The sequence below is a fragment of the Prinia subflava genome, chromosome W (genome assembly GCF_021018805.1).
Source record: "Prinia subflava isolate CZ2003 ecotype Zambia chromosome W, Cam_Psub_1.2, whole genome shotgun sequence".
Lineage (NCBI taxonomy): Eukaryota > Metazoa > Chordata > Aves > Passeriformes > Cisticolidae > Prinia > Prinia subflava.
In genome coordinates this window covers 2,123,423-2,195,511 of record NC_086282.1, presented here as the reverse complement: position 1 = coordinate 2,195,511, position 72,089 = coordinate 2,123,423, and positions in this window count along the sequence as shown.

Genomic DNA, 72,089 nt, shown 5'->3' with positions numbered 1-72,089 from the left:
CCAGCAGGACAAAGGTGATCAACTGCCCTTACGCGCTTCCATGCATAGGCTGAACACAGCAGAAATTTAAGCTGCTTGCACTCACAATTAGTTTAACAGACTGAAATACTTAAATTGACAGTCTGCTAAGGTGCCACTACATTTTTTAAGCCCTACAACAAAATATCTCGCAGGCTTATTTAACACCTATTTATATTACCATTTTGGCAGCGATATCGCACATTACCTGCAAAAAAGCCCCACTCATTTTAAACAGGTTTGTAAATAAAAGTATGTAAATAAAGGTCAAGTAAGGGAAAAGCAGCAAACGCATCTACTTTGGACTATATTCTTCACTGATGCCTTAAGAATACTCCACTGGGAGTCTTAGTGTTTTGCAGCTTAGAGGCATGCAAACAGATGGAAAGAAGATGAGACAGGTCAAGCAGAATGCTGTTCATTCAAACATGCTTTACACCAGTAAGGTAAACAAACAGTGCTGGCCCCATTTCAAAGGGTGGCTGTCGGGAAAAAATACTGGTAAAAATTAAAAAAAACACCTTTCATTACTGGTTAATAGCATTGTGCCAAAGACAAATTCTGGGAACAAGCTTTGTTCCACAGGAAGGTGGCAAAAGTTATATACATACATAAACTGTAGAACCAATTCTATGTTTTCTGCTAATAAAAACCTTTAGAAGAAACACCTTTAGAAAACAGACATCATAACCAGCAGCACAAACATTTTGCTGTTGAAGAAACCATACAGGAACCAACACTGTTTTTTTGCACTGTACCCCAGACAAGGCGAGACCCTGCAGACGTGCCAAAACACAGTGGTGTCAATAGGGTCCTGTTAATCCTGCACCTGCACAGATAGGCATTGACATAACTTGAACCACTGAAGGCCACAGGGTCTGCCTGTTGAAAATTTTCCTCTAGGATCCCTCATGTTGCTGTGTTTTTGTCAACTACAAAGGGATACTCAATTTCTTGTTGCTCAAATGGATAGAAACTCACATGAATTGCAGAAGGTGCTATATTGCTACAGTTGTATCATAACTATTAAAAATTAGAATATTTGGAATTCAACTTCAACTATGTAGCATGGCTGAGATTTTACCTGGAAAGAGACCTTATGAAAATGATTCATTCTGGAAGAGATTTTACACTGACAGAAAAAGAAATACTGCATTCACACCTCAGTGACTATACGACAGTGACATGCACGTTGACCCTCAATTAACAATGATGTCTGTATTGGCGATTGATTGAGAGACGGGAAGACTGATTCGGTGATCAGAATTCGATTTTACTCAGGTTTCCCAAAAGCTTATATACTATTTCAGACAGGTTAATAATTTCTACTACAATAATCAGGGTAAAAATCACACAGAAAACTCATGCATTTTACAATAATTCTTTGCTTCCAGAAGTTGATTGAATCTTCTCTCTTCCCGTAAGCAGGTTTAATCCCATCCTCTGTAATTTTCACAGTTCTGTTTATTCCTGCCATGGCATCTTGGTTATCAAACCAGCTATGCTAATCAAGTCTGTTTGACTCTCTGTCTTGTGTATTCCACATCTCCCCCTCCTGTATCAACCAAGAACACTCCTTTGATGGTTTTATTAATTAATCTCTGTACACATTGAAGCAAGCAAGGTATCATAACTAATACAATTATTATTAAAATCATTACATGCATTCCTATCCTAAGAAAATCTTTTAGCCAAGGTGTCAAACCCCAGTCACTAAACAGATTATCTAGCTAAGATCTAGATTCTACCTTTAGTTTAAACACACTGTAAAATATAAGGAATAATTATAACAATACATAATATAATGCCTAATACATATAAGCTTATTTTAACTAAATTTTTAATCTATTTATGGAGTCTCTAGCTTCTTAGGAGTTTATTCAACTATTCAAATCTATCATGTGTTTGCAGTTTTTTTACACCTTTCATGGCTGAGGCGTCACAATTCTTGCAACAGAAACTGAATCTCTTACTAGATTAAAAGGAACAGAAAAATTTTGAAAAGCTCTGACAGCAGTAGCAAGTTTGATAATTTGATGGGATTTCTCAAATGTGGATACATCTGATCTTTAGGCACTAGAAAAAGAGTTTCTTTATACTGTTACTGATTTATGAGAGTGACTAGAACTATTTGTGAATACTGTTAAGGCTTGAAGTGGAACTTCTCTTAGATTTTTCTGTAGTGGTGTGTTAATGAGTTCTTTATATTTTATAAGTTTTTCTAAGTTCTTTGTAAGATGGTTTGTTCCTTGTACCCCCCGTTTTGCCTTCCTGATAGTTGTCCCTGGTAATCCCCCAGTAACTGTTAGGTGTCAATCCTTTCCCCCCTCCTCCCTGGAGCCTGCCTGTCACCTCAGAGCCCTGCCTCAGAGCTAGAAAGTTCTGTGAGGGGCTTTGAGTGATAGGCTAGGTTCGGGGAAAATTCTCTCCTCTCCCTTCTGTGTGGTCCTCGTTTGTGTCAGTCACCTTCCTAGCCCCTTCTGTATTGAACTCAATTGGTTGTATCCTCCTCACCACCCTCTGTACCGCCCCTCAGTAGAAGGGAGTCCCAAAAAGGCAAAAGCGGATCGGTCAGAGCAGTCTTTGGCAGGTGGGGAGGCTCCGCCTGACCCCTCAAATAAACCCCCTTGGACTTACTCATCCGGCTCCTCCCTTCATTCTCCGCCATTGTCTGCCGCTTGCCACCTGTGCCCTCGACGTTTCATCGGAACCAAGACCCACTGGATCAGTTTGGCTTGCGCTGCTTGTCAGCCGTACCTGCTGCTTGCCATGGTGCCTGAGCTAGCCTGGGCAGGGCCGGACTGTGTTCTTAAAGGCACCTGCGACATTTTTCTATTAATTGAAATAAAGGTGTTAAAAGTTTATGTTTTGGAGGATGTATTGAGATTTGTCTGCTGAATTCACCAAAGGACATTTGAGTAGCTTCAGATTTTTGAAATATATAATTCAAATAAAGGTGATAAGAGGCAGGAAAACAATGGGAAATTTCACTCTTGCAAGAGAAGTTAGTCTCTGTCAGGCTTTAACAATTAGTTGGGCTATCATCTCATGTTGGGTACTGATGGTTTTGGTCGCTTGGTGAGGTAAAAAAATCAATGTTAAGCACAGGGTCTGGTGCTTTGGAGTCTCAGAAATATCAAAGTGTGGGGCTGTATTGCTAGATGCAAAATTATTAAAAGGAAAGGCAGTTTAGGTGCCTAGTGTGCAGCTTGCCGGTTTACCAAGGTCTGCAGTGCATGTTGAACTTGTAAATTAAGTCGTTTAGGTGATAAAAGGTTTGAATCTCTCTTTAGCAGTCCAAACAAAGGATGCAAACTAAGGTTCTGCATTTAGGATTTCTAATAGGGAGCTTGCCCCCAAAAACTTTTTGTACATTATGTAAAGTTTTGATTTCAGCTAAAATTTGCAAAGGTTGTGCCGAAATAAAATGCATTCTTATGCACTAGTCTAGATATTTCTATGGGGATCTCCTTTGAACTAAAAATCAAACTGGTTATCACAATCTTTGTCAAAAGCACGTAAGTTTAACAGGCTATGTCTGAGCACTAGAAACAATTCTCAGTAAATATCATGATATTCAGGAAATCATCATATATCCTTATTCTCAGTGGCAGTAAGCCACTGTGCTCTAATTGTCCAGGTGGATCAAACTTATATACACACATGAATCATTGAATTTGTGCATTATTTCTGATGCATCTTGATGGATCACATTGACAGCAAATACTTCGTCTTTTATGAGATGCACAGTACTACAGTATCTCACATATAACACATTTGCATTCAACTTAGGTTTGATGACAAACTAAACAAAGGAAAAGAGAGAAGCAGTCCTGCATTAGGTTCTCACTCAAAGGCTGTAATTATTTGTTTAGAGTCTATCAAGAACAATTTAAAAGACTGAAAACATAAAAGAGCTTTCTGCAGTCTTCTCAGCAGGGATGCTATCCTCGGCTCCCCCATTCCTGTTAAGAACTTAAGAGACATTAATTTACCAAACTGGGATTTTTTTTTTCTTTCTAGGTTAGTTTTAAAGTCACGCGCTTCAATGACCTTCATACAAAATTTGACTGCATAAAAATTCCCCATTGAGATAGAACATTCCCCCACAAAATCAGCGGACAACACATAAGGCCTGACAGTAGCTACTTTCCCCTCAGGCCCTGTGATCTGTACCAGGTGTTGGCTTTGATAGCTTTGACTGTTTCCACCCACCCCTGAAAGGACCTGGGGGACAGGCATTAATGGCCAATCATTAGGCCATTGGTTTTGGGAGATAAGACTAATATTTGCGCTGGTATCAATGAGTCCAGTTAAAATTAACTTTTTGCTTTTTAGAGTCACTTTGCATTACCATGTGGGACGCTGAGATGTAATACTTTGTGTTCAGAAATTTTGTGGGGCCTCTGTTGAACCAAACCTGCTTTCCCTCTGTTCAGCTGTCGGGGGTGTGGATAAGGGTGCTGCTGGGAAAGGTACGAGTTGGGCGATATTGCCTCTGGCCGGTACTACACAGGGCAGCTGGGGGGTCCAAGCCATGATCTTTATCTGCTCAACCTTGTCAGTCAATGACTCCTGGCAAAACAGTCTTGTTACCGAGGTAGATGATCTACCTATAAGCAAGGCATGATAACTGGGTACTAAGAGTCCATAGATTTCTTGTAGGGAGACAAAAACTGAGCAATTAGACAACGTTACTGCACTTCTTGGGGTGGCTGCACGTAGGTCAGAGACGGTCCGGTGGATGGGGGCTGGGCTGGCTGGAAGCTGAAGGTTGCTCCTTGTTACCATATCAGCTGCTGTGTCCGCTGTAGGATTTGTGTCTGCACTCGTTGCTGTCTCATGCTGTGAGATGATTTGCTGTAAAAGCTGGCTGTTTTGGTGAAACTTGAAGAGCTATTGATTAGCGAAATAAAGGCAAAGTCTCTGTCTTTAAGGGCTTTCTTATTTTATCTGTAACCAATTGTTATGCATATTTGAAGGGAATAAGTCTAGATCTTTTTCGGGGCCGGGGTCGAAAGGCTCTCTGTCACTGCTAGAGTCAGAGTCCCCATAAGTGATTAGTGTTCGGTGGCTCTGGGGTCGCTGGTGGGATACCGGTAGGGCTGCAGGTGGCGGCTGGGCTCTATTCTTGGTGTTTGTCGGGGACGGGGAGTAGGACCTGGGCAGGTTTCAGTCTAGCACGGCCGCTGGGGCCATCTCTGCAGTAGCCTTGCAGGCTGCCTCACTCTCCCCGTTTTTTAATTGCATCTATGACCACCCTCCAAGCAGGAAGCAAGCATAGCTCTGACTCATGGCCAGGCAGCATAGCTAGGTCGTAGAGTTTTATGCCGACCTTGTCCCAGTAGCAGAGAGTAAAAATATCGGGAAACACGTGTGGAAGTGACTTAAAGTCGTGCTTTAGGATAGAGGATTCATGCTTGCTCAGAAAGGCTAGCATGGTTTCATTAACGTCTCTCTCGTTGGACACATCCTGTCCCATACTTTGAGTTCCCCTGGCTATCCTGTCACATCGCAGCGTACAGGCAATTGGGGGCCCAAACGCGGTTCTCTCACCGTCATGATCAGTTCCAGGGGCGTCGCCAATTGCCGTCAGGTGTTGTAGTTTAGATTTAGGGGGGTTCCCGGGGAGGGTTCCCCAGGAGCCCCTCGGGTCCTAGAGTCGTGGGTGTTTGCATGCAGGCAGGCAAGGAGACTCCAGACGACTGGTGAGGTGCTGATGAAGTGAGGATTTATTTGGAGTTCGACCCCAGGAAGGCAACATGGTTAGTGAGGGAGAGGGGGAAGGAGGGGGAGAGGGGGAAGGGGAGAGGGAAGGGGAGAGGAGTGGAGCCTCTGGAGGCCTACAGGGCAAAAAGAGCGAGCCCTCTCCGTTTGCACTCTTAACAGAGAGATTCAAAGTGGGTGCGGACACATCTAGAGGCCAATGGGGTTAGAGACACACCATACTGCAGGGGAGGTTACAGACTTGGGATAAACCATACACTTTCCAGGGGTGAGCCAGAACATACCATTTCAATAAAATGCAATTCCACAGTCAGGTAGCTGGTTCTTCTCTCCTCACACGGGGCACCAGTTATTTGCGATTGATTGAGAGACGGGAAGACTGATTCGGTGATCAGAATTTGATTTTACTCAGGTATCCCAAAAGCTTATATACTATTTCAAACAGGTTAATGATTTCTACTACAATAATCAGGTTAAAAATCACACAGAAAACTCATGCATTTTACAATAATTCTTTGCTTCCAGAAGTTGATTGAATCTTCTCTCTTCCCGTAAGCAGGTTTAATCCCATCCTCTGTAATTTTCACAGTTCTGCTTGTTCCTGCCATGGCATCTTGGTTATTAAACCAGGTATGCTAATCAAGTCTGTTTGACTCTCTGTCTTGTGTATTCCACAGGTCTGCCTGTTGAAAATTTTCCTCTAGGATCCCTCATGTTGCTGTGTTTTTGTCAACTACAAAGGGATACTCAATTTCTTGTTGCTCAAATGGATAGAAACTCACATGAATTGCAGAAGGTGCTATATTGCTACAGTTGTATCATAACTATTAAAAATTAGAATATTTGGAATTCAACTTCAACTATGTAGCATGGCTGAGATTTTACCTGGAAAGAGACCTTATGAAAATGATTCATTCTGGAAGAGATTTTACACTGACAGAAAAAGAAATACTGCATTCACATCTCAGTGACTATACGACAGTGACATGCACGTTGACCCTCAATTAACAATGATGTCTGAATTAAATAATTTTAGCTGCTGCCAGGGTCCACTCGATTTCTTAATTTCAAACAAAAGCTTGTTGTTGTCCAGGTCTCTCTACAAAGACACATCAATCTGCTCACTCCCTAGCTCCATTCCTTCTCTCATGCACTAGTTCTTGCCTGTTCACCAGGGCCTGCTGTCCATACCTACATAGAAATGGCTAAATGTGAACAACTTTGCTATCTAAATATTCCTCTACCTTGGTACTTTGAAAAAAATGGGTATTTAATTTCCTGATAGGGTATCCAATGCACCTGGACATGTCAGTGCTGGTCAGCACGTGCCCATGTTAGCTTCAGGGTGGTGAAACAGTGGAACAGGTTGCCCACAGAAATTGTGGATGCCCTACGCCTGGACATGCTCAAGGATAGGTTGGATAGGACTCTGAGCAACCCGGTCTAGTTGAAGGCGTCCTTGCTCATGACAGGAGGGTTGGAACCAGGTGATCTTTAAGTCCCCTTCTAACTTAAACCAGTGTATGACTATGACCAGCTCAGAGCAGGAGCAGGCTCTGGGGGCGGCCCGCGGGCACACGCCTGCGGCTCGGATGCACCTGAGCTGAACCGAGCTGCCCCGGGGTGAGGCCGCTGGGCCCGGCACACCTCGGGGCGGCACCGCCAATGCTGCCCTGCCCTCGACAGGAATCCAGACACGGGGAGCGGGCCCCAAAGGAGCGATGCCACAGCCCGCCGAGCCCTCACCGCTCACCTGCCGCCGAGCTCAGCACGACCCTCCGGTGCCTCCTGCCGAGCTCCCGCAGCTCCTCCACGTCCTCCTCCAGCCTCCAGGCTTCGGCCATCGGCGGGGGAGGGGCGGCTGGCAGTATTCAAGAAGCGGGGGCTGCCATGGCCGGCGCCCTCTCCTCGGCGCGGCTGCCCAGCCCTCCTGGCGGCCGGGCCCGCCCCGCACCTATGCCCTTTCCGCCGCGCTTCTCCCGAAGACCGCTCCGTGCTGCTGTCGGCGGGGTGAGTCGGGAGGAGAGGCGGCCTTTCTTGCCCATCCACGGCTCTCCGGCGTCAGCAGGAAACCCGGCGGCCGCCTGGCACCGCCACAAAAGGGGACGGAGGAGCCGGTGGCGGGGGGAGGTACCTGGTTGCCGCCGCTGGGCAGCCGTGCTCCGCCGGGCACCACGCGGGTATGGGCTGGCGGGGGAGGCCCGGGGAGGCACCGCCCGGCAGTGAGCGGGGTGTGCGAACCCGGGCGGCTTCCTGCTAAAGGGGAGAAGGAGCTTGTGGCTAGAGGGTGCGAGGTCTGCCTCGCCTCGTGACGAGGGCAAGAAGATGCCAAGAGGAGGATGGTGCCAGACTCCTTTCAGTGGTACCCAGTGACAGAGCAAGGAGCAATGGCCATAAACTAAAACACAAGAAGTTCCACCTCCACATGAGAAAGTCTTTACGTAAGGGTGGCAGAGCACTGGACCAGGCTGCCCAGGCAGGTCGTGGAGTCTCCCTCTATGGAGACACTCAAAACCCACATGGACACGTTCCTGTGCCACCTGCTCTAGGTGACCCTGCTTTGGCAGGGGAGTTGGAATAGATGAACTCCTAACAATTTTGTGATTCGGTGAGGTTAGAAGGGCAGGAGGTTTTTGCGCGGCCGGGAAATCAAGAGCCCTGGGAGCTGTGGGAATTGTAGGTGCAGAAGATTGTGGTCCTGATATTGGCTGAGGCAGGCAGGCTTTTGACCGGCAGCAGCTGTGGTTCACAGCTAGGAGGATGTGTGTCTTGGCCTGAGTTCATTACCGTGGTTTGAACAACTTATCTTAAGACCTACTTGAAACCAGTGAGGTACACAATGAAAAGAACAGCGCATATGCCTTTATTAATATTCAGCTCTTTATTAACATGATCGGCTCTTTATTAAAGTCATCAGCAGGATTTCAGAGTCCGATCGAAGTTTTCCACACTGCTACAGTCATCCGAAGGAGCAGGTGCTGTTGCAATTCTTCATTCAGCTGCACGCAGTAAGCGCTGAGACCTTGTCTCCACGGGAACAGCTATAAGCTCTCTCTGGTCAACCATCAGAGGGCAGAGCGGCAAGGGGTCCATCACTGGAGTCCAGCATAGTAGACGTCAGACTCTTTTACCCTCAGGGAATAACCCTGAGAATTTCCCATTGTCCGTCTCAGTCACTTCAGCTGGCCAGTTCCCATTCTATCCAAACTCCTCATAGCTTATGGTGAATCTTCAAACCAGGCCAGGGGGTGCATCCACTTCTTGCTCGCCCAGGGCACTATCTAATTCTCCTCTGACGCATCTAGCTTCTTGTCTTGGGGTGCAGTTTCTCCAAAAAACCCTCCCAGGATTCACAGGGGCAGTTTTATTTGCATATACAAATGCATATGCATTTGTCCTGGTCGAAGCAGAGGTATTCCTGCTGAAAAGGTAGTTACAGCAAACAATGACCGGACAATCAAGGCCGCAGCCGCTCCTTTTCACATTTTAATGAGGTAGGAGAATGCCGCCTTTCCCTTCGGGGCAGCTTCCCTCCGTCTTCAAACTTGCTAGGGTGTGGGGGTTACCTCTTGCCGGGAGGGGGTCAGCCGCTTTCGAGGGACAGCAGCCCTACCCCAGCCATGGGGTTCTCCGCAAACAGGAAAAACCCCCATTCCTCCAAAAGGCTGGGCGACGTCACAAACTGGGAGGAGGGGGGCTGCACTCCCAGAGCTCTTTTAACATGCCATTGCGTGCTCTGCGCTTTCCCTGGGGGGACTGGGCGACCGTCCCACCACGGGGCCAGGACAGGGGCAGCCCAGCCCCTCCCATCCGGGAAACTTGTTCATAACATTAAGTGTTATTTGTGCCTTCACCCAGCTTTTTGGAGGAATGGGGGTTTTTCCTGGTTGTAACCCCCACACCCTAGCAAGTTTGAAGACAGAGGGAAGCCGCCCCGAAGGGAAAGGCAGCATTCTTCTACCTCATTAAAATACGAAAAGGAGCGGCTCCGGCCTTGATGGCCCAGCCATTGTTTGCTGTAACTACCTCTTCCAGCCGGGATACCTCTGCTTCGACCAGGACCAATGCATATGCATTTTTTATATGCAAATAAAACTGCCCCTGTGAATCCTGGGAGAGTTTTTTTTGGAGAAACTGCACCCCAAGACAAAAAGCTAGATGTGTCAGAGGTGAATTAAATAGTGCCCTGGCCAAACAAGAAGTAGATGCACCCCCTGGCCTGGTTTGAAGATTCACCATAACCTATGAGGAGCTTGGATACAATGGGAACTGGCTAGCTGAGCTGACTTAGAGAATGGGAAACTCTCAAAGCTTTTCCCTGAGGGCAAAGAGCTGACTGCCACTGCTCTGCCTTCTGATGGTTGACCAGAGAGAACTCCCAGCTGTTCCTATGGGAACAAGGACTCAACATCCACTGGGACAGCACCTGCTCCTTCAGATGGCTGCAGCAGCGTGGAAAACTCTGGACTCTGCCATCCTGCTAGTGACTTTAATAATGAGCTGATCACTTTAATAAAGAGCTGAATATTAAAATAGGCATATGTCCTGTTCTTGTCACTTAACACTGTAATAACTGAAGTGATATGAAAAATATGGCCATGTTTTAAGTCAGACAAGTGTGTGGTTTTACCTCTAATTTTTTTTCCTCCCGGAGCCTCAGTTGCCTGGTATCTAAATAGAAATTATATTGCTTCTTCACTTCGTATAGTAGCTGTAAAACCAAATAATAAATGTTTATACATATTATTCCATTATAGATACTACTAAAAAAGGATATAAGGAAGATAAATTCAGCTTCAAAGCAAGTAAATAAGGGACAGTAAACCAATAAAGCATATGACCACAAATTAGAACAGGAAGATACAACTAAAGAGTGAGTAATCCTAATGTTGTGCAATATCTGTGCTGACACACTAAGCACCTTCTATGCTCACAGTGAATAAAGCATATTGTACAGGTGGAAAAAATCATCACAAAACTGAAAAATATATAGTGCATGAATACAAATGATTTTCTGTGCATTTTTTAGTGTTTCAGTGCTTGACTTTACAATCACTGTTCCTTAACAGAGGCTTTTTTCCACTGCAGCTCCTAGTGTTCAAGTGGTATAATAGTTATGCTGTGAAGGACATAAAGCTTTATACTGTGAAAAGAGATAAGGCCAGGAATAAAATTGAATGTACAGCAGGACTGTATAACAGATAAATGAAACATTCCACTACAGGTATGTGTTCTCAAAAGCCTCATCCTTTGGATGACCTCTGCATGGATAGATTGCATGGTAGTCCAAGGAAATACCTTACAAATTTCAGTGCAAGATCAACATGCCTTGTATGTGATCTAGTACGGATACAAAACTCTTCAATGGAGCACTGCTGTCACAGGTACATGCTGTTGGTATGTGCATGTGTGAGAGACAGAAGAGACTCTCCCATGTAAAACAAACTGTGTGCTCTTTGTATTCTGGTTCTCTACTGTGAAGTTAAAATGCACCACCTGCATTCAGCTCCTAAACTCCACTAATCACAAAGAACAAGGACCATCCACTTTCCGCTTCCTGGCTATCTCCTTTTTATACTATGTGTTTCACTGCTGTTTGGCAGAAAGGAAACTTGGTATAATGTAAAATTACTAAGGAAGGAAAAACCAGAAATAAACCATAGAACATAATACAAATTAAAAGAGCCCTCAAAAACTGGGTTTTGTTGCTTCTTTTGTTGCTGTTGATGAAATTGACACAGAGGCTTCCAAGCATATAAAACTGAAAAATACATTTGGACAAAACTTAGGCCTAAGAAAATCATGCTAAACGGAGTAGCTCCAGCTATAACTAAGAAAAAAATTCACAAAAATATCACATAATATGGTATAGAGCGATCATGAGTGTTTAACGTTGACAATCATCAAGACTCCCTTAGCGATCACCATGAAAGTCCAGTTTAAAAATGGAAGTGCAATAACCAAATTATAGAAAGTGATAAAGTCCCTGAAGCAACCACTTGGCCATGTATCAAGTTCCGCCAGCTGGAAATACACATGGGACAGTGACTGTATTTAGGGCTAGAGAAGCCATTCAAAAAATGCCTGTAACTGTTTGAAGATGGATTTTACCAGAAAGGAAGAGATCAAACTAAGTTACAATTAATATGTGCATACAACATTCAGGTAGCACTAACCAACATATTACTGTAAACAGTACTGGAAACAATTCCCAATCAGTACTCCTGGAAACCAGCAAATTTCACAACATTTAAACAAAATTAAAATGCAAGGCATCATTCAATGAAATACTTGAATCCTATTTCTGAAATTTTTGCAAAAAATATTCAGTAATGCTCAATCCCCTTAAAAGGAGGTTGCTGACAAGTAGATAGAATTCTTCAGGGTAATTATCTGTAGGCATGCTCACACTGCCAGTGTACCAGTAATGGAACAAAAAACCAGTTTGGGTTGGAAGGGAGCTTAAAAATCATCCAGTTTCAACCCAGCTGCCATGGGCAAGGACACCTTCACTCCCCTGGACCAGGTTGTTCAGAGCCCCATCTAGCCTGGCCTTGAACACTTCCAGAGATGGAACATTCACAGCCTCTCTGGACAACCTGGCGTCTCACCACCCTCTCAATGAAGAATTTCTTTCTAGTATCTAATTGAAACCCACCCTCTTTCAGCTTAAAGCCATTCCTGTTTGTCCTGTCACTATCTGCCCATGTAAAAACTCCTTCTCCCTCCTTTCTTTAAGCCCGTGTAAAGTACTGGAAGGCCACAGTGAGGTCTCCCCAAAGTCTGCTCTTTGTCAGGATAAACAACCCCAGCTCTTTCAGCGTTCTTCATAGGAGAAGTGTTTCAGCCTTTGGGTTATCTTTGTGGCCCTCCTCTAGACTCTCTCTAACAGGTCCATGTCTTTCTTGTGCTGAAGACCCCAGAGCCAGATGCAGCACTCCAGGTGGGATCTCACCAGAGCAAGGTATCGGGGGAGAATCACCTTCCTTGACCTCTTGGCCATTTGTCTTTTGATGCATCTCAGGATATGATTGGGTTTCTGGGCTGCAAGCACACATTGTTGAGGCATGTCAGGCTTCTCATCCATCAACACTCCCAAGTCCTTCTCCCAAGGGGTAGTCTTGATCCGTTCTCTGCCCATCCTGTACTTGCACTTAGGATTGTCCCAACCCAGGAATGGGACCTCCCACTTGGCCTTGTTGAACTTCAGGAGTTTTGCACAGGCCCATCTCCCAAGTCTGTTCAGGTCCCTCTGGATGGCACACCTGCCCTCCAGCTTGTCAACCACACCACAGAGCTTGGTGTCATTGCTAAACTCACTGGATGCACTCAGTGCCACTGTCCACATCAGTGATGTTAAACAGGACGAGTCCCAATACGGACCCCTGAGGAATGCCACAAGCATTCAAGCTTGGAAGTGGTTTTTAGGTTTTAAATGCCTCCATTTCTTGCAAGTAATTCTTTCCAAATGAGTGCTTGCCAGATGCATTAATCCATGCTCTGTCTGTGAGCTTTGACTCACTTCTAGTTTATGTTGGTATTTTCAATTGATAAACAGCTTTAGTTTTTTTTGTCAAATGCCACACATCACTGGCTTGATACCTGATAAAGGTGTGTAAATAATAGAGGTACCTAGGAAGGGAGGTAGGCTTTAACAAGTCTGCAGGAGGTAGATTGAGCAGCAATGGCAGATCTACCTTAGCAGTCTTGGAACAGATCCTGACACAGCCCTTTATCTGCGTAAGCAGTTTCTGCAGGGAGGAATGAGCTGTGCCTTTGCATCTTTAGACAAGCAACAAAACCAGCTGTTGAAATAATCAAAAGAGCCACAGTTGCTGGCAAGTCTAATAATAGTCTAGGCCAGACAGAGTAATTTGCAATCATTTGGCTCAGATCAGAATAGACACACACACACACAGAGAGAGAGAGAGACTTCTGCTGCTTGCTTGATGGGCCCCAGGGAAGAAGGAAACAAAGAGGAGGGGAGAATGAATTGAACCAAATGATTGGAAGTGTAGAAAGAATTAAAGCCATGTGGCAAATTCTCTTTGGAAAGTCAAGGAACCAAGCTCCTTTTTTACTTTTCAGCAAATAAACCAATAGAAATCATAAAAAGAAACAAAATGGAAAGCAAAAGTACATATAGATGCAAGTTGCAGAAGTTGAATTTAAAAAAAAAATGGAAAAGAAGGAAAGCACTTGCTGTAGTCTAAGGTGGTTGAGAGGAAAGCATCAGCATGTAGCATATGTTGCTCTAAGGCATTTCATGAAGTACAATGTATTTGTGCCTTACAAGCAGGATGAAGGAAAAATAATTGCATTCTTCTAGTTCAGTGAGAATCTCTGCTGCATACATGTGCATAGGAATAAAAGGCTTTTGTATATTTTCATAGCTACACTTCTCCAAGAAAAAGAACTTTACTGTCTCAAAAAGTCTGCAGTTTGGTTATTTAAATCTGGAAATTTCTCACTGAAATTTTACTTTATCATATGCATCTTTGCTGTAATGTACATACTTGTAATTTCACAATGGTAGAGTAAAAGAAGGAAGTAACTGGATAACTGGATCTTTGCACTCTCTGGTGAATTCTTACAATTAGTTGCCTTGGCGGTTATTATTCCATAAGTATTTTGCTCTGATTTGCATCTTTGGAATTGCCACTTTGTTTGGCCCTGCAAAAAGACACCGTTTTTCAACAAAAAATGTCAGTTCTATAGAACTACTTAACTGAAGTCGCCCATGTAGCCTTAATGTCTATATAGGCTCTGCAAAGCAGCTGAAGCCTGCAATGAATGTGTCAGTGTTTGGCTGAGATACAGGACCCTCAGACCACAAAAGAATGCAGACAGAAGATTTTTAAAAAATGCAAAGGATGAAAAAGAGTATTTTCAAAGGGGGAAATGTAGCCTTTGGACATGACAACATTATTTTTGTTCTGAGTAAAAATAGCAAGGGTCTCGTTCAAAAGACGAATGAATGACGTTAGCGATACAGCCAGTGTAGGAAGCTGACATTGGTGAGGGCCAAGATCTGATAATTTGATCTCCATTTGTGTTCAGCTGATCCAATGACTTCTAGTGTAGCTGGAGAATGACATATCAGGAGCCTGCAGGCTTCCTGAAATGTCTCAAGCTAAATGCAGGTTCTCCTTGCATTTTTACAACTACTTGTGGCTCCTAGCATATCAGCATGATGACAGTCTAAAGCTAAGTGGTTTTGTGATGAATGAAGATAATTAAAATAGAAGAGTATTGGTTTCCATAAGGACCTTTCTTACTGAAACCCTGGAAAATCACCTTGATGCAGAACTAGGAATTTTGAGGCTGCTCTCAAAAAATGAGAAGGATTTCTTTGCATGAAGGCAGCAAATCAAACAATTTCAAAAGACCTAAAATTGGCAGTCAAGGGGGGAAACCTATTCAGAGAGAGATTTTTACCGGTTTTAGTTTTTAATATTACTTGTACATTTAATTTTTGTTACTTTTGCTGTTTTCCAAATGTTGTGGACTAAAAGCACCCTTTCTTTCCTGTCCTGTTAACAAACATCTTTCTAAAGTATAATTCTCCTTTATTATTCTTATCATTTGTGGGGTGTTGGAGTCTATGTTTCTATGGATCCTCCACAGAGAGTGAGAAGTGCAGGGATTGAATTAAAACCTTTAGAAAAATTAGAATATATAAAGCCACACACACATAAAGTAGAAATCTAAGCCTCAGTTTTAAGCTTCACATGCCCTAAGTGCCTAGTTGTTAGTGTAGAAGTACAGAGCTTCAAGCCTAGTGATAGAGTTTAGACACAACAAAAATAGAGTACTGTTTATGATTTTTAGTATGAATTTTGTGCAAATAAGATAAAGTTTTTTACGTATGTTAAGATAGAGTTTTTCACATAACAAGATAGAATTTTTACGCACAATAAGATAGAACTTTTACACTAGCAAGATAGAGTGTTTGCACTGATAGATATGCTATATGCATAGGTTTTTGATACTGCTTTTCGTAGTTTTTCATAGTTTTACAAGCTTAGAGAATTGCACCTAGATTAGGTAGTGTGTAGATAAAGATATGAATATTCATTTGTAACTTATAGATAAAAAGCCAGGGTTGGAAGTGAAGGTAATGATTGATCAATATGATCTATCGATCCAACCTCCATCTTCTGCAGCCTGAGGAAGGAGCCCTGCCAGAGAGCTGAAATGGGATTCTAAAGGTACCATCTATTGTAGTCTTTGTCACTTGGGAGCAGGGCCCCGGGGTCCTGTCCTGTCCCTTTCCTTTCCCCCTGCAGCGCTAGCCCCGGAACTCTGTTCGGGGCTGCCGGGGACTCTGCAAGAGTTCAGGACCCCTTCTTGCCTCTGCAGGGTTCAGGACCCTGGGACGCCCTTCCTGTCTCTGCGATCCCTGCGGCCGGGAACTCTGTCTGGGATTTGTGATCTCGTGATCCCTTTCTGTTATTGCGACCCCACAGCCGGAAACCCTGCTTAGGGTCTGGAGTTGAAGGTTGTTTTATCCTAAGGCTGGAATGCTATGTTTAATTCCATGTTAAGACTACTGTTTATTCTGGTATTTTATTTCTAAGACTTTATACTCATATCCTTTATACTCATAACCAATTGTAACATTGTAAGACCGCTCATTTAGGACTCTGGCACCTTCAGATACATGCTTTCATATAATAAACAATTCTGTTTAAGACCTTAAAATGTTCTTACACCTTTAAGACCTATAACCCGTAGAAACGGCCTTGGCAGTGGGGTAATAAATAAATTTGTTTCTACTGCCTTCATGATTAGAGAGACTAAGAAAAAGAAGTAGAAAAAAGTGAGAAAATATGGAAGGGAAAAGAGCTGGTTCAGAGATCAATACTTAGAATGAGAGGCTGTCAAAGCCAAATTGGTTCATAGTTTGAATGCTGAAGTATGCTCATGTTTGCTCTATAACCACAGAGTTATCGAGGACAAAGTTGATGTTGTGCTAAGCGAGCTGGCAGTGGCATGAGGCAAGAAGTATTACCACATTGGACACACGTGAGCCTAATACCTAAGAATATACAATGCTAGCCCCAGGACAGTCCAGCAGCTTTCCTGCTGCAGCTTGCACTTCAGTGCAAAGTGCTGATGAGAGAAAAACTTATGGAAGAGAGCAGAGTCCTAAAAAAATTTCAAAAGGTGAAATGGGGTCATAAACTTGTTTGCAGTAAATTTAGGGGTTTCTTGCAGTATTGAAATAGGCTAAATGTATGAGTAGCTCTGATTTTGTTTTCTTTGGTTCTTGTCATTAAATGCATCTAAACTGCCTTTCACTGGAAATATATATGACATACAGGTAGAGAATCTTTGCAGTTCAATACAAAAAATTACAGTCTCCTGGTTTTGGTTGTTTTTCTTTATTTGGAGGTGTGTTTAGTTGGTTGGGTTGGGGTATTTTCGCCTCCACAGTCCTACCTGCGAGCACTTAGGCATTCTCTCATGTTTTTCTTGTGCTGAACACTGACAGAATTCACATTTAATAAAAGTGTTCACAAAGCGACATAATTATACAGCAACAGAATAATTTTGCAATTAAATATTTCTATGATAATTACTAATTCAGTGCTCAGATATTTAATATTAATGAGGTTGTAACAGTCTAGATGCATTAATGGGTATTTACTAATGGAAAAACACTTTTCTAATGTGGAAGTTTTAAAACAATTCAAAATACACTATGAAAAATAGAATGAGTTTCCAGCTTTAAAAATAAATTACTTTGACCTGTTCCAGACATTATGTGTCAGTCATACTTTCAACAACTTCTTAGAACAATTTTGTTTTATTAAAAGTTGGGTGAAAAAACAGTTTGATGGTTTTGATTGAGTACTTGGCTAGAACCCCTGAAAAATTGTGGATGACACCTGCTTATTTTAAGCCAGACAGCCAAACATGATATAACTGTTTATTTTTCAATTTCTTTGGTAAGATGGAATGTTGCGGTTTTGGATTTAGGGGGGTCCCCAGGGAAGGTTCCCTGGGAGCCCCCCAGGTCTTAGGTTCATTGGTATTTGCATGCAGGCAGGCAAGGAGACTCTAGATGGCTGGTGAGGTGCTGATGAGTTGAGGATTTATTTGGAGTTCGACCCCGGGAAGGCAGCATGGTCACTAAGGGAGAGGGGGAAGGAGGGGGAGAGAGGGAGGGGGAGAGAGGGAAGGGGAGAGGGAAGGGGAGAAGAGCAGAGCCTCTGGAGGCCTTCAGGGCAAAGAGAGCAAGTCTGCTTCTCCCTGCACTCTTAACAGGGAAATTCAAAGTGGGTGCGGATAGATTCTCCGGCCAATGGGGTTAGAGACACGATACTGCAGGGGAGGTTACAAACTTGGGATAAACCATACACTTTCCAGGGGTGAGCCAGAGCATACCATTTCAATAAAATGCAACTCCACAATGGAAGGACCTGCATACCTCAGTAGCAATAAAGGGAAAAGAAAAATAATCCTACAAGATGGTGGCACTCCTGTCTTTTTCAATTTTACACCACAACCCATACTCTAATCACCAAATGTCAGTAGAGGAATAGATGATGACAAGCATCCTCATCATCAGGGCCTTCAGAGTAGCTTTAAAGAGGCTTAAGACTTGACATCAACTAAAGGATTTATGTCTCTCACACTCATGCTTGCAAGAATCTATTTTGCTAGGCTTTTAGTGGTCCATCATTCCAACTGTAGTTTCTGAGCTGACAACTCCCAAAGGCATATCAATACTATTTAGATAGATGAAAAACGGAGTTTATGAAATATTTATTTTTCTGACTCCCAGAAACAGTTTTATGTTATTCATACATTGCCTCTACAAAGCAATCTGGTGTTTTTGGTATCAACGATCTCTTGCTAAATTCTTCAATGCCGAGTTTTCTTAGCAGTATAGCAAGAGAAGAGGCCTTATCCTGTTTGTCTCTATTTCCTAATTACTTTGCATATACATATACACATTCACCAGGTTCAGTGTTTTCTCCATGTTCATCAAGTATGATCATAGAATTGCATCATTCAAAAGAAAAGGGTTCATGCAATTGAAAAAATACAAAGCTAAAATTTATAATGTGATAGTAGAACAGTAAACAAATTTCCTGGTTTAGTCATGGAAGTGGATGGTGCCAGACTCCTTTCAGTGGTACCCAGTGACAGAGCAAGGAGCAATGGCCATAAACTAAAACACAAGTTCCACCTCCACATGAGGAAGAAAGTCTTTACGTTGAGGGTGGCAGAGCACTGGACCAGTGTTGCCATGAGGTTTTCCTGGTTTGCCGAGTGCTCATATTGAAAGAGAAATGTGCAGTTTCTCCCACGTTCGTGAATGTAAACACTGGCCATGTTTTGCTAACTGTCTTTCATTGTTTACATATTTCTAGTTGGGAGGAGAAAGGTGATTGACAGTTAGCTTGACCAGTGTGGATTGGGAGGTGGGGATTGCATCCCCCAATCAATGGACATTATAGGAAATGCATATAAGTGACTTTGTAAATAAACTTCAGGGTTCCTGCTTCTGGCCCTGATCTGCTCGCAACTCAGAAAATGTCTCTGGAGTCCCTCTCTTACTGTCAGGCCCTGCGGTGATAGACCAGGCTGCCCAGGCAGGTCATGGAGTCTCCCTCTCTGGAGACACTCAAAACCCACATGGACACATTCCTGTACCACCTGCTCTAGGTGACCCTGCCTTGGCAGGGGGGTTGGACTAGATGATGTCCAGAGGTCTCTTCTAACCCTTCTGTGATTCAGTGAAATGAAATCCAAATATCTGCCACACGTCTGGAGGTCTGGATTGATGAAGAAGCACTTTTGCAAGATGCTGTTGGCAAAATCCTGACAAGGATGGAAAATTTCTCTTAGCACAGTTGCTCCTTGAAATAGGGCTTCACAGTTGCTGATTTCTGGGTGAGATCTGTATACAACAGTTGTCAACTAAAAACTGAAGCAACTTGGATTTTCCCTAAGGCATCATTTTCAAACCTTTTTAGACTTCCCTCATTTCTTCTTTTCAGTGGCATTTTATGTCTCTCCTACTCTTCCCCAATGTGCATATAACTCCTCTAGCCTGTCCCAAACCTGTCTTCCTCAGCTACAGCTACTCATACTGTTTATTCTTCTCAATGTTTATTTCTTTACCCATAAAGAAAATGCACTCTTTCCTCACAGAAAAGCATCTTATACAGTCCAAATCTTACAGATGCTTGTGGCAATTTCATTAGTTTAAAGGAAATGCCACATTCTTCAAGGGCCTGCTGAACAGAAAACTTTAGGAGTGTGGAAAGCAGGAAAGGCAGAGAAAAGCCTGGGTAGAATTTCTTGGAGTTTTACACCATGGAAAGAGGTATTGGCTATTCCTCTCTCCAAAAAAGGCCTCACTCCAATTTACATGTGTTTTTCTTGTTTCTAAGGACAGGATTTGGTATCCAGGAATTAGCAGGGCAAAGAGAATTCCGATACACTCACCTGTGCTTTCTGCACGCTTTATGGTTTTTCCCATTGACTAACTAAATTGTCTTTATTGACAAAATTCCCTAAGTGCTTATCTCAGAATAACTTTATCAGTTCAAGAACTGCTACACAGAAAAAAATCTTTTATATCTACTGTGAACTCCCCTCCTCCCAATGCTGTCTAAATGCCAGAAGTTGTTTAAAGGATCTCTACAGTGTTCAATTAACCATCAGTAAGAGTTCAATGGTCTGGAAAATAAGGAAGAGAGTGTCAGAAGGAGTTTCTGGGATGCTTTTACAAAAGCCATGTGTTCAGCACTGTGCTGGAGCCAGGAACAAGCTATCAGTCCTGAAGCAGCTTTCTCAGAAACAACTTTATTCCACAAAACCTTCAGGATTCTAACAAAGCCTTTGTATTCTGAAAGTCTGTGATGTGGCCATGCCCCAAATTTGTACCTGGACAATTTCAGAGAGGACAAACAATTTCAAATTTGGTTCAAGATGAGAGAAAACAAGTGAGAAGTTCTGATTGAACTGAACATATAATTAAAACACAGGTTTTGATCTGGAATTCTACTATGAAATCTACATAGATCGCCCTCTGTCACCATGAGATTTTCCTAGTTTGCTGAGCGTTCATACTAAAGTAGAAGTGTGCACCTTCTCACAAAGCATTCCCACCTCTCACCCACATTGGTCAAGGAGGCTGTCATTCAACCTCCCCTTCTCTTGGAGAAGGTATTCAAAACAATGACAATATTTACAAAACACAATCTCCTGTTTAAATGAAGGAGTGTGAGAAGGTGTACACTTCTACTTTAGTATGAATGCTCAGCAAACTAGGAAAATCTCATGGTGACAGCCCTCTCTTTTGCTCAGGTTGGAGGGATGCATATAAAGAAGGTAGGTTTGAGTTACTCTCTTGTATTTTATATGTACAGCAACATGGAATTTTCTACTGTTGATAGCTCTGGCATACACAATTACTGTTGGAAAAGCAATGATTTAAAACAGAGAGGAATGCAAAAATTTGCAAAAGGATAATATAAAATATGCAGATAAAACCTTGGTCCCATTTCACACAATTGTGATAAATGACATGGGATAATTCGTGTTTATGGTGTATATAAATTATAAATTAAGATATGTTCTGTAAAATAAATGAAAAAGTCATTCAGGCTTGGGACAAACGGATTTTTAGGATGAACAACTGCCTCTGCTGAGAATTTGGGATGAACAATACCCCTGTTGGGAAACCGGGAAATACAAAATTAGCAATAGAAAAGAAGGTGGGTCCGGAGACAGATGGGTCTTCTTGGGTGGTGGAACTGTGAACGATACAGCCATTAGGACTGATATGGATCTCGCTCCACCATCTGGGGGATGCCTCTCCATTCACGATTCTGAGAAACTGAATTAATATTCATTCTCCCTCGGAAGAACCATTCAACAGACCCGATGGCAGAGAGGAACTCCCATGAATATGAAGGAAAAGACAAAAGACAAAGAAGATGTGGAGAAATACTCTACCCCCGGCTAAATAAACTGTATATAAGGAAACCCTGAAAAGACTGGATTTCTGAACGGGGGAGTTACGGTGCGGTAGAGGCCGTAGCTAAGGTTCACCCAGTACTGATCCCGGGACTTTACACTGAACTTTCAATTGTTAGCTGACCCTAAATTTTGTTTGTTGATTCTTGAAAATTAATAAAAGTATTTATTAGTCTGGAATTGGCTAAATGTTTATAACACAATTACAGTAAATACAACCTTCCAAGGGGATTAATATGGGTTTATCATCCAATCCCTGGGCAAAACATAGGAAATGTTCAAAGCAAAAATCAAAAATATATTGAGAACTTCTGGAGTAAACTGTGTCTTGTTTTACTCTGGGTCTTATACTGGCTGAATGTTTTTATACAGTTGCAGCACTAGGGCTTATCCATCTTTGGATTAGCACAAAAGAAAATGCCTTAGTTTGACAGTTGTAAGTGAGCCTTGTGTTTTTTCTTTTTTATTCACAGCTGGTTAGGTGTACAGGTCGTGTTCCAGCCTCATTATAGAATGGTGGCAACTGAAGTCTAGTTATTAATTCTCTAGCTTCAAGTTGTTAGCAACTGAAGCCAGATAATATTGACATAATGTTGGCTGAACCAGAGATTTCTGAATCTAGTAGGATCTTTATTTTTGTTTCTTGATGAAAAATACCTTGTTGGGAAAAAAAAGTGACTGCTTAGTTCTATACAGGTTCACGTATGCCAACAACACAACTGGTATGTTAAAACAGGAAAAGTTATATGCCTTTATATTTCTTTTCTAAGTCTTTTCTGGAATTTGTTCAAGTGTCCTGGGGTGATAGTGCTTTGTATCCCAATCGTGTGTTCTGTTCCCGTGCTCTCAGAGAGGTTTTGTTTTGTCTAATAGCCATGCCCCTCCCCCTATCGTCGTGGCTTTTTTGGCCACTGCGGGCTTGCTTGCTTGCTTGCTTGCTTTTTGCTTGCCGCTGCTGCTTTTTGCTGCTTTCCTGCTTTTGTTTTTTTTCCCCCTTCTTTCCTTCCTCCACTTCCCTGAAGACCATCAGAACCGGCTCCAGACCTGATCTGGGACGTCAAAGAACCACACCCCCCCCCCCCCCAGCGTCTGCATCTGTGAGAGAAGCTTGGCGCCCTCCCCAGCAGGGACTGCCCGAGTTTGTTCATCCTCTCTTAGATTGGTGAAAACATGTGTTGTCCTCTGGGGCTGTTATTTCCTTGTGTTGGAGAGTGGGTTTTTTTGTTTCTTAATAAACAAGTTTTTTCCACTTTTCCTCCGAGGAAATTCTTCCCGAACCTGGTGGTGGGAGGAAGAGTTGTAGGAGTTTGTTTACTAAAGGGCTCCTTTTGAAAATTTTCCCCTAATTTGTCCTAAACCAGGACATCAAGGCTTCTGAAAATTTACTGGCCTGACTACACTTCCTGAGAAATGAATTTTTTCATGAGTGCAAAGGTTCTTGATAGCTTAAAATATGAAAATATCTTGCTTTTGCAAGATGTAATCTTCATCTTAGATACTCTGAAATACTTCAACATTCTTAGTCTTCTACCAGCAGAAATATTTTATTCATTCTGCATCATTAATTGGTCAAGACTTTCAGGGAACAACTATGAATTTTCATATTTTCCTAATGTATGACAAAATATATATTTGAAGAGGGCATGAGAGATGAAAAATCATCACTGTTAAGATGTCTCTAATGTGCTCATGATCACAATACCCTGGCATGTTAATTAAATTAACTGAAGCCTAATTCAAACAGTTTTTTCATCCTTCTAATTACAATAGCATGACTTTTATTTGTGTCTTTTGCATCTGTTTGCATACACATAATCATTCCTGTTTCTGTCTGTAATGAAAACATAATTTATTGAAATAAGTTAAGATTGACTTTTGTCCCTAGCAATGCAATTAAAACCCAGAACTAGATGAAATAAAACATTATGTTGCATGACAGAACAGCATCTGTTTTCTCCTGTAGTTACCACTAAGATGTAAAGGGAATTTTGTATGCAATTTTCCCAATCTCTTCACTATCTTATGAATGCTAGTCATATGTATTTTCTTTTTTCAATCCTAAAATTTGATCTGTCCTTATCAGAAGTTGGTAAAATTAGCGTTGTGGCTTACCGTTTAATTCTTAGAAAATCCAGTGAAATGAATCTCTGGCTATTCATGGGTACACATATTGCTTTTGTTGTTGTGACTGTACTCTGAACTGTTGAGCTGAAGGAATGTTGAAATGTCAGCATGCTTCTTTCCTATAATTAAAGAACAGGCACTTAGAATGAGTGGTGTCAAGAAGGGAATGACAAATCATGTTCAGATATAACCATACATTTCTTGTGTATAGCCCCCTTACTGCTCTATCCAATACTGATATACAATTTCTGCAGAGTAATCCAAATCACATTCAAAGGATGAACAATTTTTATTACTGAAAAGAACAGGGCATATGCCTTTATTAATATTCAGCTCTTTATTAAAGTGATCAGCTCATTATTAAAGTCATCAGAAGGATTTCAGAGTCCGATCGGAGCTTTCCACGCTGCTGCAGCCATCCAAAGGAGCAGGTGCTGTCCCAGTTCATCGTTCCACTGCAAACAGTAGATGCCGAGTCCTTGTTCCCATAGGAACAGCTAAGATTTCTCTCTAGTCAACAATCAGCAAGCAGGGCGGTGAGCAGTCTGCCACTGGCATGCAAAGTCAGTTCTTTGCCCTCAGAGAAAACTTTCGAGAGTTTCCCGTTGTCTGTCTGTGTCGCTTAAGCTGGCTGGTTCCCATTCCATTCAGACTCCTCATAGGTCATGGTGAATCTTCAAACTAAGCTAGGGGGTGTATCTACTCCTTGCTCGGCCAGGCCACTATCTAATTCTCTTCTGACCCATCTAGCTTCTTGTCTTGGGGTGCAGTTTCTCCAAAAAACCCTCCCAGGATTCACAGGGGCAGTTTTATTTGCATATACAAATGCATATGCATTTGTCCTGGTCGCAGCAGAGGTAGTTACAAAGAACAATAACCAGGCAATCAGGGCCGGAGCCACTCCTTTTCACTTTTTAATGAGGTAGGAAAGTGTTGCCAGGCAACTCCTCTTCAGGGCAGCTTCCCTCCCTACTCAAACTGGCTGGGGTGTGGGGGTTAAACAGGAAAAAACCCCATTCCTCCAAAAGGCTGGGCAACGGCACAAACCGGGAGGAGGGGGGCTGCACTCCCAGAGCTCTTTTAACATGCCAATGTGTGCTCTGCGCTTTCCCCTGGGGGGGGACGGACGGGGTGACCGTCCCACCACAGGGCCAGGACAGGGACAGCCCAGCCCCTCCCAACCGGGAAATTTGTTCATAACAATTACCATTCATCTTTGTCAGCATTACTTGAACAGCACATGTAACTGAACTCTGCAGGAGGCAATATTTTTCTGTGCAAAGTGATATCAGAATACAAACAGTGAGCCAAGAAGAAAAAGGAAAAACAAAAGTTCCCAGCACTCCTAAGAAAGAAAACCAAAGAGATTCTATTGAACAAAGTAAAAACCTTTAAAAGTTATGTCTATTGGATTTAAATTTTGATTGTCAAATGTCTTGTTTCCAGAGTCCTGCAAAATGAATCCTTTTATACTGAAAATATTCATTAAAAGGCCTCCTAGTTGTCATAGTTCCTCTCTCTTCACTCAGCCTGGCTAATACACACATGCTGCTTGAAAGTTTATTTCAAGCAGGAAATTCTGAGGCTAGCAGAAATATCACTTTCATTACAGGCTAGTGACAAATTAGGAGAAATGGTAGAATCAGAAATGAGGATTCAGGAAAAATGATACAATCAGAAATCGTCTGGAAGAACTGCCTTGTATAATCAGTGAAGGACTGTCACATGATCACAATGAGTGATCACAAAAGCAGTTTTAAGGAACAATGAGTTGGCAGTGGGAGAGACAGAAAGCAAGGGGTGGCAGTAGAAAAGTGAGGATCAGAACCAACTGCTGTACATTTTAGTTCATTTGTGGCTTCTAAATGCCCCAAGCATCTCCTGATCATTCACATGTTAATCCAGGAAATTAAAATAATGAAAAAACACACTGAGATGTTACTTCACAGAAATACTGGCCTTACATTTGATATCATGGTTCTCTGTGTCATCAACTATATATTTGAATATTTCCTTACTTTTCTACTGGTTACATTACTTTTTTTGTTGTCTACAATAAAAAGTTGTGTTTGTGTATTTGTTCTTTGTATAATAAATATTCTTGCACATTTATGATGAAACCACATGGTCCACAATAACCCAGACCCTGATTACAAGAAGCTCTGTGTAGGTTTCACCACAGCCTCTGGTGTCATGTTTTCTCCATTTCTCCTGTTACTCCTGGGAGCAAGTTCAGTGATGAACAGGCACAGTGACAACAGAGATATATCAGCACAGTGCTTCCAGGTGAGTGAGCCTCACTAAAATACCCTAGGGCATTGCAATAGTATTGAAGTAGTTCTTTTGCACTTTAAATGTCTTCAGCTGTGCTCTACTCACTTCATGCTTATTAAGACAGCTGGAGTGTTCTGCAATGGGAGGAGTCCTTCTTGGTGGTGGTATAAGGAATATTAAGGCTGTTTATCCAAAGGCCTCTTGCATAACATGGCAAACAAGAGCTGTCAGAGCCAGAATCTCAGCACCAGTCGGAAGCTAGTTCAGACTGCTGAGCAACCCAGAATCTGAGGAGTACAAAGATGGTTTAAAGGCAGTCTTGCTTATCCTCCCCTAAGGCTGTGAATTCAGTCCTCCTTCTTCTACATATGCAGTCTAAAATGTTTCCTGTAGCCCTGCTGCATTGTTTACTTAATTTGTCAGGCTCCTTTCTACATCATAATTGGGTTTCCTCACTTAAAAAAACAGTACAAATAGGAATGCTTTCCCTGTGTTGTAAACAGGCACAGGAGCCTGGCACAGGTATTTCTGTACACCTATTTTAATCTCTGTCAGCAGAAGGGGTCTCATATCCCAAAGAGTTACAGTCTTTCTACAAACTTCAGCTGTTTTTGGGTCAGGCATGTAAATCCTTACATTATCCACGAAACACGTACAATACTGAACTCAATGGAAAACTACATATTTTCCAGACCTGCAGATTGATTTGATGTGGTTGCAGCTGTGGGGCAATAGGGCCACTCCATTTCAGTCCTTTGCCTCTCTTCTATCAAACAACAGGGCTGCCAATTTCTGTCAGCTGTGGGAAAATCTGAGATATGAATATTTATCCATTGGGATGTGAAGTGAGAATAATAAATAAAAAAAAAATACCTGCATAATTTTTTGGCAATTTGTTAAATATAAGACTGAAGAAAAATCAAGCCAGCTTCTTGAAGCTTATTTCGATGCAAAACTTGATCTGAGGTGAGAGAGAGCAGAGCACTGGGCAGTTCAAGGGGATACTACCTTCAGTATCTCTTAGGGTTGCATTCTTGATTGGATTGGATCATGACTTCCACTGTTTTGCAAGGGTGGTAGCAGGTGTCCAGCACGCTCATTTTAATCTGCTCATCCCCACCAAAACAGAGTATTAGTGAGGAGGAACTATGTCTAGTGAAATAAAGTGAGCTAGAGTAGCTGAGCTGAAGAATTTATTACTGTGATTATACTGACACAAAGAGCTTCCAACTCATATTGGATAGTTTAGATGCATTGTTCCTACACTGAATAGCTTATTATCCAAACAAATATGTAAAAAAGACCAACAAAACCTGAAGCAACAACACCAAAAAGCAAACAAACAAACAAATGACAAAAAAGACAAGAGGAAAGAAATATAATGGATGAGGAAACTGAAATACAGAAAAGTGAAACAGCATTTCACCAGGAATGGGAGAAGCGGGTAATTAACTCAGCCTCTCTAAGTCTCTACCCCTTGCTGGTTTAATGATGCTACCCAACATCTTTAGTGGTAAAGGTCAGGAAGACTGGGAAATCTACTTTTGGGTCCTCTAGGCATTTTCTGTATTGCCACAACAGGATTCTGGATATAACTAAATCACCTGGACACTATGATGAGATAAATACACTGAATCTGTTTAATTGACTAATTTCTAGTAAACAGAACAAGAGAAAAGGAATGTAAGGTAAAAGCTGCTATGTACAGTTTCCCTGCCTCTGAGGTTCAACCTGGGCTAGCTGTAGGCCTCAGAGGGGATAGCTGGACAAAGGACTGAAGGCAAAAGACAGAGGCGCACTTTCTCTTCTTGGGATACATCCCACAGTTTATTACACGGAACCTTCTTATCCAAGTCCAGAGAAGGGAAAGAGGAAGTTCTTCTCGGGCAGGGTAACTTTATGCCCTTGGGAGAGAGGGAAGGGGGTGGGGGATAGGACCCTTAACCAGTAGGGATTTGACCTAGGGGGAAGGGGCACAGGGAAGATCAGGTTAAAGGGAACACACAGATCCATGGGAAGGTACAACACATTTTTAAATCACCCAGTGCAATATATATCAAAAAAGAGATATGAAAATAACGACTTATGTAATAACTTACTAGGCAGCATATTCTAACTTTGTATAAGTGAAAACATTCTTAAGAAAAGCTTAATGCCCCTTTAACCCATTTATAAACCACTGTGTATGGCTACCTATAAATGTCTACTCTTAAAACACTTGATTCACTTCTATGACTTAGTTATTGCACAAATTCAAAATCATGGAACCTTCATACTTATGAAGGATACCAGGCATGGGTCAGTCAAAAAGTGTTTACTTGATTTCCTGGCCAGAGTATTTTGAAAGCATTATCCTTTTGCTTTCCTTTGAAAATCTAACTCAAATTAGCATTATTTTAGACAAGCCGGGTCTATGTTAGGGCAGTATAGTATGCACATTAATAATGATAAAAAAATTCTCTGTAATTTATTTAAGATATCAGTTTGATAGATGCCTACACATGATATGGTAGATTTTTCCTTCGTCCTCTTTTAAGATATTCATACTCGCGTTGTAGGACATGAAGCCCTGACATTCTCTCACTCATTCCCAGAAACTCCTCCAGTACAACTTAATCCAGAAGAACTAAAGCTGTAGTTTATGTGCACGGCCATAGAGTAGCAGCCTAGTAATAACAAAAAAAATGCACTTGATGTTACAAGAAGTGGGTGTTTCCTAACGGTTTAACATTTCAGAAGGGTTTCTAAACACTAGAGAAAAATGCAGGAGGCATGACTGCTCTCTGGAAGGGGGAGTAGTGGGGAAGGGGAGGCAGAAATCTGGCCTTGATAAAAGCTCAATACTAAGGGGAGGGAGGGGAAAGAGGTTGAAAATTGGATGGCAAAGGGGGTCAGATTACATGCCCATATAAGCAAAGCTGATCAAAGAGTAAGAAATGAAGTATTTGATTTATGTCTTTAAAATCAAATGCTTTTCTTCCCTTTGATATAGGCAATTAAGCACTTCCATCATCTGTGGAAACTAGTGGACAAGCTAACATTAACGCAACCTAATTTTTAGTTAAGCAGTTTCACAGACTTTTCATTGATAAAAATACAGCTCAAAAAGCCTCTGAATGTTCACTCAGCATTGCAAATCTGAAATGTCAAAGAACAGTATTTCATTGTTCTGTTGTTTGGCATAGAGTTTTATGTGTGAAATAAGAACAATTAGATCTCTCTGCATTAAGCTTTATTTTTATATGGAATTAAGTGGGTTTAGCAATTTCAAGCACCCTTGAAACAGTATGCAAAAAATCACTGAGGCTGAGCTTTCTTTGCATTTATGTAAATGAAAATTAGGATTAACTCCATTAATGCTGGTGGAGTTTCAACAGCATGAAATTAGTGTGAGAAAAGCATTAGCCACAGCAACTTTTAAAGAAGTTAGTTCCCAGTGCTACTAAATTATCTGGCTCATTATCCTTAAAACCAAAATTATTTTATATGAACCATTTATAATTTTACTTCAAATAGCTGCATTTATCAAATTTAGTTATTACACAATAAATAGCTTCATGCTGAAGTTCCTGATATTTGTATCTGTGATGTCCACACATATTACTTATGTCCTTTGGAAACCAGAAGTAATAGAAAATTGAGAGCAGTGGAGAAACAAATGCCAACCAATTAGTAATCGAATATTGGCTGCACTATACTTTAAAGTTAACTTTGACTTCAGCAAGACTGAACATTACTTAGACTAAGATACAAATTGAAAATTAAAGAGTACCCTCACACAAAGCTGAGGAAGCCTTTGCAGGCAAACTCATGTTCCTTCACATTACCACATATGCCTTTTAGCCACACACATCCATCTGACTTACTTGACTGACATTCAATGATTAAAATACAGAGAACTGATAAATACAATACTTCCCAGAACTGTAACAGTTATTTGCGATACATTGATGTTTCTAAAGAATTTAAAAAATAGTGGGAGCCTCCAACATTCTCAATATTCTCCTGGTTATCAAAGCAAATCCAACATTTTCTTTTCTCCAGCTTCTAAATCACTACCTCTTAGCCAGTTGATACTTTCATGTTTTTAATGTGAAAAGAGATGAAAGTCAAGTAAGCAATAATGACTCACAAAGTGAGCCACAGAGGGGTCTGTCCAGCCCGATATCCCATCTTCTGCAAGAGCAAATAGTCCATACTTCCAGAAAAAATATGAAAATAGCTTGAGTAGCCTCCCTCTTCAGTAGCAAAGTGTTGAGAAACTTTCTGAGCCAAGGAAGTGCCAGAAGTACTTTTTTCCATATAAATTACAATCAGTGAGACTTGTCCTCCATTTTATTTACTCCCATTTGATTCTGAGACCTACTCCTAGGTTTCAGTTACTATCCCTCACACTACACTACCTGCTGCTTTCTCACTTGCTTTAAACCTGAAACCAGATCTCTTCATTGGCAGCACTCTAGTGCTTATGTTATCATAATAATGGTGCCACGGACTCTACTGACTGAAATTAAGGGAATTAAACGTCAAAGGCCTCAGGAAACTACCTAGGATCAATGGTACAAAATCCAGCTAGCTGTCACTTACTAGCAGGGTCTTCAGGTAGGGTTGGATACTAGTGTCAATACTGTATAACATCTTTAATAAAGACCCAGATGATGGGATGGGTTGTATGTATAGCATGTTTGTAAGTGATACCAAACTGGAGGGCATGGCTAGAGAGCAGGGCTGCTATTCAGAAGGAATACCTCTGTATCCTGGATGAATGGGCTGATGGTGACCTCAAAGTTTAACTAGGGCAAATGCAAAGTCCTCTGTCATGGATGGAATAACTTCAAGCAATAGGATAGGCTAGAAGCCAGATGGATAAAGAGCAGCTCTGCATAAAAGCATCTGGAGATACTGGTGGAGTTTGTTTGAAATTGAGTTGAATGTGAGCTGGCAGCATGCCCTTATCTTTTATTGAAGGTGCAGAGCCATAGGGCATGAGGCAATGGGAGTAAATTAGAAAGCAGAAATTCCCACAAGGTATCAGAAACAACTTTGTTACCATGAGGGCAGTCCAATATTGAAACAATGGCCCAGAGAGGTTGTGGAATCTCAATCCTTTGAAACTTTTGTGTCGGAGTCCAGGACATCCCTATGGCCACCCTGAAGGGTTTGGAGACTGGACAGGGGGATTTGGGATCTGTACAAGGGGGTCAGCCAGCCTCACACAGAGCCCAGGAGGACACTGCTCTTGATCCCTGGCCACGGGAGTGAATACTCACATTGTATGAAGAATCACAAGCTGAAAGAATTCAAAATAAGTAGTAGCTAGTTTTCATAGAATGTAAATGTAGAAGCTAGGATCTTTAGTATATGGGTCTGAAGAGACAAGATGGAGGAATTGGGGAGTGGCCCTGTCCTCCTTGTTCTTGCTCTCATCCCCCATCTTTTGCCCAGTTGGATTTCAAGGATTGGTTTAGAGTAGAAATGACATGTTAACATAGGTAGTAAGTATTGGCAAAATTTTGTAAATAAAAGGTACATTTTGGATGGTGATTGGGTCAAGGGGACCATACATAAGGTCTGGGACCCTCTGATCCGCCCCAGTCCACTGTGTGTCCTGCTCTGTTGGGGATGCCTTGCAGAGCTGGGAAAGAACTGAGAGATGATGAAAGAATAAACAACCTTGGAAACATGGACTGGCGGACTCAGCTTTTTTCTCTGGCTCCGGCACGGAACCTTTAGGTCTAGAGAAGCCCAAAAACCTTATTACCTTAGGGAACAGCAACCCCGAGGAGAATCTCAGGGAACAGCAACCCTGAGACTTTGAAGCATTAGAATCTGGGCTGGAAAAAACCCTGAGCAACCTGGTTTAATTGGTCCTGCTCTGAGCAAGGTCTTGACCAAGGTGGCTTCCAGAGATCTCTTCCAACATGAATGTTTCTGTGTTTCTATGAGTCTCTGTTTTTTACAATTGAACCAGAAGAAGGTGAGGAATAAGATGAGGAACACAAGAAGGATGTGGGTGGACCTGTTGGAGTGAGTCCAGAGGAGTGCCAATGGAATGATCAGATAGCTTGAGCACTGCTCCTAGGAAGAAAGGCTGAGAGAGAGTTTGGGTTCTTTGACCTGGAGAAGAGAAGGCTCCATGGAGACTTTATAGAAGCCTTCCAGTACCTAAGGAAGGCCTGCAAGAAAGCTGGAGAGGAACTTTTTATATGGCCATTTATAGGACAAGGGGAAAAGTCTTTAAACTGAGAGAAGGTAGATTGAGATTAGATTAGATTAGATTAGATTAGATTAGATTAGATTAGATTAGAAATTAGGAAGAAATTCTTTGCTGTGAGGGTGGTGAGGCACTGGAACAGGTCGCCCAGAGAAACTGTGGCTGCCCCCTCCCTGGAAGTGTTCAAGACCACTGGATGGGGCTTTGAGCAATCTGCCATAGTGGAAAATGTCCCTGCCCATGGCAGAGGGGTTGTAACTGGATGACTTTTAAGGTCCTTTCCAACACAAACCATTCTATGGTTCGATAATTCCCAGAAGAGAGCAATTTCTATCAAAAGAAGCCCACTTGTGCGTTCCAGCTAGGAAGAGATTAACTACCAGAAATTATTTTCTGAAGTGATTAGGATTCAGTACAGAACTAGTTTCAAAGAAATCTGGTTTTGCCATTTGAACTAACCATGCACTATATAGCCCTTCAGCAGCCGAATCATCTTCAGGAGTCTATAAACTTCAATTCTGTTTTCATTCCTATTTTATTATTTATTATTATAATGTATTCCTGAATACAGTTGCAAACCCAGTAAGCAACTTCCATTTGACTTTCCAGATTACAATCAAAAAGTGAAACATTCTAATTCATCCTGCCACTTTTTCCCTACAGCTATATACAACTTTCCCAGGTTATTTTCATGAAATTGGCAAGTTACATGTGTCCAGCTGATGAAGAATTTGTTTTGCATCTTTTTGAAAATTGTACCAGCGCTTTGATTAATTTATCATGTAGGAATACCAGCTTAGGAATACTTGCAGAGGAATACCTATTTTTCTGCTCTCTCACGTTTATAGAGATAATCCTGGAATTGGAATTCTGAGGCATAATTAGGTTGCCTTTTCTTGATTTCTGTGTATGACAACTATCCAGTGCATTCATACACAAAAAAATGTGTGTACAGTTGTTGCGGTGTGCGTTTCCCAGGAAGCACAAGGCAGCATTGGGGTGCGACACTTCCCCCTGGGGAGACTCTTTCTCCCTGCTCAGGAACTTCGATGGTCTCAGCGGTTGCTTTTGGGGAGCAGAGATGAAGCAGAGGTGAGACGGGTCTTGGGGTAAACTGAGGAGATTTATTAAAGGTATAACTGAAGAATAAAAACTAAAAGCTGAACCCCAAGGACCAGGAGCACATGTCCCGCCGTGGATTTTATACACAGGCAATACAAAGCAAACAACCAATGAGAATGCACTCAGGGAGGAGTCTAAGGCAGGTGATACAGAACTAAATCCAATGGGAATAGCAGAAGCAGAGTAATGATATAAAACAGCAAATGATATATCGAGTGAGGGAAGATTGGCAAGGAAGGTTCTAGCAACAGAGGCAGGGATACAGAGAATTGACACATAACGGCATGTATAATTTAAATCATAACACACAAATGAAATAGAAAGCTAGCCTGAAAACTCAAAGCAAAAACCCACACCACCACATATAGTCATATATATATATATATATACACACACATACACACTCTCATACATTTATACTTTTCTTACACATATATGGAGTAAAGTATCCTGGATCCAATAATAATGAACTAAAACAAAAAAATTAGAGGCTTAGGTTCTCAACTATGCCACAGATTTTTCCTTTTAATAAGATACAGACTGAGACTGTGGTAGCTCTTTGAATCTAATGGGATTTTTACTCGTATGAATAATGCAGAATAGATGCTAGAGGACTTCAAACTTTAACACTAGTTAGCATTATCATTTGGCAGGTGAGATATTTCCCACAGGTCACACAATTCTACATATTTATTCCTACTGATTTCACTAATCTCTGCTCTGGAAAGCTGTCTTGGGTTGAAAAATGTAACCTGTTGCCATGAGTTTTTCCCGGTTTTGCTGAGCGTTCATATTAAAGGAGAAGTTCGTACCTTCTCACGCTCTTTTAATGTAAACATCAGCTATGTTCTATAAACATAGCCATTGTTTTTACATTCCCTGCCAGGACAAACAAGACTGTGTGACAGTCCCCTTCACCAATGTGATGTGGAGGTGGGAATTCCTTCCTCCAATCCACAGGCCTCATAGAAAAAGTATAAAAGTAGGTTTTTGTAAATAAACCGGGTCCTTCTGCCCGGCATGCTCTGATGCACCCAGATCTGTGTCCCCAGTCTGTTTTCTGGCTAGGCCTCCACAGTGATAGTAACCAAAAATGTGTATTTTATTTTCATCTGTTTAAACCTGTTGGGAGATATTGTTCTTCTCTCTTTCTCCATCCATCCTACTCCAGCACCCATCCTCCTCCAAGGGACATCACCTGTGAATGGGCCATTCAAGGCCTCTCACATGACTGACAACATTACTTCATCCCATTGTGAGATGCTCCACTCAGTGGGAGGAGCCAAAGCCTTTCCACCAGCATAAAACCTGCAATTCCAAACACTAAGGCAGCTGGTTTTCCACTGAATCCTTGGAGGAAGACTGGACCCATCTCTCCAGCACTGGACCCTTTGTTTTACAGGATCATCTCTACTTCACAGAACAACATCTGTTACTCCTGGAGGACCTATTTGGACTGCTTCCAACACCCTGACAACAGGGTGTCAGGTTGTATCTCTGACTCTGTCAGGGTTTTCTAGGACTTTTGTTTGTTTGCTTGTTTGTTTTTTTGTACTACTGCATTTGTTTTGTTTTTTGGTTTTTTTTTAATATTCCTAGTAAAGAACTGTTATTCCTATTGCCATATTTTTGCCTGGAAGCTCCTAATTGCAAAATTGTAATAATTTGGGGGGGGGGGGGGGGTGTTTACATTCTCCATTCCAAGGGAAACTCCAGTTTTCCCTGACAGATACCTGTCTTTCCAAACCAAGACAAAAGCCGAGCTTCTCTACTAGAGCGTCTCTTCCCATCTGATGCAGATAACTCCAGCAATAAGCTTCTAGTGACTGGAACAGGTGTTTATGTTTATTTAATTTATTTATCTTACTAATTCACAGCTGCCATGACCAACAAATAAAAAACATTGAATTCTATCGGGACTGTGATTTCCAGTGACTATATCTTAAAGGACAGGGTCCCTAAAATTGTTATTTTTTAAAACAAGGTTGTCAAGCTTGAACTTAAATAATTCTTTTGATAAAGAATCTCAAGATGCTAGTATCTGGCAGCTTATATTCTAAATATATGAGTTCTTGGTCGTGCAAACTGATTTCTCAGAGACAAGTGTATACAACTCATGCTCTACAGTTACAGCACATCTCTTGACCTATAATGATCCAAGTTCAAAATTAATAACATCTTAATATATCATCCAAATTATTTAGCATAGTAACTATGCATTGTTTTCATTTGTATTGGTAAATGGCAACAATATGCAAGTTTCCCTTAATGCAAGTAAAATATACAGAATCTCATTCTGTGGAGAGAAATATAAGAAAAAACAGCAAAAGGAAAAAAAAGATCAACAGAAATACCCAAAAAGGCAGCTGAAAGACAAATTCCCTTGAATTCTGAGTATTTCTGGTTCTCTGTTTTGCCTTCAGCAAGACAGTTAATGGCCAGATTTCCACCAGCCATGGCAGTGCCCAACTTCCAGGTGCTGGAGTGAGATTCACCTCTGAGCTAGGTGTCCCTCATGGAGTGCTTGGGGAGAACCAAGCCCCTACACAGGCCATCGAACAAGTGCCACTGAGCAGGGAGCTGCTCTGGGCCAGCTAAAGGGCTGTGTCATACAGAGCAGTGTAACTGCAATTCTGTACTCCCTGGAGATTAAGGGTACAAATTAGGGCAGCAATTGAAGAAATTTTTTTATTTAGAGAGCACCCAGAGTCTAGAAACTGCTCTCAGAAAGAACAGAAGGGAGCTTCCTTCAGAACATATCTGCTGAGGAGCTGCCATTGGCTCTAGATATAGTACATTAATAGATCATTTGCCTGCAATATGTAAAAGATCAGGACTTAATTTTTACTTGGCCAAAAAAATTAAAACTCCCCTTCCTTACATCAATATTTTTTACCCATCAATTTATGCAAAGTGGGAAATTAGGGAGTCTTTTGGAAATGGAGTACTATGCTGAAAAAAGCACAAGCCTAGAAGAGCATGCAAGAAGAGGATGATTGTACCAGCTGGCAGCTAGGAACTAACTCTCAAAAGGTGAGAAAGAGACGAAGTTTGGTCTTTGAATTTTATCCAATTATTTTAAAATGCAAAGGGTTATGAGTGATTCTTGCCTACTAGATGCTTTTGAAAAAATAAAACAGGATTTTATTTCAAAAAATGTAGGCACCTACCAATGCAGATATTTGATCCCCAAATTTCCAACAGCCATTGACCTCTAATTCAGCAAATTGATGAGAATTTCAGTAAAACTTCCTATTGAATACCTTGCAGAACAAGGAGGGACCTAAAAATATGGACTTTTACATGTATGATTTGGCTGGTAGTCATTCTGGAGGTTTTATCTTTCCCCAGCTGTCTACTCTGAGAGTGTGAAGTGTTTAATCGCACACAAAAATAGATGTTCAGCTTTTCTCTTGAACTAAGTATTTATTTGGCATAAATCAAATTGCTGGCAAAAAAAGTTAACAATTTTTCAAAAGATTAAGTTAAAATTTCTATCAATTAAGTACTTTATACTTAAGACTTAACAGTCACCCACAAATTCTGAAGAGAAGTTAAGCTGCAATGCAAAACATTAAAACCAACTCAGTTTCCCGGAAATAAACTTAGTTCCTGTAAATCCTACGCAAGAAATGCAAACCAAAGCTTTCTTCCTTGGCAAGTCTTACTTCTATTTCTTATTTTCTCTGTAGAAACTAACAGCTACTGGCTACACAAAATATCTGAAAATGGTGAAGAATCACTTTATTCCAGACCAAAGCAAAGAACAGAAAAGTACTTGCAGAGAAACAAAACATTACTAACAACTACTCTCTGATTTTTAGATTTTTTTGACTTGCAGCTGAATGGTTCATCTCCTGTCTAGCATTAGTCTATTCATAGAGAAAATCAGCATTCATATACTCACACAAGAATGCTGCTTAGTAATATTTCATTGTATTTCAAGTAATATAAGAGAGGCATGCCAGCTTATATGAACTTCCATTGCCTGTTTGTATCTTCCCAGGCATGCAGCTGCACAGTCATTGTATTCAGAGAGCAGGGGGCTTGTACAGTATGACATTTTATTTTTCCTTCCCTCGTTTTCCAGCAGATGAAAATTTATATTAGCTCAGGAAAAAAAATTAAATATAATAAAATTTCTAAAAAATCCAAAATTCCAGTATGTCTGATTTCACATTTGGTCGATAAGCCTTGTGTAACTCAGACTGTGGGATTTGGGATTTTCCCATATCACAGGGAACCTATTCCTCATTGTCAGTAGCTCAGTGATTAGAGTCTACCAAAAAGTTTATCAGGAGGACAAAGTAGAAGGATTTATGAAAGCAGAGAGAGGTATGACTTTGGAAGGGCAATATAATGGTGAATACTAAGGGAGATGTTATGGAAACAGAGAACACTGTGTAGGTATTAATAAGCAAGTGCTTCTCTAGGGAATCTCATAGATTCCATTGTAATTAGCTAGGAAGAGGCCTTGTATTTGACCAGGTGTGCAGCATAGCTGTTGTGGTCTGCTAAAATTTTCCCTGCTGGCAAACCATCAATATTCTTTTTTTTTTTTTTATCTGAAGCAAGTTATCAAATTCAGGTTTTCAGAGATGACTTTTGAGGGGGTAGTGTTAGAAAACATGGATGTTTTTCACTATTGATTATGATGTGACACAGGTAGTTATAGAGAAGTAGCTTTAGCTCTATTTGCTCAAATACCATGTTTGCTATAATCACAGTTTTTATAACTAGAACAGCAAAGTAATGCTGATAACCTAATTTTCACTAAGAAATGTGTTATGTAGTTCTTGGACAAATTTCCCACTAGACCTTGGAGTACAACTTGTAATGAGAAAAGGAGGACTGAGCCTTTATATGTCTACTGCTGCTCAGCCTCTAGGGATATATTTTTGTTAAATATCCTCCAGCTGTATTCTTAAGGTAAGGGATTTGCTATGGTCCAGACATAAATCTTCTCTGGCAAAGATGGTTTAGCAAATCTGAAAGAAATCTATAAGAGACAGAAAAATTTTCTATCCTGCAAAACTAGTAGCCTGTGGAGAAGGAAGGAGGTCTTGTCTTGTTTCTGCAAGAAGGAAAGATTTTTTCCTAAGTTGTCAGTTGCCTTCCTCCTCCCCAAAGACACTGCTTGAAGGATTTACAGCACAAGTCCAGGGTTCAGCTCTGTGTCTTTAAAGCACAATGAGAAAAGGTGAGCACCTAAAGAGGACATAGGCAAGTTCTCAGATAATGGAGTGGCAATATTGTATGGTGTGCTTTGGGCACATAATCACAAAAAAACAAAAAACCCCCCAAACAACCAAACTAAACAAACAAACAAAACCCAACTCAAAACCTCACAACCAATAGAATAGAGTACAATTGTTTCTAGATGCCTATCTGTTAAAAGCAATTTTTTGATCATACTTTCAGCTTCGTATATTCTCTGCACTAATTTATGGTGCCTCAGTTCATTCTTGCCCACATGCTGCTCCCTCCCTTGTACCAGAGTAAGGATTTATGTGGTGGCAGGTGAAGCAGATCAAAAAACTGACCCATGGTAAATATAAGCATCAAGAAGGGGGGGGTTAATTTTAATCTGGATTGTAGAACTGATCTCATTTATTAAACAGCTGTATAGATCAGGGAAGATGGAAATGTAGGGAGGAACAGAATGGGTGGAGGAAGGAAAGATTACTTCTTTTTATAGCAGTGCTGACCTGTGACATTTTACAATGCATGAGAAATTACAGACTGTGAGTGGACTGACTTTTGGAGCACAGTGAATTAATGTATTCTCAAAATTACTGTCAGGTCCTTACAATGTATCATAGATGACCAAATCTGGTTTTAAAGAGGAAAAATGATTTTATTAAAGGGGCAGTGAACTTATTTTGGTTTGTCTCATAAATCACTAACTTATAATAGTCATAGGTAAATCCCTTCAACTAAATCCTGCTATATAACTTTTTAAACAAATTTACCTTTATTTAAAGAGTTGTCTTGAAACAGGTAAATCAATACATACCAATTAAGATAGATTATGAAATCTTTAACATTTTTTCTGTTCATCAAAGTACAAGATGTATAAGTACATTAAAGGTAATGTAGTAATTTCCAATCTATATACATGCTTGCATTAGTTACCAGTCCAGCCAAGTGTCTGGATTCTATCTATATAAATGCAACATTTATCTTTCTTGTACTATGATTTTAGAATGTTACTACATTGCAAATTGCATGTTGCAGCAAAATATCTGCAAAACCACATCTCAAAAAAAAGCTTTGGGACATCTTTTAACATTAAGGGATTAATGTGGCTTATACCACTCAGATGAAATATGATTTAGGTAGAAGTAACCAAAGGTTTTTCACAGGCATTTAGAGTGCTTTCCTTTCTTAGTATGAAGGTTTTAAGGTATGTGTAGAGAAAATTCTGAAGTAACTTTCTGAAGATTTAAAGCAAACTTTCTTTTTTCCTGTTGCTCAGAGAAGATAAGGAACAATGGCTGTAGCAATGCATATATGACTTGGAAAATGCCTGTATTTCTCTTTGTTCTTAAACAGGAAATATTTATCTTCTAACACCTTTCCTGGAAATCAGATCTCTTGCTAAGAAGCAAATGTGGTATAGGTTTGTTTTACTGAGGTGGTATCTAGATCAAATCTAAGAAAAATCTGTGTTAAATGGGGCAGTTCAGGGGTCACTTAATTGACAGTGAGCATTCTGGTTTGTTGACAGTAACTTGAATTTCTTTGAATGAAACTATTTCTATCTTAGAGATTTTCTCTTTGCAGTACACCTGTGACTAGTAATTGGAGAGTGTAATTCAATTCTTTGCATAAAGTACACTTCTTTATGGATAAATGGATAAAATATGTAACATGAAAAAATGGCATAGAAATCTACTGTAAAGAGAGCTCTTCTAAAAGCTGTCTGGTAGATACACTCATCTATGTAGATACACTTGGTCATTTTTTGTCTGCAACAGTAAAATTTTTCTGATGCTGCATGCATGCCCTGGGTCACAGAAAGCAGAAACTTTCTGGAATTTCATCAGAAATCCTGAGCTTTCTGTGGACTAAAACTGGTGACTAAAAGTATGAGCATACATGTTGTGTTCTCTAACTACTGTAAATACAAAATTAGTTGTAATTATTAGTAACTTCACTAGAGGTACTGCACAATTATATCAATGACACAACATTCAAGACCAGCAAGTGCTGGTCATGAAATCTCACCTTTACTACTTGCAATTACGCTGTCAGTCAGTTGTTTGGGTTCACATGTTATGCCTCTAACTCTTACACTTGGGTGAAGTATTTCTCAGTAGCTAAGAATGACTTCAGAACAAAGAAAGTGAGTAGGAGGATTAGTGTGAGCTTGCATAAGCCATCTTTATACTTCCATTTCTTCTAACTGTGTGATAGAACAGATCACATGATTAAGAGATAGGGATGTAAAAGGACGGCTATCTTGGATTCAACCTAGTTATCACAGCAAAAATAATTATGGAGTGCTTTTTAAATGCTTGGAGCAGCAATAGAAAGAAGCAAAATAGATTCTATCGGCATCTGCAAGAGGCAGATGAGACGTTTCACACAAAGGGCATCTTTGTGTGCTGGCTGATAGTTCCCATGCTTCTGAGACCAAACAATTTAAACATAGGTATCCTCTCAGTTTCTTCCAAAATCCTCCAGACAATTCTACCAAATTCCTAAGCTGGCTTCTGCTCTGCTGTTCTAGACAGCAGATAAATGCCATCCATCTCCGCACCCAGGCTCAATAACAGCACTTGGAAGCCGCTTCTTGAATTTATGTAACGAAATACCAGATCTAATGTTGGAAAACAGCTCTCCAAAGAAAGACATGCATGCTCAGACATCTAGGCAATAGATTCTGTATTCAGAATATGAGGGGATGATGTTACTAGCTCTGCTGAGCACCAAGCACCTCTGCCCATAGCATTTTCAATAAAGAATTATATGGCCTTACTATTTCATCTTGCAGTTCCAAACCCAATAAACAACAGCATGTGAGGGAGGAATTATAGTCCCTAGAAACAGCAGTACTCCCTGCTCCTTAAAGTTTAGATTTAGTTTCAATGTGTGCCAAGATACAGTATAAGAACCAATGATTCTTCCAGTCTTCCTAAGTGGAGGAGTGGAGGAACCTCCATTATGTTAGATCAGCTTTATTTCTTAGTGGAGTTTTGGATGACGGTTTTATCTTGGGTTGGGAAACCTTAACTCTGGCATGTGTAAGTGTGAGTTAGTTTGTGTGAGTCTAGTTAGTTAGAAATCTCAGTAAATTATTCTTTAATTACATGGAGCTTTGGAAAGAATGCTTCCTCAGCTCAGAGACACTTGGTAGATCATACCATACATTTCTTTAAATGAGCTGTTACCCTAATAGGCCAGCATCTATTCCTATTTCGAGTCTTTAGTGAAACCATAATAAGAACACTTACAGTCTAATTAATTTATCTGAAGCTTAAAAAAAAAAAAAAAAAAAGAGAAGAAAACATAGTGGCATGTTTAACTATGCTTAACTATTTATCACAGCAGTCTATCACAGTTACAGTGAGGTATTTAAAACTAAGAACTATATAGTATGACAGAATCACAGAAAGGTTTGGGTTGGAAGAGACCTTAAAGATTATGCAGTTCCAACCTCTTGCCATGGGTAGGGATGCCACCCACTAGGCCAGGTTGATTAAAGCCACATCCAACTTAGCCTTGAGCACTTCCATAGATGAACCGTCCAGAGCTTAGAGGAACCTGTTGCAGTGCCTTATCACCCTCTGAATATGGATTTTTTCCTAACATCTCATCTAAAGCTCTCTTCTTTTAGTTTAAAACCATTACCACTTGTCCTATCACTGTGCCCATACAAAAGGTCCCTCTTTTGTGAGTCTACATCAAGTGTCACAGGATTGACAGGGTTGGAAGGGGCCTCTGGAGATCATCTAGTCCAACTCTTCTGCCAAGGCAGATTCACCTCCAGCAGATGACACAGGAACTCATTCAGATGGGTTTTGAAGGTCTCCAGAGACAGAGACTCCATGACCTCCGTTCCAGTGCTCTGCCACCCTCAACATAAAGTTCTTCATGCTGAGGTGAAACTTCTTGTGTTTTAGTTCATGCCCATTGCTCCTCACTCTGTTGCTGTGCATCACTGAAAAGAGTCTGGCACCATCCCCTTGGCACCTGCCTTTGACATATTTGTATGTATTAATGAGATTTTCTCCCAGTCTTTTCTTCTCTGGACAAAACAGGCCCATCTCCAGCAGTCTCTCCTCATGAGAGATGTGGAAGGCCACAACAAGGTCTCCCCAGAGCCTTCTCTTCTCCAAGCTGAACAACTTCAGCTCTCTCAGCTTCTCTTCAGAGGAGAGGTGCTCCAGCCCACTGATCACCTTGCAGCTTGTATCATTGGGAAACTACCTCTAATTTTCATTTGTACGATCGGGATAGATGTAAAATGGTACTTCTGGCTTGCAGGTTTCCCATGTAGGCAGGCAGAGATGGCAGGAAGCTTTCTTAATTGCAGGGTTATTGTTGCTTGTGAAAAAGGCATATTATATGGCTCTACGCAGATATTTACTATATGTATTATGCTAGATTGAAAAGTTATGCTGTATTAACATTTGAATAATATAGTGAATGCAGTTTTGTAATTAACATTAAGCTTTAGTAATCAAAAATAAAAAAAACTATGTGTGTGAGATATTTTTTAGCTCAAGAGAAAGAGAAGATAACCAGGAAATTCTTCGCACAGAGATAACAATTACAGGAACCCCTGGATTTTCCAGAGGGAGAGATGTATATGTCCCTAAATCAACAAAGGCCACCTTTCCAAGCTGGACTCAGACTAGGAGACGCCAGGAGGGATTAGTAGAGGGTTATTGACAAGAACCAGGCAAACTGGCTTGTTTTAAATAAAGTATGCATAATCATGAAGGGGGTCCTCTTAAGAGAAAGATTTCTCTCTAACGGTGCCTTCTCCTAGCTGACTTTTGGTCTAGAAAGGGGGAGGCCTGGCCCGGGCTGTACTCTTTGCTATTATTGTCTCATATATTGTCCAACTCTAAACTGTTTAACCTTTATTATTATATTTGTATTACTATTTTTTTAACCAATTTTTTATTTTAATAAATTTTCATAAATTCCAAAAGCGAGTGATTGGCCTTTATTACATTGCTAAAGTTAGTCCCTAGCCCCCATACCATCTCTTGGCGGGCGCCCGCCTGGCAGGGGCCGCCTTGGGCTGGGCCTCCCTCGGCAGGTCGCGGCTCCTCCCTGCCGCTCTGACTCACATCCCGGCCCCACTTACACAAACTCAGTGGCCGGTGCCGAGCTGGGGCCACCCGCTGTGAGGGGGGGGGGGGGGGGAGCGGGGCAAGATCCCTGCCCTGAGAGGACAGAGCCTTCAGGGCGGGCGGGTGTGAGGGCGCTCCCGTCTGAGGAACTATCGACGACCTCGCTGTCCCTTAGTGGACGGCGATTTACCTGGGTGGCCACCTCCCTCCCTCTTTCCTTTCTTCCTTCCCAGAGCCGGTGGTTTTGGCAGAGAGGGAGTGCAGCTCGCCTGGCCCCTCCCCAGAGAAACTTTCTGTCTCCACCCCCACCTGGTAGGGGTTGGTCCCACCGGGGTGGGAGCCGTGAGGGGCAGCGGTGGCTGGGACGGGCCCCACACTGAGTTTCGGGGGTGTAGCACTGCCACTCAGCCTCATCGGCGGGCGGGGCGGGCTGGTAGGCAGGTGTCACCCCCAGCCGAGCAGCTGCCGTCTGCCGCAGGGCCGCCGCGGGCTGAGGGCAGTATATAGGTCAGTGGAAGTAATGCCCGCCTAATCCCCTTTATCTTTTTGGCTCGGCTTTTCCGCTGCTAGTTTGTAGGGTGACCCTTGGGCAGCGTCGGTCGCAAACTTCTGGGAAAGAGAGGACCCAGGCTTCGCGCAGGGCTGTGTGAGCGGGTGAGGTGAGAGCATGGGTGTGAAAAATATGGGATGTTAATTCGTGTTCTTATGGGTTATGGCATGTTAGAAATTATAAAAACCATTGTATAGGGGAATATATAGTCTTAAGTTTCAGTCTGCCTTGAAAATGCACTGAGACAAGAAGCAGGCACCACCCTGGAGTTTAACATTTAGAAAGGAGACAAAGGATTTACGGGAAAACCGGGCCGTCTCCTTGGCATCAGGAGAAGACACATTAAGATAAGCTATCAGTCTTCCCCTCCCTGGATGACAGTCATCAGATCATTATCTTCAGCCAACACCCTCATCCAAGCATTGGAACACCACCATTAGAGGACCATCATCATCATCATCTCCGGAGATGAACTTTTACCATTCATAAACCTTGGTGTCTATTCACTCACGGGAAACCAGAAATTGATACCTCGCAGCAGAGGAGAAACTCTTTTCAGCTAAGCCGGAGACGACTATGAATTTGAATAACTAGCTTGAAAACAAAAGGACTATGAGAAAATTTTTGCCAGAGGAAGAATAAAGTGTATAAAAACCAAGCCCCGAACAAGGCCAATTTGTGAACTCAGGGGGGACGGCAGTTGGCCAGATACTGCGTCCCAGTTCACCCTTGACGATTCCCGGGTAAATCGTCAAGTATCTCCGCTGCGGGTGGTTTTGTCAAAATTCTGTAATTCGATCCTGTTTGATAAATTAAAAATTATATTTTAATTGGATTATTGTAATGGGATATGCGCTTTTATTTTCCGGAAGGCTTTTCCTCCCAAGTGTGACGCCTAACAGAGTGCTAGGTATTCATTCCTGCGTAGGGCTGTCACCCACGTGACCCTGCTCATGTGTGCTTAGTTTGGGTTCGGACTTCTGTTTTAACAGGTAATTAACATAGATTATTTCTTTCTCCTTGTGTCACTCACCGAATCACCAAAGGCTGTTTGGGCGTTTGTTGACCGGAACGCAAAAATAACAACACGGAGGCAGAGGTCTGCAGTGAAAAGCTGCTCCCCAGAAAAAGGGACCCAGCCTGTTTATTTCTTTTCATTTTATAATTTTGTGGGTCTGGTAGTGGATTGGCTTCTGGGGTTACTACCCCTTCACCCCACTGGCCAGACCAGCTGTCAACCAACATTATTTTCAGGCTAGAAATATGTAAACAAAGGACAGTGAACAAAAACAAGAAAGGTTGTTTATGTTCCAAAGTGTGAGAAAGTGAAAAACTGACCCTTAATATTGTACAGTGACTAAAGAACTGACTCCATCTTATAAGCAAGTAGAAGGCTTTAAAAAATCTCAGAAAAACCAGGGCAACATCTCACCCTTTATAACTTTACAAAAAGAAAACAGAAAAAAAGAAAAATGAACAAATTTACAAAAGGCATATATACAAATTCAACCACTTTCTGTGGAGGAATCATCAGAGTGACCACTCGCATCATCAGCATCTGAGTCATCACTTGAGGATTCATCCACTTGGTGACCTTCAAGTTGATCATGGCCTCCACCTCGCCTGTTAGCCGAATTCTGCCTCTGCGGTCGCAGGTCAGGACGGACACACTTCGAGGGTACCCAACGTGCCCCAGTATCTGTGGACACACACGCATACCCACGCCCCATAACGATCAGGTCATAGGGACCTTCCCACTGCTTGGTGACTAAGTTTCGGACCCAAACCTTTGCTCGAGGCTGATGCGCATCATCCAAAGCCTGCAACGAGAGGTGATGATTCAGAATCACAGGGTTATTTGAGTTCTGCAGAACTGTAAGGTGGTTGATAGTGTACAAAGCCTTTGCCAACTGACTGTGCGGGGTTTCGCCCTGCATCCCCTGCTTTTGTTTCTGAAGAACATGCTTGAGTGTACCGTGAGCGCGTTCTACAATCGCTTGTCCTGTTGGAGAATGAGGGATGCCAAAGCTGTGTGACACACCCCACGACTGTAGGAACTGCCGTACCTGTTGAGAGGCATAAGCAGGACCATTGTCGGTTTTCACCGCAGAAGGTATGCCAAGAATGGCAAAGGCCTGCCTCCAGTGGGCAATGACATTGCGGGCTCTCTCCAGTGTGAGCCGAAGCCCACATTGCAGAGGAGAACGTGTCCACCGTGACATGCACATACTTGAGCTGGCCAAATTCGGCGACCTGGGTGACATCGGTCTGCCAAAGCTCCAAGGCCTTAAGGCCCCTGGGGTTAACCCCTGCCAGCAAAGGCACACCAAGAGTGTGACAGTCATCGCACGACTCGACAATCTCACGAGCCTCAGTGGCCGTCAGTTGGAACTGCTTCTGCAGAGCATGCGCATTTTGGTGGAAAAACCCATGCGATGCCTTGGCCTGCGCAAGTGTGTCAGGCTGAGGAGCAAGTCATGCTGGGTTAGCCAACTTGTCAGCCCTCACGTTACCTTCCGCTACAAACCCTGGCAAATTAGTGTGGCTTCGTACGTGCAGAACGTAATAAGGATGAACCCTGGACTGAATTGCACACCACAAGGTCTTCAGTAAATGAAACAAGGCAGGATTACTGACCTCCTTCAAAACTGAATAACCCAATCGCTGTGCGATGCCGGCAACGTAGGCGGAATCTGTGATCAAATTGAAGGGTGTCTGAGAAAATTTTTCGAATGCCATGACTGCAGCCCTTAGTTCAACCAGTTGGGCTGACCCATCCTCATGGCCTTCCAGAACCTGCCACTCAGATCCATCCTGCCAAGTAACAATGGCTTTTCCTGTTTTGCCTGAACCGTCAGTGAAGACAGTGGGTCCTTGCACTGGCTCTTAGCTGTTTTTGGGTCGTAATGAAAATCGAGTATTTTTTGCTACTTGCAATAGCTTGTGTCTGGGCAGATGATAAGTGATCTGCCCTGAAAAACCCTCTAGAGCACTTTGCAGCGAAACGTTGTTCGCATAGCTCCAATCAAATTCCTCCCTCTGAACCGGGAGTATGATTCTTGAGGGATCTGCACCCATCAATTGCAAACAGTGTTGCCGGCACTTGATTATCAAGCGCGCAATAAATTCAAACAATGCAGTCGCCGTCTTATGCAGCCAATGAGGCAGGAAGACCCATTACAAGATGTGCAGAGGATCAGTCCAATCATCGTTCCATTGGCCAATGATACCTGTAGGATGTAAATCAGGAGTGGTGATGAACACAGTGACATCAATGGAAGGTTCAATGCGGTACACCTGGTGGGCCGAAACAGCTTACTGCACCTCCTCCAGCACTTTTTGTGCCTCAGGGGTCAATTGACGTGGTGACTTTAAATGAGTGTCCCCTTTCAACAATTCAAACAATGGAGACAGTTGTGCGGTGATCAGTCCCAGGTAAGGACATAACCAAGTGATGACACCTACCAGCTTCTGAGCATCATTCAGTGTCTTTACTGATTGCACAAACTGCACCTCCTGGTGACAGATGGTCCGTTCCAGAATTTTGACACCCAAATATTTCCAGGGAGGTTGTTGTTGTACCTTTTCTGGAGCCACCTGCAGTCCATGGGAATGCAGAGCATTCAACAACTGAGGCTGTATCCTCAGCAGCTCATCCTGGGTGGGTGCAGCCACCAAAATGTCGTCTGCCTAGGTCGGGTACGGGTATAAAGTCTCTAAAGATCTTACCACATCTTAGTATCCAAATAGAGTGGTTTATTTACACAAAGCATGTATCTGAAGGCACGAGAGTTCTAAGAGCGGCCTTATTCTACAATCAATTATAAACCTAGGCAAACAAAGTCTAAACAAGACAATAAGTAAAGCATAGAAATCTTAACACACAGAGTTCTAATGAAACAGCAAACAAAGCATGGAATTCTTAACAGGCAAAACTCTAGTAAAGCTATAAGCAAGCATAAATCTGACATTACAGCCTCTAGGTAAATCAGTCTCTCATCTCCTGACCCCAAGCAGGGTTTTCCAACCGTGGGGTCACAATCACAGAAAGGGAACACAAGATCACAGATCCCAGACAGGGGTCCCGGCCGCGGGGATCACAGTGGCAATGGAGGGGTCCCCAACTTGGCAGAGTTCCCGAAAGCAGGGCCGCAGGGACAAGGAAGGGTCCCGGGGGTCCCAAACCCTTGCAGTTCCCGGTTGCAGAGACAGAAACCCTCACAGACTCCCCAGCAGCCCCGAACAGAGTCCCGGGGCAAACGCCGCAGGGGAAAAGGGAAGGGACGGGATCGCAGGGGCCAGGAGGGATCCCTGGGGTCCCGAACCCTCGCAGGAGGAAGGGACGGGACCCCAGGGCCCAGATCCCAGGCTACCTTTAGATGATACCTTTAGAATCCCATTCGGCTCCCTGGCAAGGCTCCTTCCTCAGGCTGCAGGAGGTGGAGGTTGGATCGATTGATCAGATTGATCACTCGACCAATTCCTCCAATCCGTCCCCCTGATTGACTGACACAGAGGCTTTTTATCCCCAATTGCAAAATGCATATTCGTATTTTTTATCTACACACTAACCAATCTAGGTACAATTCTAAAATTCGTAAAACTACGAAAATCAGCGTCAAAACCTACGCACAAAGCATATCTGTTAACGTAAAACTCTATCTTACTAGCATAAGGTTCTACCTTGTTGTACATAAAACTCATACTAAAAATTATAAGCAGTACCCTACTCTATTTTTGTTATGTCTGTACTCTATCACTAGGCCTGAAGCTGTGTCCTTCTACACTGAACTAGGACTTAGGGCATGTAAAGCTTAAAGCTAAGGGTTAGATTTCTACTTTATGCATTTAAAGCTTTTATATATTCTAATTTTTCTAAAGGTTTTAATTCCATCTCTGTACTTCTCACTCTCTGCGGAGGATCCATGGAAACATGGACTCCGACAGTCGTCCCTATAATGATAGACGTGAGCATCAGGAAACTGCTTGCGAACTCCAGGCAAGGCACGGGCCACGTACCGTTGGCATAATACCGGTGAATTGCGCATTCCTTGAGGCAGAAACTTCCATTGATATCTCTGTGCAGGTTTGGCATTGTTTATTGTAGGTACTGTGAAGGCAAATTTTGGTCTGTCATCAGGATGCAGAGGGATCGTAAAAAAACAATCCTTCAGATCCACAATGAGGACCGGCCAGTCTGCAGGAAGCGTGGTAGGGGATGGCATGCCTGCCTGTAATGTCCTCATGCCTTCCATCACAGCATTGATTTTTCGGAGGTCTTGTAGCAACCTCCATTTCCCAGACTTCTTTTTGATGCAAAATACAGGAGTGTTCCAGGGACTGGTAGATGGTTCCAGATGCCCCTGGTCCAACTGCTCCTGTACAAGTTCATGAAGGGCGACTAGCTTGTCATGAGGGAGGGGCCACTGATTCTCCCAGATGGGTTTGTCCACCAGCCACCGTAAAGGAGGCATGGGACACTCTGTGCCCTTCATCACAGTGGCCCCCATCAAAAATCTGTGCTAAGTCGCACTCCCCACATGGTCAAAACATCCCTCCCCCAGAGGCTCTTAGCAGTGTCTGTAAAATGAGGCCAAACCATGGCCTTCTGTCCCTCCGGGTTGGTGATGACCATGGGATTCTGGCTCACGTAGCATTGCTTCATTCCTCCTAAGCCCGTGACGGGTGTCTGTACCAGGCTCAAAGGCCACTGCGGGGGCCAAGCCGCCAGGGAGAGAATGGTAACATCGGCCCCGGTATCCAGGAGGCCGCCAAGTTGAATCTTCGGCGGCGTTGCACCAGCCATGGACACAGTACACACCATCTCAAGATGGTCTTTGGTCAGGACAGCAGTCCAGTGCACTTGAGGGGGCCCAGTAGAGCCAAAGCCACAGTCACCTTGTGACCGGTCCTCCATCCTGGAAACAGAAGACTTAAAAGGAACAAGTTGAACAATTCGTGTGCCTTTTGGGATAGTCAGAGGGGGGGGGTAGGTGTGGAGACCATCGTGTGAATCTGCCCTGAAAAATCAGCATTGATCAGCCCCAGGTGCACAATGATACCCTGAATGGTGGCACTGGACCTCCCCATCAGGAAGGCACTCATGCCATCACCCAACGGACCAAAGGCATCCAGGGGAACCTTGTGTATTTTGTCCGAATCAATCATGACAGATTCGGCTGTGCAGACATCAACACCTGCTGAACCACGGGTGCTGGCTGCAAGCCTGCTGAGCAGACCTCCATCGGTTCGGGCTGCGGCAGAGGCATTTGTGTCGGCACACGCCTCACCTTCGCGCTCCGTGTCGCGTTTCCTGAACTGATCAACGAATGACCATTCACGTGCACTGCTGCCTTACACACGTCCACAGCATGATTCGGCCTTCCACATCGTGCACAAAAGAATAAGGCAGACGTAGGCTTCTGTGCCTTTCTGCCCTGTTTCCTCCTGGCCAGAGCACCACTTTGCTGCCACTGCACACCCTGGGGAGTGATCCAGGCGGGCTGTACAGCAGCAGCCGCAGCCGGCTGCATGGCTGTAGCCACAGCTGGTTGGGCCGCCATAGCTACCATCGGTTGGACGACCGTAGGCACAGCTGGCTGTACAGCTGTAGCTACAGCAACCATCTTGTGGCTGGGAGGGGTCACCCTCGCACAGGCCTCAACCATCTGTGACATCGGTGGATCCCCAGGAAGTGTTTCAATGATCCTCCTGCAAACAGCATTGCAGTTGCTTCGAGCAAGCAACTGAAGCATGAGCTTCCTAGTTGCAGGATCACTCACCTGCTTTTCAACAGCAGCTGTCAGCCTTCCCGCAAAGCGGAGAAAGGGCTCATCAGCTCCCTGGACGATCATTACAAAGGACTCCTGTGTAGTAGTCAGCTGGATTGTGTGGACCAGGGCTGCCATGCCTGTTTCCTGGCACTGCTCCTGGACCAAGGGCTGAAAACCAACCTGCCCGTCTGCCCTGGCATAAATGCCTGTTCCCAGTAGCATATCAATATTAACTGTACGCCTAGGATTGGCCGGATCCAGTGTCATGTTCCGTTCCACCGCTCTGACTGCCAGCTGAGTCCACTTGTACTCAAAGCAGTCATACTCAACTGGTGGGAAGAGGGTCCGAGCTAGGGTTATGTCAAATGGTATTAAAAGATTCGAGTTAAAAAACCGGAGGATCTGCATCACCTCGACCGACCCCAGACCATACTTCCCGACTGCATCACGCAGCTCTGCCAAGGCCTGCCAAGCCAAGGGTTGATGGGTGTTATGAGTAACACCCTGAAGGACAGGGAAGGCCTGAAGACCCCCGGATGAAGCAGCAGAACCTGCCATATCCTGCCCTGTGGGCCCCACAGGGTTAGAGGCAGGCACTCGGCTAGGGACTGGCTGAACACGACACTGCAGGTCCAGCAGCAGCATCAGCAGCAATACCAACAGGGCTGGAGTACACATCTTTAACCCCCAATGAGTCTTGTGCACCAGCACAATCACCCATTAGTTCAGCCTTAGCTCTCACTTCCCCCTAAAACCGCTCGTGGTCTCTCGGGCGTACTGTCACCTGACGGGGAGGAGTGTCCACCAGGCTGTGGAGGAAGAACCAACAGTGCGGGGCCCTTTATTCCTATCAAAGACCGGCCGCATCCTGGCCGTGTCCCCGCTAGCGTTGAACGTAAACACCCCGGTGTCCGCAGCCACCTTGGCGCTTGCAGCGGGAAAGGGAGGGGGAGCGGGGCCAGCTGCTGACGCCGGGGCCGCCCCAGCCCCCACGGGGCTGGAGCCCGCCTGCAACGCCGCGGCACCGGCCACCGGGGACTGCTCAAAGGGCTCCGCGGCACGCACGCATCCCGGCAAAGCCTGACCGCTCGGGATCGATTCGGGCGGAGACAGCAGCAGCAGCTCGGCCGCCGTCGGGGCCGTCCCACCTGCTGCCGGCAACCCGGCAGAGCCGGCAGTTGCCACAGCTGGCGTGGGGAGAGGAGGGTCTGGGACCGCCCCCAGAAGTGTCCCAGCGGGAGGGCGGACTCCCACAGCAGGCACAGCCATCCCTGCGTGAAGCGGGGCTGTGCGCCCGCCCGCCGGGGCGGGGTCCAGCGAAAAACCGACCGGGACCCCGCCTCCGGTCGCGTCCACGCCCCGTGCGCCCTCAACAGGCGGGGCGGGCGCACAAGTGGCCAGCGCACCACCCCCCGGGGCCAGCCCGGACGCTGGAGCGGGCTGCGCCGCTCCAGCCGGCTTCACCGGGTACGTAGTGGGCGTGCCACAGCATGGACACCATACCGTGACTGAATCCCGGTCAAAGAACACTGGGGGCCGCGCCCTGGGTCGCCGTCCCCCTCCAGCGCCGGAAAGGCATGGAGGAGGGGCGCCTCCGTCCCGCTCCAGCGGCGCCCTGGCGCAGGGACAGGCGGGACCCACCCAGGGCTTGCCGGGGCCCAGCCCCCCTGCTGCCCGAGCAGCTCTGAGGGGCCCGAGGCGCGCCCCGCCCCCCGGAGATCCACACCGGAGCCCGGGGGAGAAAGACCCCCTGGCGCAGCGACCGGAGAGGGAGGGGTGGGGGTTTCCTCCCTCGGGAGCTGAAGTTCGGGCTCAGACAATACTTCCTGGTCTGACAGAATGACCCCGCCCTCCTCCAGCTCCCCGCCCCCTTTCGGGATGGGGGAAACAGCCCGCGAGCTCTGCGAGCTGGGAGGGGCTGATCTCAACGCAGCCGCCTCAAACAGCTTCCATTGCACCAAAAGGCGTGCTACTTCCACATCATATTCGGTTTCGAGCACTTCCATGAGGCATTCTCCCAGGAGGGACCACGCCTCCGGACGGAGCACCTCATCTGGCGTGGGAAAGAACCCACCTCTGCCCCACTCGTTTGGCTGAAGCTCCTGCCGAGACACCCGAGCGTGTTTCCACTCCAACAAATCCCCCCAAACCTCCAACACCACGGAGTCCTGCATACTAGCACAGGAGTAGACACTGGCACTGGCGCAGTGCAAAGCAATTTGCCTAAAAACACCGCACAGCAGGAAGGGAGGGAAAGGAAGGATCTCACCAAACGACTTCTCACACAGACGGGGTCACCAGTTGTTGACCGGAACGCAAAACAACAACATGGAGGCAGGAGGTCTGCAGTGAAAAGCTGCTCCCCAGAAAAAGGGGCCCAGCCTGTTTATTTCTTTTCATTTTATAATTTTGTGGGTCTGGTAGTGGATTGGCTTCTGGGGTTACTATCCCTTCACCCCACTGGCCAGACCAGCTGTCAACCAACATTATTTTCAGGCTAGAAATATGTAAACAAAGGACAGTGAACAAAAACAAGAAAGGTTGTTTATGTTCCAAAGTGTGAGAAAGTGAAAAACTGACCCTTAATATTGTACAGTAACTAAAGAACTGACTCCATCTTATAAGCAAGTAGAAGGCTTTAAAAAATCTCAGAAAAACCAGGGCAACAGGGGTTTTCTTTGGATGCCAAAGGCAAGTAGAAGTCTCGGCAACTTCGGGGTCCGGGTAACAGGAGGAAGGCAGTGTGCCCTGACAAAGTGATTACTGTGTTGCTTTCTCTGATCTTTGAGGAACTTTTAGCAAGGTCACGTGAACCTTTCTGTTGCACAAAGGTGTTGGTAGCAACTCGGCATGACTGAATTGCTCCATGTGGACAAATACCTAGGTGCTGGTAGGTGCCCACTGTCTGCTGGGACATCAAGCGTAAGCACAGCCTGCCAGTATAGGAGTTTGCCAGGCTGGGGCATGTGGTTTCTTTTAACTGAGAAAGGCTAAGGCATACTTGATGGTGTTATAAATGAATCAGCCAATTTAATAATTAAAGGAATTTATTAAATAATCAAAGTTGGAAAAGCCGCAAGCAAAACAGCATCGAGCCAGCCGATCGGCGCTGGGTGAACTGGATCTGGACTCTACAACTCCGTACCCTTGTAGTTCACCAAATACTGCTTTCACTGGGTCTTTTTAAATACATTTTTTAGGCTTTGTGGAATACCGGGGGGTCTTCTTGTTTCTTCTTTTTGAACTTGTCTTTTTTTCCCGCATGTTAGTGCATGTTCCTTTCTTGTGGCCGCTTCTGACAAAAGTTTTCCTGGAATACCCTTATCACTGGAATCCTCTGGAATGTCTTTTTCTGGAGACGAATATTATCTTATTGTGGATGCATATCGAATGCATATTGCAGGGGTTTGTTAGATGGATAATCCTCTGAAATACACATCTTCTAGAGACAGCTATTGTCTCTGGTATCTGAATCACTTGGTGCATATAGTTTTTTCCGTCACCCAGCTTTAGTAGAAGATGCTGTAGTTCTAGTATTTAGCACGAATTACATTGCAACATATATTACAATGGTATTTGGAGATTTTTATTTCAGTCTAATTTTTCTCTTCCCTGGGCTGTTTGATTGGTTTTGTGATTAGCATTGACGTATCTCATACAATGATGATAAGAAGAAAAAAATGCATAAAAATGATTGTGTAATTTTGTATGCCACCCTATTACTTGTGCTTGAACTGAATGCGACTTCAGAATCTGCCAGTGACCTCTCTGCCTAGGTATTTTCTGTTGATCAGTGTGAAACTGATGCTGTGCAAGAGTTTATAACTGCATTTTCCTTTAGCACAACAGTATTTTTATTCTCGCCTACAGCAGTAAGAAGGATCTATGGCCTCATCTTAGTGGGGAAGCATGAGGTTTTAATTTTGCTTTCATTTTCAGACAGAAGAGGTAGTGATAATAAATTGTCCATTCAAACAGATCTCTCATACACTGTCTTGGTTTGAAAGACAGGTATCTGCTAGGAAGGGGGCAGGACCTCCCTAGAGATGGAGAATTCAAATCCCCTCACTCCAAATTATTCTAATTTAGAAAATTAAAGGGCTTTCAGGCAGAGGTATGGGGATAGGAATAACAGTTCTTTATTAGTATATATGACAAAGCAAACAAACAACAACAACTACAGCATTAATAATAAATAGAACCAGGAACCTCGAGGGCTTTCTTTCACAAAAGCCCAGGTTAGTTTGATCTCGGTGCCCCTGCGGGACTCCGAGAGGCCAAGCTGGAAGGGTGGAAAGTCCCAGGCTGGTGGATGAGATCAGCTGCGCTGGCAGCTGAAGCAGCAGGGGTGTCCCGGCAGGGCTGGGCAGTGCAGGGCTACAGAGTAGCAGGAAAGCCTCAAAGCTCCAAAGAAGCAGCAGCATTGGGGGCAGGGCCAGAGAAGGTGAGCTCAGAGTTCCTGGGTACACGAGCAGATGACGGTAAATTTCCCAGGACGAGATGGAGTGATGACCGTGAACTCTTCTTGCAACGAGCAGCAGCTTGACTGTCCTCCTCGATGCCAAGAGCAAGAGAGAGCAACTGCCCCCCCAGCTCTGTCTTTTACCTTTCCCAAAGCTCGTGTTATTTCCTCTCTCTGAGGGAAGCTCCCCGAGACCCAAAACAATAGGTGTAGCCTTGTGCTGCCATCTCCTTCAGCCACTTTCTTTGTTTTGGTTAAGCACTGTCATAAGTTTCCTAGCAACTCATGGGAAAAATTCTGTAAGTGAAAAAGAAGCAAATCTAACCCCCAAGATACACCAATAAGGTAGTAGTGTTAGGTCAGCAGTATAGACCCATATCTCTGCCCTGTGCTGGTTTCATATTATAATTTCTAGAAGTAAATCTTTTAGAAAAAATGTTGATTGGAAGGGTTTGTAATACCTGAACCAGCTGTCAAATTATGGTTTTCACATTATTTGTGGTGCTTTACTTCTGCTGGCGTATGTGTGTACAAGAGTCCACCTGATCTGAAACTAATCTAAGAATTAGGACCTAATGCTTTAATTAATTTCTTCCTCTCTGGCTCTACTTTAATGAACGTGGAAGGTCAAAGGTAGGAGAGAGAGAAAAATTTACAATCCATAAGGTGAAGTATAAATAATCGTAGAGGGCAAGATTGTACCAGTGAGATATTAGTGTGAGGATGGCACTGGTGAAACTCATGGAACATCCAGATGCCTTTTCCTTTTATCTGTTTCAGTCAAAACAAAGGTTTTCAAATGACTTTTGCTAACAGCTGTTTTAGTCTGTTTATTGATCCATGGTGATTGATGATATGTGCTTTGAAAAATAAGTGAATCCTAATAGAATGAGGAAAAATGCTTGAACAAAGCCTGTGGAAGAAACTTAGCTTTACGTACAGTTTTCTTTTTTCTTTAAACTTTACTGTGTCTAAACTATATGGTGGTGCTGGTAAAAACTGGATTGTCCTCTGTAAGGGTTTTGGCTTTGAGTTGTTTTTCTTGTTTTATTTTTGGGGTTTTATTCCCCTAAATGGGATATAAACCTTCATAGAATGCGAAGCCAAGAGAACCAAAATTGGAGAAACTGCTGCTAATGTGGTTTTATTTGATCCTGGCATGAAACTGAGTTTTAGAAATCTATAGCTATGTTTTCTCTGCAAAAAGATTATAATGATGTGTTGGTGTCTGTCAGGCTTAAGTCTTCACATTTACAGATTCTCAGTACCATCTGAAGCATCAGTTTCTCTGTTGAACTGTACATTGAAGGATTATTAAGATTACTTTGATATACATCATTTTAAGACTTCTTTTAAAGAAAGAATTTATTCACAAGTGTTGCTGTTCCTCCCTTGCATGTCTTTATTTATTATATATAGATGCTGCTTTTTGATGCCTGCAGAGTTTCATTGCAAAAGATCTCCAAATTTTAATTAGTCTGATGGGAATCTTCTTTAGCTCTATAATGTCTGAGTAGCATACTTGACTTTTTAAAGATGCTGTTCTCCACATCCTGATCTGATGTTACTGTGAGCATTAGTTTCTCTCAGACATGAGAGAGATGTGTTCTCTCTCTCTCTCTTTCTCCCATGGCATATTTAGTGTAGTTGGTATGTTTGTGGTGTTTGTTATGTGCTGCTGAGAACAAGGCTTTTTTCACCTCTTGTTCCAGTCATCATTTTTGGTAACAATTTTATAACTGTATTTTGGTTTACAGATGACAAACTCTCAGACTCTTCTACTCAGACATGACATTGTTACCTTACTTATGGTCTCTTCTCAGCCTAATGGTTTATCCTTCCTGGAGCTTCAAGATCAGTCCAATCCCAGCTGCCTTAGGTATTCCTGGATAGAGGGTACCGCTAAGTACCTCCTGTCCAAGTACCTTGGGCAAAGCTCCCAGACACAGGCAATACTTAGCAAGCTCAGCTATCAGTGATTTCAGCTCTTTGAAGGTTCAGCTCTATAGTGATTTTCAGCTCATGAGCTTGCTAAGTGCCTCTGGCAGACGCAGGGAGAGAGAGGAGAAGCACTGTATGAGGTTCCACAGATGAGTCTTTATTGGCATCCTCTGCAAAGGGTTTCAGGGACAGCTCTTCTACTGAACTGAGCAAAAGTGGGGTTTATATAGGGTACCGAGGTTTTGAGAAATGGTCCAATGGTATGAGTCGGGGTAGAAAGTGACCTATTGTCTTACAGGGAGATAAGAGAGGGTCCGAGAGCAGGAGAGGGGTTACTTGGTCCAGTCACCATGACTAGGCATTTCTTTGTCTTTAGGCAACTGACCGTCAGAGAGGCTTCTCAGGCCTCATGGCTGCAACATAATGGGATAGGTTAGTTTTATCCTAAATAGCTGCCCCCTCAACAAAATAGCCATGTGCTGTATCTGCATCAGAATAAGCACCAGGAAAGAGGGCATCAAGGAAAGCTCTTAGCAGAATAGTTGTTTTTGTGACCTGCTTTTGGGTGTGTTTCAGGTAATGCTGTACACAACAGCAGATGCCTATACTTTTGGTATGTTATGGTTGCACTTTTAATGCTCTGATAGTGTTGAGTAAAGACAAACAACCTTGGGGTGCTTCCAGAAGAGACTAAAAAGGTCTGCACTGGTCAAAAATTTGGGTATGAGTGACCTAGAAATTCTGAAATTTTTTTCAGTCCTTTTTGCAATACGGTATAATGGCCAAATAAAGACTTGTAAGTAGATGCTGGTATGGCTGCTCTGTAAGAATGTCTGTATCTTTAAAAACTCATCCAAACAGCTTACAAGAAACAGTGCCTTTTCCTGATCTGATTAATTTATTTGGAAATAAACAGAGCTAGGACTTCATTGTGTCATGGGTAGCAGGTCAGTTAGACCTGGATCAAGTTGCTGAGGCTGCACCTCAAGTCCTGGGTCCAGTTCTGGGCCTCTCATAAGAAGGATGTTGAGGTTCTGGAGCATGTCCAGAGAAGGACAGTGAAGCTGGTCAAGGATTTAGAGAGTGAGTCCTGTGAGGGGTGGCTGAGGGATGTAGGGTTGTGTAGCCTGGAGAAAAGGAGGCTCAGGGGAGACCTTATCACTCTCTAAGACTACCTAAAAGGAGCTTGCAACCAGGTGGGTGTTGGTCTCTTCTCCCACGCAACCAGCAACAGAGGAAATGGCCTCAAGCTGTGCCAGAGGAGGTTCAGGCTGGACATCAGGGAGAATATTTTCACTGAAGATGTGGTTAAGAATTGGCATGAGCTGCCCAGGGAAGTGGTGGAGTCACCATCCCTGGAAGTGTTCAGGAAATGACTGGATGTGGCACTTGGTGCTATGATTTAGTTAACATGGTGGTGTTCAGCCACAGGTTGGACTTGCTGGTCTTGAAGGTCTTTTCCAGCCTTAATAATTCTATGATTCTAGTGAACTAAAAGAACAGTTTTGAATGCACTTGTGAATGTGTGCAATAAGTGCTTCTGGTGTAATATCACTCCATTGTAATTCATATGTATGCAGACCAGTACATTTTAAAGCATCAGCTTTAATTGTAGAAGTGCTGTGATGGCAAGGAAGCATTCACCAGCTGAAGTTAGTATTATGAACACTGAGGAGCTTTGGGAATGCATCTTCCCTTACTTTCTGTTGTAGGCATCAATGATAAGACTTCCTATTAGTACAGGTAGGTATCTCTCAGTCAAGGACTCAGTGACGGTATGATAAGAATTCTTTGCATGTTAAACCACGTGGCCCAAAAATTCTTGTCTAAGGTGATCCTGAAGGGCATGTCCAAGTGAGGCAATTCCATGTGGAACTGAAACAGAGCAGGTAAGATAAGAGCTGGTGAGAGTGGTTGTCTTGGTTTGGAAAGACAGGTATCTGGCAGGGAAAATGAGTTTCCCTTGAAATGGAGAATGTAAAAAACCCCCTCCCTCCAAGTTATTACAATTTTGCAATTAGGAGCTTTCAGGCAAAAATATGGCAATAGGAATAACAGTTCTTTATTAGGAATATTAAAAAAAAACCAAAACAAATGCAGTAGTACAAAAAAACAAACAAGCAAACAAACAAAAGTCCTAGAAAACCCTGACAGAGTCAGAGATATGACCTGACACCCTGTTGTCAAGGTGTTGGAAGCAGTACAAATGAGTCTTCCTGGAGTAACAGATGTTGTTCTGTGAAGTAGAGATGATCCTGTAAAACAAAGGGTCCAGTGCTGGAGAGATGGGTCCAGTCTTCCTCCAAGGATTCAGTGGAAAACCAGCTGCCTTAGTGTTTGGAATTGCAGGTTTTATGCTGGTGGAAAGGCTTTGGCTCCTCCCACTGAGTGGAGCATCTCACAATGGGATGAAGTAATGTTGTCAGTCATGTGAGAGGCCTTGAATGGCCCATTCACAGGTGATGTCCCTTGGAGGAGGATGGGTGCAGGAGGAGGATGAGTGCAGGAGGAGAGAAGAACTATCTCCCAACAGGTTTCAACAGATGAAAATAGAATACACATTTTTGGTTACATTTTCCAACCCAAGACAGTGGTGATACAGGCTCAAGGCATGTGAAGACATAATCTAAGAATGTGTTACCTATGATATCAAGTGGGATTACCTTTAATTACCAGAGGAAAGTTTGGAAACATGACACAAGCATAGCTATCTGCATGCAGGAGGCCCAGCATGTAGTTGGGACTTTAGATTATCTCTGAACCAAATGTAACACCTTTTCCTAGCAGTTGGAAAATTTGCCCTGAAATTTATTGTATTTCAAACTGTGGTGGCTTCCAATGGGTGGTGAGTTATTGGGAAATCAATGACTTCTTTATCTTTTTCTTTTCCTTAAAAAAAGGTCAAATTTTTGCAATACTGCAATTGCCTATGTGTACAGTAATGTTAGACCATGACAGTTAATTCTGATCTAAACATAATGAGCATGGTGTTATCTACTTTTTGTGTGAGAACATACATAGCATAGCTAGATTAGTGCTAAAAATATGAGATAAATTCTTATCGTGTACTTTTTGCCATTTAGCTTTAGAAGCACAGTCAAATGTTTTCTCCCCTTGTACCTCTACTGTAGTCTCCAAACATGACAGACACAGTTTTGTTTATTTATTAAACATTTTGCATGCCTTAGAAGAACTTGTCCTTTTTTTTTTCTTTTTTTTTTTTAAGACAGGAAAGCTGTGTGATAAAAACATGCGAGATTCTTTGTGTCAGTAACTGTTACTGAACGACAATTGTGCCCATTATCCTTCTGATTCTAGCTCATTTTTGCAAGTTGCCTGTATTGTATATTGGTGAAGGGTAAGATTTCTTTCTGTGAAAATTTTTATATAGAAAGACTATTCTAGTGATAGTGGAGTTTGCCTGTGGAACTGATCAAATGATGCCCTTGAACAAGCTCACAATTGGAAAGATTTCCTAGTGCATGTGGAAAAAAAACCTTTAAAAATCTTGACAGTTCTTATATTCCAGTAAACCTTTGGATTGTAACTTAAATTTAGCTGTTGCCTAACAGTTGAAGAGTTAAACTGCTGAAGAATCAATCCCACTTGTATTCACAAAATCTTTTGTAAAACCTCAGATACCCCTGAGCAGGAGAGAAGAGAATATTATACTTCTGAGTTAGTTTTATTAACAATTAACAGTTAATATAATTGTAATAACTAAATTATTTTCAGATATTTAGGTTTTTTACACACTAGTCAGAGAGCTGTGGTTAAAAAGCTGCTGTTGTGCAGCCAAGTCCAAAAAGTAGCATGGGTTGTTATTGAATTGTGTTAACTCATTTTGCTGTGGTGGGCTCCTGCCCCAACGCAGCAAACCTGAGAGGGAGAGAGAACTTTGCTTTCTGCTTCATCACTGTACCGGCATTACATTGAGTAGTGCTTCTGTAAGCATGTATACCTTAAACATTCAAGGGAAGAAGGAAGCCTGATTAGGGAGGTGTGCCTTTCCTAATTACAAGTTGAAGTAGGAACATCACTAAGTTGCTACACTGGACCCATGGCTCTTAGTAAAGAGAACTGTGCTGCTTCCTCTTTGCACGTTTGTGGCATTTTTACACTTCACTTGTGCCATAAATATGTTTTAGTTCAGTGTTATAAACTCCATATTCCTGTAAGAAAACCTATGGAGGTCAAAAGTTTCTCTCTCCTTTTGAGGAACTCATTGATTTCCAGTGCTGGACTTTCCAAGAAGTGCATGCCCCCAACCACAGCATGATGTGGATTTGTTTTGGAAGTGAGGGCTCTGTTCCTCTCTGTGAGTGGAATTAGAATTGTGCTGGTTTCTCTGCCTGGTGTGCCTGACCAAGGTAAAGTGACAACAGGTGCTAAGTAGCCAAAATTTTTACTACAAACCATGAAGATCTTCAGAGAAGTGTGTGTTGCTCCTTTTTATTTTTGGCTCCGATGTTGTTCTCAAATCACCCAATGTCGTTGGAATGCCTTTGGTATGGATTGGGAATTTTTTTTCTTTTTTTCTTTTTCTTCTTTTTTCCTTTTAATTGGCCATTTTTCATTCAGCACATGGAAGCAGAGAACACATAAGTACACATAGTCAGCAATAGGTGTTACAGGATAATTTCCTTTCTGAATTGCTGACTTGCATTAAGATTAATTATGCTTGCCTGCTTGGAGTAGTCTCAGATAAACAATTAGAAAGTTCTGTATCAGCTTCTTGAAACATATTTTCAGGATGAGAAACCTGTGAAGTGAGAGTACATATTAAATGGAGGAAAAGCATGGAGGGCAGAAACTGATTTGCCTTTGCGATGATTCTGTTCTTAATATTTTGATCCCAGTAGTGTGAACAACACTGAAAGATATTTCCCTAAACTTGCTGCCAGAGAACACAGAGGTTTTTATGGCTGTCAGTGGTTGCATCTGCTTTCAGCATATTTTGCTGGTGTGATTTTTACAGAGGTGATGTTTGCCGGCAACAGCTCAGTGCTTATGGATTCTTGACTTGCTAGTATTGATAAAGTAGAACACACCGTAGTATTGAGATTCTTTGGGAAAATTTTCTTCAGCTAGGTAGGGCAAGGTTTGTTTTGTTTGGATGCCATTTGAATTCTTGGACTTGGAGAACTTTTTGTCTTCTCACAAGAACCTTTATTGTTACCAAAAAAAAAATAAAAATTAAATGTTCAGAGAGCAACAACTAAGGCAGTTTAGGAAAGACTGCATTTATAATGCATGCTTATTTGCAAATTATATCTTTTGCTAGTAGTGTTTTTAGCAACTTAGATTCAATAGCCGAAATGTTACTGTTTGATTTTAAAGTAGCAGCAAGTGAGGAGGATAAAATTTTGCTGTATTGGCAGCAGGGCATATTCTCTTACTAGTGTACATTTGTTTTGCAAACATTTAAAGTAACAACAGTTCAGGTTTAAAAGAGGCATCAAGTCAACAGCAGCATTTCCTGAGCACTTGGCATTGGGCTTGGTGTCAGGAGACAATGTGGTTTAATCAGTTGTAATTCAAAGTACATTTAAATATTCTGAGATAAAAATATGATTTATTCAGAAGCAGTAATATTGGAATCTGTGGCATATGCTAATGCTGAAATTGAAACTGTTCTTCCACAGAGGAAAATATGAAAAGTAGTGAGAGACTGGCTTGGCTACTAGTGAGCTCTTCAACATCAAACGCAAGGAGGGAAAGGAATTCCCAGCTGAATTGCCAAGGACAAGTGTAAAAATAAAGCACACGCACATATAATTAAAATGCAACATTCAGAATGGCCTACTCAAAAAGAATAATGAGAAAACATTATAGAAGTATAAAATTAGTAAAAGGAAAGTCAGAGGAGGTTTGCTCCTGTTTGACAAGTGGAGCTGTGGACAGATAATGCAAAGCAGGTTTAGGTCTTTGTTTCTTCACCTCAGGTCTAATAAAAGATACTGGGACTTGGAGGTGAATATGATGTCCAAGGCAAGTGCTAAAACCCTAAGCTAGTGTGAGGAAAGAGTGAGTTTTAGAGCAGTTAGGTAAGTTTAAGTTAGAAGTGTTTACAAAAACACTGTTGAAAGCGTAAGGGCTGGCTGAGGTAATCCTTGAGCTGCTGCAGTTACTTAACTCATGGATGGTACGTGTAATACTGTGCCACTGAGAAGAGGGATTGTACTGTCCGTCTGTACAGGTGTCAGGGGCAAGGGGCAAGTGGAAATGAGCAACTGTAGACTCAGTTGTTTATTTGTTCTAGTATTTTTCTTGGGAATTAAACCCTCCCAAAGCAGTAGAGGATGACAAAGAAATAAGCAGTAGCCTATATGATTTTATTTTTAAGATTAAACCATTAGACTAATAGAATTTCTCTTTCCAAAATGCTAACAGAAGAGGAGCAGTAGATCTCTGGTAGCTTGACTCTATGATAGAAACTCAAAATTTCATTCTTACTAAAAAATGTCTGGAGGAATTGACTGTGGGCAAGTGCTAAACTGATTGCAAAACATTTTCTCTAGAAATGGACTCATGAGATAGTGTTCTTGTTTAGGGGTGAGAGGTTTATTTTAGATATATAAATGAAGGATTTATATATTTTAGTAGACAACAAGAATAACAGGAATCAACATTGCTATAGAATTGTAAAATTAGAGAATATCATACCAAGATACTGTCAAAAAATGTTTGAATTCTGCTCTTAGAAGGTTTTGGGTTTTCTTAAATAGAGCTGATTCTTAGGCTGGGACTGAAGTTTGTATTGCAAAACCCTATAGCACAGTTCCTTGTTTCAAACACAGCAAAGCTTCTTTAAAGTAATTTCTGCCTCCTGGTTGATGGGAGCAATTGGGAAAGGCCAGAAGGACCAAATGCTTCTCTCCCTGAGGCTTGCTTCAGTTAACCTTAAGGACCTTTCCAGTTCTTATTGTGGGATTCTGTCTCTGCATCTCATATGTGTAAATAGAACTATGTTCTACAAGTTAAATGAAGTAATCTTTCCAGCCAATATTGATGTAGTGTAATGTTTTGAAGATGGAATTAAAAAATAATTTAAAAGGAAAAAGAAGGTAATATGAACCCATTGGAGGGAGTCTGGAGAAGAGCAGTAAGAATACCTGGATGTCTAGAGGAATAACTGAATGAACTGGGAGCTGTTATTTTAGCTTCAAAGAAGTGAAGACAGTGGAGAAATGAGAAAGTGAGGGTTTGTCTAAGTGTATGAGATAAACATGTTTTTCACAGTGATCTGCTTTTTCCTTGCTTGGTAAGACATTGTTGCATTGGAATATATTATCAGAAAAAGTTGTGTATGATTTTTAAGAACAGGTAAAGAAAGCAGCTGTGAGTTGTGACAGAAATGTGATGTCTGTTACCATGGCACAGGGGGAAGGGCTAGATGACTTTGAGGTGATTTTTTATCCTTTGAGTGCAAAAAGGAGATGGTTACTGTGGTGCAGCATGATGTGTAAAATCCAGGGAGAGCACAGTACTGAAAATTCATTTTCTTGGTACCTCTACTCTTATATTTCAACTGACAAGGAGGATCCAGAAGATATCAAAACATTATGCTTCTTTTTTGGTTTTTTTTTTTTGGTTTTTTTTCTCTTTTCACCTGCATGGAGTAGGTGAGGGAGCCTTGTAACTGCACTGTGGGATTGCATTTTATTGAAATGGTATACTCTGGTTCACCCCTGGAAAATGTATGGTTTATCCCAAGTCTGTACCCTCCCTGCAGTATCGTGTATCTGTAACTCTATTGGCTAAAGAATCTTACTGCGCCCACTTTGAACCACTGTGTTAAGCGTGCAAACAGAGAGGGCTCGCGCTCTTTGCCCTTCTTCCCCCTGGAGGTCTCTGGACGCTCCCCTTCCCTTCCCCCTCTCCCACAGGACCATGCTCCCTGCCTGGAGTGAGACTTTGAATAAACCCTCATCTCATCAGCACCTCAGCAACCATCTGAAGTCTCTTTGCCTGCCAGCACGCGAACACCTGCGACCTTAGAGCCGGGGGGCTCCCGGGGAACCCTCCCCGAAATCCCCCCCAAAATTTAAACTACAACACTGCACAGTGCTGTGTCTGTTGAAAAGTAGCTAGAACTCCCTGTTAGAGATAACAACATGAAAAAATGACTGTGGGCATGGCTATACCCACACTGTCTCTGCAGGAGCAAATCCTAGAACAGGGAGTGCAAGGAAATGTGGTGTGAAGATGCCTGGATTAGCTTTGAAAACAATTTTGTCGTATTTGTGTGGTGTTACCTCCAAGCCACTCGGGTTTTACTGCTTCCAGACCTGTGCGAGTCTGCTCTCTGTCACACAGACTTAATCAACTTGTGCTAGTGAAAATTTGGAAAATTCTTTCATGTAATCTGCTGTATGTTGTAAACAACCCTCTATTGTGCTGCCCTTGTAGCTCGTGTTTATTTGAATACACTAATTCTTTTTCTTTAATTATTTGTCCAGTAACAGTCCAAAACAGAAGGGGCTCTTCACTGCACGATATTTCTTGTCCAAATGATAGGGATAACAGTGACATTAAACAAAGGTTTTAATTTCAGCTGCATGTTAATGGGAAAAACTGTGAATAGCAGAAGGAAAAAAAAGATTTGAGAAAGTCCTGCAGTGTCAATTGATCTTTAAATCAAAAGCAAATAGGCACATTTTACTGTAAAATTAGGAGTTTAGAAGAATTCTGGTTTGTTATTCACAGAGGGAGATTTCCCAGGAGGTATCGCCTCTGTGATGTGTTTGTTACCTTAATTCATGCATGTATGAAACCAGAACGTACTTCCCTCTTAATATTTTAAAGTCCATCTGCCTTTTTGAATGGCATCTGTTGGTACTGGGAGTGCTTGTATTAATATATATCTGTGGACTATGGTTTCTAGGATTATTCTCTTGGGCTCTCACATGAAGGGGAAAGATAAGGAAAGCAATTTGAATTTCCCAAACCACAAAGTTATGCATCTTTCATAATATCCGACTTGGGTAGTAGTGTAGGTTGAGATGCATGGGATGTGATACAGTCTCTAAGGACAACTTTCCTCTCAAATGAGACACTAATTTTGAAGATTTGAGAAAAGCTAAGGTTATAGTTAACAATAGATGTTTCTGATTTAGCTGAAATGAATAGATAAGATTTGCTGAAATCAGTTAAAAATTAGAGGATGGTTACAAGAAACTGGATTTAAGATAAGCTACCCCGGATCTAATAACTCATTGCTTGTCAAACAGAGAAACTAATCAATACAACACAAGACCTCCTGTTTCCAGAAACCCACTGAAACAGTCCTGGAATACAGGAAACGGGGAGTTCTACCAGCCATCAATCACATCTGCATTGAAAAGGTTGAAAGTTTAGAATGAGGAAGACTCGTTTTACTTCCTCCTTTTTGTGACCACTCCTCACAAAAGGACCACCGACCCATTTCAGGGAACAAACTACCCATGCTTAATAGCCTTTTTGTCAATTAGCATACGAAGTGGAGAAGAGGAAGTGACGGGGTATGAATATGCATTTGTGTTTTGTGTATTCAACATTTTTGTAAATAAAAGGCTTTGCAATTACCTGTGATCTTTGCAGTGCGCATTAGGGAGCTATCCCACTCGCTGCCCGGCGTCACAATAAACATACACTTTCTAACTTTAACTGTTAGAGAGTCTTGTCTGTCACAGTTGGATATTGATATTAGATCGATATTCATATTTTAATAAATCAAAATAAAATGCAGTATAACCCAGACCTCAAAATTAATTGTGTTTAAAATAAAAGGGGGAGGGAGAGAGAATGTATAAATCCTTGAAAAGGGTTTTGCCATTCTGAGAATGTCCTGGTAACTTGCCTGTTAAAATAAAGTTTGACAGTCTGCTCTGCTGTGGACTGAAGAAACATTGAAAACTGCTATCTGTTATGATTTGATGATCTCAAGATACAAGGTAGGGCATCCTGTAAAAAACATGGGATGTTAATTTGTGTTCTTATGGGTTATGGTATGTTAAAAATCATAAGTAACCACTGTAAATATGTTATATGAAAATGTAACCTTAGTTCCAGCCCGCCTTGGAATTCACTGATCCTGAGGCAGGCACCACCCTAGAATTACCATTTAGAAAAAGACAAAGAATTGTTGGGAAATCCTGGCTCCTTCGTTGGCATCAGAAAAGAGGACACATTAAGTAATAAGCAATCAGTCCTTCCTCCCGTGGACAGCAGAGCCATCAGAGCACCATCATTGCCCGGATCCCCGGGAGAAGAACGCCCTTCCATTCATAAACTTCAGTTTCCATTCACCCACGGGAAGCCCAAAATTGACACCTCGCAGTACCAGAGGAAAATCTTTTCAGCCAACCGGAGATGACTATGAATTTGAATAACCAGTTCTGGGAACAAAGAAACTGTGGGGAAATCTTGTGCCAGGGGCAAAATAAAGTGTATAAAACCTGAGCCCCGAACAAGGCAAATGTGTGAACTTGGGGGGAGGTTGGGGGGGGGGGGGGGGTTTGGCAATGTGCCAGATACTGCATCCCAGTTCACCCGTTGACGATCCCAGGTATATCATCAACGTAACTCCACTGGGGGGGTTTTACCGAAATTCTGTAATTTGATCTTTTAATAAACCAAATTATATTTTTAATTGGACTTGTGGATTGGCATTTATAACAATCCTAATTCATGAAGAGTACTGCGGAGTTGCTAGACCGCAGAATGGGACGGGACTCCTCGGGTTGCTGAGTTCCCAGCTGATACCACAGAGAGACAGCTGCTGCAGTTACCTACAGAGATAGCTCTCTTGGCTCAGGGGCTGGGAGTGGCAATACCCCGACCACGTGTTAGTTCATGTCCAGTCTTGTCCCAAACCGAGAATGGCGGCTGGTAGTTGCAGACCCTTGAGGAAGCTGGGAAAAGGGACCGCTTTCTCCCTGATGTATACTTGCCCAAGAAACTGGACTAGGCGAGGAAGAAGAAGCCGGAACTGTGGGAGGGTTTTTTAGTCCAGAGTTTATTGGAGCCCCAATATGGGCTTCTGAACAAGTCTAACAGGCCCCGCAGAACTTTGACCACGAGGCCTGCTGTATCTTTTATTTGGGGGAGGGGTGGGAGCCAGGGGGTAAGGAGCCTACCAACGAGCGGTAAGGGGAGGAGTGAACCAGGGTAGAGGGACACCTGGGGGGGAAGTGTTCTTCTGGGGGGGGACTTCCTTTCTTTTCCTCCAATCACTCAACGCTCTCTTCTGGAATTCCCCTGAGGGGGAAAAAACCCTTTTGTTGATGGACAAGGCTCTGGGGAGGGGACAAAGAAAGTTCTGGGGGTCTGGGGAAGGGAGGGAGGACTGACCCAAACCTGGGAGGGGGGGGCAGGGAAAAACCATGAACAGTGAATGGGGTACAGGAATGAACTCTTACATCATAGAATGCACTGCAATAGAGTACTACTAAGAATTGATTATGTTCTAAAGCTTTTTAATATGCATGCCTCACCACACCCATTTTAGGACAGAATTTCAGGCTTTTCCAGCAATATGAGCTGATATTTATATTTTTTCTTCTATTCCTATAATTATGAGTCATATGATTCATATGAATACTGTGATCCAGAAAATATATAAAATTAGGATCAATCAGATGAGACAGAAAATATTAGATGAAATATAACATTTTTGTATCTGGTTCAAAGTTTTTAAGCAATTCTTCTACCATTTCATGTTTTCCTCACCTGTCTCAGTTTTCAGAAATGAGAAGGCAGAACCTTTTTTATCTCCTCTCTCCCTCTGTTTCCCCTCCTTACCATCCAGGGTACAGAATGCGGAAGTGTATTATTTTTTACCTGGTCCCTGGTGTTGCCTGCTTTTAAAAAGCAGTGTATTTGATGCAAAAGCAAAATATTTGCTCTTCCAAGAATGTTACATAAGGCCAGACTGTGCTTGGCAGTAATGGTTTGTCAGTGCCTACAAAGAGATCCCAGTGTCAGTGCTCTCTGGAGAAGAGGATGTATTATTTCCTATCAGGCAATACTGAACTGGTGATACTGTGTGATTAATATGACTCTCCTGGGTGACATCTACCAGAAGCTTTCCATTCAATTATCACCATGCTTTTTAAATTTAATTACAGCTTTTAAAAATAATATTAAAAAGGATGATTCAAAATTGGAACTTGCTAAATTATTCAAATTTTTGTTCTTTCATATACTATACTGAGTCTTCTTTTGCACTCTAACCTAAAGGATGTCTGTGTGGGTTTGGTTTTAGGTGGGTTTTTGGTTATTTTGTTTTGGGTTTTTTTCCCAAATTATTTCGGAAGCTAAAGGCACTTAGGTTCTGGACATTTTCCATAGCTTGGTGCTAAGGTTTCACATTCAGATTTTTGTACATATGCTTGATCAGGGAATCATCCCATGTTCTGAATGCCTTCTCTCTAAAACCTGCACGTTAACTTCATAGAGAAATCTTTTGTAGCCTACAAAAGAACAGACCTTTGTGATTTTCTTTACTGCCTTGGTAGCAGTAACAAAGATTCATTGAGTCAGTCTTGCAGGACTTTGAAGCTGAAACACTGGATAAGTTCGGATAATATGGCACCACTGTGTAATTTTTTATTAAGCTTATATTTGAAAACATTCACTAGCCATGTCAGAAATGGGATTGTCCCTCATGTGACTGTTCTTCATTGGCTCTGGTTTCAGTATCTTGTACCAATTTTCAATTTCAGGCTTGTGGTTTTAGATAAAAGATGATATTTAGATGGAAGCATGCTGGAATCTTTAAAACAAATGTGCTGAGAGGTTTTTCCCTCCCCCAATGCCCCCTTAGTTCTGTTCACTTGAAGCCTCTCCACAGATGCTTATTGCATACTCCTTTCCCACATCTGCTGGAAAGAATGATTTCTAGAGAGGCTGTGGGTTACCTTTAGAACTTTAGTTTGGACTCTGAGTAGGGGCAATTTCTCTTTTGAATTTTTTTTCCGTGTTCCTCTTTTCTGTTCCCTCTGATGGATTATTTCATGTGTAGTAAAAGGAAATAAAAATACCAGGCTGATCAACTTGCGAATCTCAGACAAGAGGATGTCATTTAGACTATACCTGTTTTGTTATGCATGACAATAGTTTTTAAGCTGTGCTGCAAATTAAAGAAGATAATCCAAGGGAGAAAATAATTGTTTAAGCTAAAAGATAGTCTGGTTGTTATAAATGCCAATCAGATATTCCAATTTGAAATAATAATTTGGTTTATTAATAACAAATCAAATCACAGAATTTCGATAACCCACCACCAGTGGAGAAACTTGACAGAGTTTTCCCAGGAAATGCCAAGGGTGAACCATGAGATACAGGGTCTGACAGCCTGCTATCTCCCCCAACGGTTCACAAATTAGCCTGGTTCGGGGCTTGGTTCTTATACACTTTATTCTGCCCTCGGCAATATTTCCCCGTATTTCCCATTGTTTCCCCACCAGCTATACAAATTCAGGAGTTTCCCCGACCAAGCAGAAAAGAGTTCTCTTCTCAGTTCAAATGGTAATGTCCAATTGCTATAGGTCCTTATAGTTGATAAATGATCGAGATATCGATGATGTCGCTTGATGGTCTGTGAAGGCGACAGCCAAGGTGTGAGTTGCTGGTGCCAGCTTATCTCCGGAGGTCCCCTCCAGGTGCTTGAGACAGCTGCAAGCTTTCCCGGAAAAATCTTCTGTTCTTTTCTGAATGGAGGTGCCGGCTGTTTCAGGGTGGTCAGTTTCACCATCTGCTGCAAAATCTCTTAAAACATAAACTTTTACCTGATATCACTTTATACAATTTTATAAATTTCCAATTTATCATAAGAACATGAATTAACCATTCCACGTTTATAACAATTCCCCTATTTTTTTTCTTTTATTAACTATTTAATTCGTGTTCGCATCGTCCTCATTGGTAGATTTTTCTTTAAATCTACTTCAAACTTTTCCAGAGCCAAAAAGGCTCTTTTTCTTTGTTGTCTTTTTATTTTCTTATTTCTGCACATCCTTACTAATTTGATCACCCATACCAAGGGATTCACATATCTTGGTTTCCATTTTAATTTTGTCAAAGTCCAAAATAGTATTCCCAGGGCCCCTAGTCCCATTATTCCTACCCCTCCTCTCATTATCCATCCCCATCTCAAATTCCCTGAGGATGAACTATCCCGTTTGCTTGGCATATTTTCCCCTCCCCCTTTTAGAAAGCAATCTATCCCCTTTGATTGTGATTTTACCCAAAATTCACTTATGGGGCAGTTTTCAAATTTTTGATTTTTCCAAGAGTTACCTTTCCCCAATTCTATCATTAATTTTATCTTTCCCATTTCCATTTGCATATCAGTTAAGAATTCACTTGTTTTTGTTCTCAATTCCCTTATGAGAACTGAACTGCATGATGTTAGACTCTCTGCGGAGGCTCCTTTTAGAGAGACATCCGAGGAGGGAGAGGGCATTTGTAACCCTGGATCTTTAGGTGGGGTTTTTTGGTCAAAGTCCGTTTTTCTCAGTTTAATCCCTGGGTCCAAATTTCCCTTTTGAGGGCACTCAAAAGAGGACCGAACGTTAGCTTCAGGTCT